The sequence below is a fragment of the Lolium rigidum genome, chromosome 2 (assembly GCF_022539505.1).
Source record: "Lolium rigidum isolate FL_2022 chromosome 2, APGP_CSIRO_Lrig_0.1, whole genome shotgun sequence".
Classification (NCBI taxonomy): Eukaryota; Viridiplantae; Streptophyta; class Magnoliopsida; order Poales; family Poaceae; genus Lolium; species Lolium rigidum.
In genome coordinates, this window is record NC_061509.1 from 102230561 (window position 1) to 102302649 (window position 72089).

The window sequence follows — 72089 nt, forward strand, 5'->3', positions numbered from 1 at the left end:
GTTTATTCCATAAACCCTAGATACATATTTATAGTCCAGCGGACTTTCTAATGTGGGCGTGCACCAAACCGTGCACGAGTAAGATTCTAACTTCTAAACTAAGATGCGATCTAATATGTTACAGATACATGGGCAAACAAGCCCAACTTGGTATAAAAGGCCGATTCTCGTATTCCTTCTATATATATTTCTTCAAGCCCATCTTGATCGCGGCCCACCTCTAACTTGGTCAAATTCTGGTGATAACACATGCCCCCCTGGTTTTGGAAATGACATTTCCAAAATCATTATGCTCTTCTTTCGTCGGGTCATGTCGTGGCAGAACCGTTGCGATATCCGTCATCATGATGCCCTGCCTTCTCAACTTCTCCGCGTGACCTGGCAGTTTTTTTTTTCTTTAGGCACCACTTCCTCGGAAGCTGCTTGTGGCATTAAACTTCCACTATATCCCCTTTTATTTAACCGCTCCGCACAGTTTGTTCCTGAATCTTCTTCGCATTAGCGCTCCAAAAGCCGTCCTGCGCCACCATGTCCTCTTCCTCCTCTGCTTCATCGGATCTTTCCACCCAATCCTCTTCGTCTCGCGCGCCGACGCCGGAGCCGAACCCGGCGGAGGTCCATGCGGCCAACATCCGCCGCGCCATTGAGGCCGGGGAGGAGTCTAGCCATGACTTCTCCCTTTGGTCGGAGGACGACAAATCCTCGACGGACGGGGAGAGTGACCTCCGCTTCCTCGCCGACGGGGAATCGGAGGAGGAGAGCGATGACGATCGCTTCTCTTGGGACGACTTCACCACCTCCGAGGAGGTGAAGGAGGAGGAAGAGGAGGAGGACGACGACGATAGCTTCCCCGACGAGCCGCCAGCCAAGCGCCATTGCCCCTGGCCGGGAAATCTGAGTGACTTCGACAGCGACGACGACGACGACGAGGAGGAAGATGAGGACAATGAAGGTCCTGCCGGCGGCCGCTGGAGCAGCGACGACGAACCGGCCGGGAGCAGCGCCGACACCGGCGATGACGGCGACGATGAGAGCAGCGACGGCCCGTAGATAGGACATCTAGCATAGGACCAGTAGCAGTAGATGGGGCCATGTATCCCCTAGTACCTCCTTTTGAGGGCCATCAGCTCCTTATGTAAGAAATCTATCGATGAAGAACTTTCCCCAATCTGATTTTGCCGATTCCTTTTAGTTTATCTTAGCCGATTTCCTCTGATCTTGCCGATTTGTCCCCTTTGCCAATGCGTAACGAGCCGATAGCAACGCATCGGTCCTTCGACATTTACCCTTCCGTCCTTCGACTGATGATTCGCTTTCCGGTGGATACTTGTGGGATTTCCGGGAGAGCCCTTAAATTTCTCCCATCGGTTTCGGCGATCCTCTTCGACGAGCGCTCATCATTTTGTGAAGAAGGTTGCAACGAAGATCAGCCGATGGTACCCCAATCGGTTCCTCAATAGAGCATCTACCAGGCCTGTTGCCCCCCGAGTCTCAGCCAAGGCAAAAACAGAGACGAGGATACGCAGATTAGCTGTATGGACCTAGGCTCGATTATGTCTGAGGGAGCTTTTTATGCAGAGCCAGCCGATCTGAACATAAATCGGCTTCTCAGAGCAGAGAGCCTTCAAGGTGAGCTGCCCCCCAAGTTTCTTCACCGGATCTGCACGTCCAGACTGCTCTTGGCATCGTTCTTGAAGAGCAGATCCGAGCCCTTGATCCTTTGAACCACTCCATTGAGGAGTTCTCCCATCACGGCCTTTCTTCGTGGTCCACTTCCTGCTCCATTCCACCTCTTGAGTCGATGGCCCTGCACTGGCTTTTATATCCTTAAGTCGATGTCTGCTGCATCGGCTGCGCTTGAAAATTTTCGAATTTTCAGAATTTTTTTTTACGGCCGACTGGTGCATCGGCCCCCATACTCCAATAGCCATCACCAGAGGATGAGACGCTTCCATTGCATATCCTCGTGTTTTATCCACCTGGGTGCCCCCCCGAGCCGATTCTGTCAAGAGAATTGATGGTATCGGCTCTGTTGGATAACATGTTGAACCCGAGCGAGAATGGTGGGTGAGGATAATTTTGGCCGATTGCTGGAATCGGCCTCCACGTTGCTTGCTCGGTGAAGGTTTTGTAAGTTCCCTTCATAAATATTTGGGGCCGATCACAAGGATCAGCCTCGCCATGTTTGCTCCTTGACGTGCTCTTGCTACACATTCAGGCCGGTAGATGAAACCAGCCCAATCTCTGACTTCATCATGTTGGTGCGCTTGTTGTCGCCCACCTTGAGTGCATCGTGTAATCGTGGAGCACTAAGCTTCGTCGGAAGAACGAGCACCATGTTTGTGCCGGCCGATGTTTCGTCATCGGCTTTCCTTTGCTTGGGGCGCCACTCCATTTTCCGTGGACGACCCTCTTCATCCAGGGTTCGCTGAACCTTCGCAGCCGAGATCAGGCCTTGCCTTCCTCAATGTATGCAAGTATAACCTCTCGGCTTCTTCCAGGCCGCGCAATCGTTGAACCTCGCGTTTGCGGGAACGGCCGAGTCCATCAGGGCACCACCTTGGCCGGTGATACCTGTCTTCTTCTTCCTCCCCCTCGTCTTCTGAATCTTCGAGATCTTTCAACCGAGGGGACTCAGCTCGTTTGCTCTGTGGCGGGAGAGGTCCTAAGCGCTCGAACACGGACACGTTGGCTGCCTCCTTCTTCTTCCGGTTGCATTACGGGCAGTTGCCGATTGTTGGCAATCGGCTCATTCCCGAATCCCGAGCGGTGCTCGAAGAAGGGACAATCCCGAGTGCCTGTCCTCGTCGTCTCGCTCCCTTGCCTTTTCCTTGGCACAACGCTCGTGCTCCTCCTCATCGCGATTATGCCGACGATGTCTTCGGCTCCTCTAGCCGGACGATCTCTTTCATCATCATCGGCTGGACCGTCGGCGTTGGTCGTGCCGACTCACATACTTGTTGAGGAGGTGATCGAGAGAGAGGTCGCCGATATCTTATGTTCTTCACTTCTCCCTACGTGACGTAGCGCTTGCCGTCTTGGCGGAGCCGATCGCGTGGAGCGGCTTCCTCTGTATCTTTGCTATGAGAGCAGCTTGCCCTCATCTCCATCCTTGCCAGCGTGGTGTCCAAGATCTACCATATTGATTTGGCACGAGAAATCCGGCTGGCACCCTCCATGGTAAGCATACTCCACCATGTTTACGGCGGGGAAGGGGTGTGTGTCGACCTTCATGGCGTATTGGTTGAAAATCAACCGTCCGTTTTCTATCGCCATTTGGATCTGTTGCCGCCACACCCTGCAGTCGTTGGTGGTGTGGGAGAACGTGTTATGCCATTTGCAGTACGGCCTTCCGTTCAGCTCTTGCACCGTGGGGAACTTGTGGCCTTCGGGTACCTTTATATGCTTCTCCGTGAGTAAGAGATCAAAAATCTGCTCCGTCTTGGTCACGTCGAAGTCGAACCCTTTTGGAGGGCCTTGTGGCTTCACCCATTTGCAGGTCACGGGGCCCGTTGCTCGAGTCCATTCAGCCACTGCTATCTCCCGATCTCCCGCAGCACCTTCATCCTCGTCTGCCTCAACCAGGGTCACCGCACGCTTGAATTTATCCTGGTAAACATCTGGGTGGCGCTTGTTCATATGCGGCGATGCTTACGCACCATGTGCGCCAACGAAGGGTAGTACGCTTGGGAGGCCACGTCCTTGATTGATGATGAGAGACCCACCACCGCCAACTCGATCGCTTCTTTTTCACTTATATGAGCCGAAAAGCATCGGTTCCTAATGGTCCTGAAGCGGCTGGACGTATTCGCCACTTGTCTCCCCGCGCTTCGTCGTACTTGCGCTAGATCGGCAATACCGACATCGGAAGCCTCCGAGTGATACTGCTCATGGAGCTGCTCTTCCAAGCTGCTTCCAAGTCCGGATGGAGTTCGGTGGTAGCGATTTGTACCACCCGAAGCCGATCCTGTGAGGGATCGTGCAAAGAACCTCACGCGCAACTCGTCGGCCGCGAGATCGTGCCCGGCTGTGCCAAATATCGGCTCACATGCTCGATGGAGCTGGACCCATCTGATCTACTAAACTTCGTGAAGTCCGGGAGCCGATATTTGGGTGGCGGCGGGATCGGTTCGTAATTGTTGGGGTACGGCTTGGTGTGGCCGAACGCCTTCCTTTTCGGCATCATGCCGAGCCGATCTTTCAGAATTGCACAAATCCGATCCGGCTGTAATGGTCGAAGGTGTCGAACCACGAAGATTCGCCGGGGTGGCATACTTAACCAGCCATGCTTGCTTTTCCGGTTCTAAGCCAAGCTGCGAGGAGCTGGGCTTTGGAGGTTTGTCGGGGTGGCGTACTTAGCCAGCCACGATTGCTTCTCGGGATCGGCTCCGACGTTCCTCTGCCGTTCCGGAGGCCCACGATATTGCAGCCTGGTTCGAGCGTGCCCGGGCGTTGCGGTCCGGTACGTATGCGCACGCGTATCCGTGCGGGATCTCCTTGGGTGCCTCGGGTAGGAATTGGTAGTCACTAGGATCACCACCAATCTTGTAGACGACGTATGCCGATGAGTTCGGCGGTTCCGGTGCTGCCCATGCGAACAGGCTGGGGCTGGAGCGGCATCTCTCCCTTGAAGGTCCCCGGAGCTGGTCCCGATGGAGAATACCGGTGGCTCATGATTTCCTGGACGACGCGCGAGCGACACGCTCCAAAGTGTTCACCGGGCTCTCGAGTGTTGGTGCGGCGAATGAGCCACCATGTAGTTGATCTCCTGCCGCGGCGACACTGGTGCGTTCTTCGACGGGGCGGAAAGGTCCACTCCATCGAGTGCGCCTTCAGGTGTGAAACCCTTCCACTGACGCCATGGGAGCGGGTTCGGTGGAAGGAGCCGATGAGTTCGGCTTCGAGGGTTGCCTTGATCTCGTCATGTTTCTTCTTGAGCTCATCAGGCAGATCCTCGTACGTGACCGGAGTGTCTTCCGCCATCTCGGATGTAGATGGCGATGTTGTGGATGTCGTTGACGGTCCCACCGGGCGTGCCAGAATGTGTTGACGTCAGAAACCCCCTGGCGGGCAGAGACGGGCAACACGGTAGAGCCGGGAACAACTAGAGCTGCGGCTGGCCCCAGTCCCTCAGAGCGACGGCCCGCAAAGCCTCCCGGTCGCACGCGCCGATGCCAGCCGCAAGGGCGTGCCACCTGACCTATACCTGGTCGGGAAGGTGTGGATGATGCCTCGCTTAGTTTCTGCAGGGGCACACACGTAAACATTAAATACGAGCCTTGATCGGCTCTCAGGTTATCCTGTGAATCGGCTCAAAGAGCCGATCCACCCATGATTCGGACGAGGTGTCCGAATATATGGTGGTCCTGCTTGATCAAGATAAAGCTGATTAGATCTACGACGATTTAGGGTTTTCACCGCATAATCGGATCATCCTACTCACGATTGGGCCTCGCGCTCGCGCACGGTGACCGTAAGCCGATCCTAGACAGGGCCTAAAACCCAACACGAGGTTGATCCCGGAACATCCTTTCCCGGGCTAGCAAACGCCACCCTACACGCCGCTGGATCCTCCAACCCTTTGTAAGGCCTAACTATTGCGGATGTTAAACTAATCCTTGACGAAACAAGGAGCAACCGTAACGGATCGGATCTACTAAACTATGATCAAGCGGGGTGCCGCCCCTACACCTAAGATAGGTGTAAGGGCGGCTAGACATGCAAGGGTTGCACTACGAAAGCATGTAATATGAAGAACAATGCTAACCCTAACATGTCTAAGATAACTACGTTGCTCGCCATCAAAAAGGCTTCGATACGAGCAACGCATGAACAACGCGGCGAGGCTTGTGCTGCCTAGATCGCAAGATGCGATCTAGGCGGCATGGTGCTCTGCGGTAGAAACCCTCGAGACGAAGGAGTTGGCGATGCGCCGAGATTTGTTTGTGGTTGAACGTTGGTTGTTGTTTATTCCATAAACCCTAGATACATATTTATAGTCCAGCGGACTTTCTAATGTGGGCGTGCACCAAACCGTGCACGAGTAAGATTCTAACTTCTAAACTAAGATGCGATCTAATATGTTACAGATACATGGGGAAACAAGCCCAACTTGGTATAAAAGGCCGATTCTCGTATTCCTTCTATATATATTTCTTCAAGCCCATCTTGATCGCGGCCCACCTCTAACTTGGTCAAATTCTGGTGATAACAGTTTCTCATGATCAACACCAAATTTTGCCTTTTCCTTCTTAAGCACTTTTACCTTAGCCCTACCAAGATCTCTTTCTTTGGTAAGCTTAGCAATTTCATCTTGAGGTTCTTCAAGAGTTTCCAGCCTCTCTTCAAGAGAAGCTATAGTTTCTTGTCCTTCCTCAAGGGCATTTTTAAGAGCGGCTATTTCAAGAGAATCCTCTCTTTCTATTTGGCATTTTTTATAAAGGGTATCATCTAGTTGTGCTAGATGAACCATGAGAGCCAAAACATGCTTTTTAGTGTCACCTTTCAAGTTAAGAATGAATTCATCAAAATCAAGCATTTCTTGTTTCATTTTTAAGCTAGCGTGATCAACCCCTAGAGCATTTGATATGATAGGCATAGAGGGGTTGGGGTAAGATACCTCGGAAGATTTAGCCATGAGGCAACTTTCTTCGTTCATGTGAATATCCTCATTGGGGGATTCAATTGGTGATGACGAGTTGTTGGAGAGGGAAGCAAGAGCAACCAATCCATTGGAAGTTTCATCTTCTTCTTCATCATCATCATCATCCCCGGATGTGTATTCTTCTTGAGTTAATAACACAATAGATGTTTCCAAGGAGGACCTTGCCATGAAGCAATGAGCATTCTTGATGTGAGGGTTCTCATTGGGGGATTCAAAGATATATGAAGAGGGAATATTGGTGGTGGCAATGGTGGCCACTTCCTTTGAGGTTTCTTCTTCATCACTACTACTATCATCGGAAGAATATTCTTCCTTAGTCATTAGCACAATCCTTGATGGCCTCTTGTCCTTCTTACTCTTGTTGTAGAATTTCTTGTTTTGGGCCTTTGAATCTTTGCTCTTGTCCTTGGGAATAAGCCTTCCACCATGAGTTTCTCTATGCTCATATGGACATTCGGCTATGAAATGGCGCTTGTCACCACAATTGTAGCACGTTCTTGATCTTGGGCCCAAGCTCTTGAACCCGCTTGAGTTGTTCCTCTTGATGTTATCTTCCCTTGCCTTGGATGGGTCAACCCAAAAGGTTTTTGCATGGAATGACATGTGGTCATTGTAGTGGTATTCCAAATCTTCCGGATAGGACATACTCCAAGATGTCCTATATGTTTCTTGAGGGTTCACTTCTTCCACGATATTGACTTTCAAGGCAAGGTTTGTACCTCTTGACATTCCAATAGCACGATTGCGAGAATCTAGAGAGTTTTGTTCGGCCACCTTGAGACCTTGCATCCCGTGCACCACTTGTTGGGAGGTGAGAGAAGAATAGGTTTCTCTCTCAAGGAGATTATTGACATCAATGGGTTCAAAAGGCATCATGCAATCAATATACTTGTCCTTGATCCAAAAGTCATCAATATGTTGGGCACCCACATTCCGAAAAGCATCGGCAATGGAGATAAGCCTTCTATACATCTCTTGATGATCTTCATCTGGCAACCTCATGAAACTTTCGGCTTGGTTCTGAAGAGCACTATACTTGTTTCTCTTCATGCTTTCACTTCCCATGAAGCTTGTGGCCAACCCCTCCCATGCTTCCTTGGCGGTTGTGAATTTCCGAACAAGGGCCAAGTCCTTTGTCCCCACACTAGTTTGAATCATGTCAAGGCAATGGAGTTGAGTTAGTTGTCAACCTCTTCTCTTCTAGTCAACTTGTCAGGGTTATAAGGCTTGTACCCTTCCAAGATGATTCTCCATAGTTCATTGGAGGCACTGCAAACATGGGAGCGAAACTCAAATTGCCAAGTAGCAAAATCTTGATCATTAAACTTGGGTGGGTCGCCTCAAGCGTTTATATGAGGATGGGGAACCGGGATGTCGGGTGAACGGAAAGGTGGAGCAACGGTATGGTAGCTCGCACCCACACTCGTTGCCCTAGGAGAGGCAATGGGGGTTTTATTATTGTCTAAGTGATCACTATCCAAGGGTGTGCCAGAAGAGGGTAAGACCGAAGCATCTCCCTTTTCTAACGCACTCTTGTCCCTTTCCTCTATGACGAGGATGATGGAGGGAGCCGGCTTCAAAAGCTCGGAAATCATTTTTCTCATGCTTTCCATTTGAGCTTCCATAGAGGACCTCAAAGATGTTTCCATCGACTTGAGATCTTCCACCGAGACCAACTTTGCGGCCCCTTCCGTACCATCATCGTTCGGCATACTCTTAGGCGGTTAAGCCCGAAATAAGAGCCGAGTCTCTGATACCAATTGAAAGGATCGTATGCCGCACCTATAGGGGGGGTGAATAGGTGCTAACCAATTTTTAGTTCTTTTTCGATTTAGGCTTGACACAAAGGTAAATTCTCTAGATATGCAACTAGGTGAATTTACCTATATGACAAGGTCAACAACTAAGCACTATATAGCTAGACAAACTATAGGGGATATAAAGTGGATAGAGGTAACCGAGAGTGGATCACGTGGAGACACAGAGATGATTTCCGTAGTTCTCTTCCTTTGCAAGAAGGTACGTCTACGTTTGGAGGAGTGTGGTCGCTACGAAATCCAGACCAACGTCACGAAGGCTTGAGCACCGCCACAAAGGTCTAGCCCACTTCCACTAAGGGATTTCCTCGACGCGGAAACCGGGCCTTTACAAGGTTCTTGGGGCACACATCCACAACCAAATTGGAGGCTCCCAATATCTGTAACAATACAACAACAACAAGAACAAATCAACCACAAATAACTAGGGATTCCAAAAGAGGAACACTAGCAAAGGGACCCTCAAGCATATGAGGGGGAAATGCAAATTGCTACGGTGAAGATGTAGATTGGGGTATTCTCCTTCGAATCTCCAAAGATCAAGAGCTTTGGTTGGTTGGAGGAGGAGATCTTGTGAATCTTGTGTTTCTTGAGGTGGCTCTAATGGTGATGAACTTGGCAGGATTTGAGCAGCTTAGGGAAGAGGGAGAATGGGGGTCTAAATACCCCCCCCCCCCTCCAAAATCCAGCCGTTGGGGTAAATCTGGGGGCGGATAATCCGGTCTAAGTAGGGCCCGGAAAATCTGGCCTCTGGAAAAATCTGGGCAAAAGTCCGGCCTGGATCCAGGGGAGTACTGAGCCGCTCGTCGAAAAGTCCTTAGCCGATTTTCAGGGCCGGATATTTTACAAATATCTGGTCCAGATTATCCGGCCTGGTGAAGATTTTCCTGCTTCCTTTTGTCTTGTTTTTCCGCACAAAAACAACCACAGACACATATATATATATTATCTGCATCATCTAATCAAACATTAGTGTATCACATATATTGACATCAAAACATTCAAAACTTAAACCGAGAGATGTTCTTTCACCAGGCGTATCTGCCAATTCAGAGGCCCATCGGTCTCGTCGTAGTTGGCTCCCACCTCCACACTACAAGTGGTTCTGTCCCGGCGGTGTGGAGGTTGGCTCCGGCGAGCCGTGCAGTGGTGGAGCAGAAGCTGGACTCGATCGCGTTTTCTCTCTTTATTCTAAGGCCCTTAGTGCAAAATGTGAGGGTCATGTTGTAATTTTTGCTTTCTTTAGGGCCCTTTCTGGAAAATGTATCTCCACCGCTTATAATGAATGAAGCTCCAGGTCCTTCGGACCTTCCCTGTTCAAAAAAAAAGGAACTGAGATCTAGTGCCCTGACATGGGCAAGGCACGCCGTGCCCGGAGGCTCCAAATCCAGCGTTCGTTTTCTATCTAACGGCCAGCACTGCGTAGCAGCAAAGTCAACATTCATCTGTTGTCGAGGGTACTCCTCGGCAATGCCCTCCGATTGGGGCTTAGGGTTGACGGAATCCTGCAAGCTGACACGAGACATCGGTTCACAGACAAGCGGGGAGAGCGATTTACCCAGGTTCGGGGCCCTCGATGAGGTAAAACCCTTACCTCCTGCCTGTCTGTTCTTGATTATGAAGATATTGGGTTACAATGGGGTGCCGAATAGTTCGGCTGAGATCTCGTCGAGAGGCTAAGTGTTATGATGACCTAGCTCTAGACTTTTGGTGGCTAAGATTGCTAAGATCCGTTGTGTCCCTCGGCAGCCCCTCTCCTGGCCTTTATATAGGAAGCTAGGTCTCAAGAGGTCTAACCGAGTATGACTAGGTTTACAATAGCTTTAAATCTAATCTTTCCTTATACGGCTGCTTCTTTGTCTTGCCTGTCAAGGAATCTTCTGGTGCGCCATCCCAGTGGCCCGTCTTGCCTCCAAGTGCCTTCATGGGCCTCCAACTATACAGGATAGGGCAATGTCGGTTACCCGAAGGGTAATGCCCACGTCAGTAGCCCCCGAGTGTCTAGCCGAACATAGTTCGGGTAGAGACTGAAGCATGTCTCCTTTTGATGTTCTTCTCCTTGATTATTCTTGTTCATCTTGAATCAGCATCATCTTCTTCTGTCGGGTGCGCGTCCAGCGCTCCCGATGGGAGTAGCCCCCGAGTCTAGGTACGGATGCTTGTAATCCGTGCGTAGACTCAAGTTGTACCACTCGAATGTTCTGCTCTGCCGAAGTTTTTCTGCAAGTCTTCACAGGTCATCCGACACATTTTCCGCATGCAAGGGATGATGAGTAACGTGCCCAACTTTTGTTGGTTAACTACCGATGGCAAAACAACGTTACCCTACACAGAATCAAGTCCCCGAGCATGATCCTGGAGTGCAAAAAAGTTCTGTCGGGTGCGCGTCCAGCGCTCCCCATGGGAGTAGCCCCCGAGTCTGAGCACGGATGCTTGCAACCGGGTGCAGACTCGAGCTGAGCAAACACCTTTTCCTTCATCCTTTTCTCTTCTTTTTTTTTCTTCGGCTGCTCGCAACAATCTCTATGACGTCACTGTTGACGTGTGGCTCCTGTGGTTTGATTGACAAGACTTGACCTGACGGGCCCACCCTAGCTCGCGCGGCAGCTTTTAGGACTTGACCAGGTGCACGCGCGGCGACCGAGGCGTCCCCTCGATTTTCGCACAACGTGGGAATAATGGGCCGCCGGTTCCATTCTTTCTTCAAGCGCCACGTGTACAGCCGGATCCGCTCCACCTCCCACGACGCCTCGTGGAGTTATGGCCACGATCTCGCACAGATTCTTACGGCATAAATAGAGAGCCTCCTCGTTTTTACCTTTCACACCTCTTACTGCTCATCTTCTTGCTCAAGCCCTCCTGCTTCCTCTGTTTCTTTGTCAGAAGTTCCGCACACCATGGGCAAGAAGAAGAGCGCCAACACCTCGGACGCGGCCAAAGTCAGCCGCGATTGGAGTGCCTCCGCCATTTCCAATCACGACGTCAACAAGCTGCGCGCCCTCGGCTTCATCTCCGCATCTGAGGACGACATTCGTCTTCCAGGTGCGATTTCTCGCCCAAAGCCCCCAAAGGGCTTCACCGTCATGTTTGTTGCCTTCTTGTTCCGCGATCTCTCTCTTCCGGCCCATGAGTTCCTTCGATCCCTCCTTTTCTTCTACGGGATCCAGCTCTGGCAGCTGACCCCAAATTCCATCCTCCATCTCTCCATCTTCATTACCGTCTGCGAGGCCTTCCTTGGCATTGACCCTCACTGGGGTCTTTGGAGGAAGATCTTCTACGTGAAGCGTCACAATGACAGCAATGCCCCCCCCCCGTCGTCGGTGGTGTTGGCTTTGTTGTCAGGAAAGAGGTCGACTACTTCGACTATCCAATGAAGGAATCTGTCCAGGGCTGGCGCAACAAGTGGTTCTATATGCGCGATCCTGTGGTGCCTGGGCGGCGTTCGAATCTTCCTCCCTTTGATGACGTCTTGGTAGCTCACAAGAAGAAGTCCTGGCGAAACGCCCTTTCTCCCGGAGAGAGGGTGACAGCCGACAGGCTATTTGAGCAGATCGTCGTTTTGAAGAATTCGGGAGGCTTGACGATGTGCGGCACTGAAGTAGTTTCAGTGTTCTTGCAACGTCGAGTGCAGCCGTTAATGTCTCGACCCCACCAGTTATGGCTTTATACTGGCAAGACCGACAAGTCGAGGGTCAGCTCTGCCGACCTGTCGGCAGACGAACTTCGAGACGAGGTTCGACGCTTGACGTGCCTCAGTATGAAGGATAATATTGTTCTGACATCGACTCGTTCTCCTTATGATTTCGACCATCTCCCGACTGAGGTGACCTTTTGCCGCTCCCTGCTTGCTTTTATTTCTTCTCTCTTTGCTGTGCTTCTCAATCTTCCCCTTTTTTTATTTCTTGATAGGCCTCCTCCGTCGTTCGATGCTATCCTCCTACACCGGAAAGCGGTGTAGAACCAGAAGATGACGACTAGGATTCTGAAGAGACCGAGGACATCCAGCAGATCCTCGAGGACAGCGATGTCCAAGAGGACGACACTGCCGAGGAGACCGCTTTCACCAGGAGCAAACGTCGCTTGCAGATAGACGAGGATTTTATCACGATGGCTGAATCTAGTCCCAGCGACCAAGATAATGATGCCGTTGGAGCTTCTCCACCTTCTCCTGTTGATAAGGGGCCGTCAGGCTTCTTTGCAACCGAAGATGACCTGGAACTATGAGCATCTTTACCCCTTCGTAATTTGTCCTTTGTCATTTTGTATGCTAATCATCATTTTTTTAAGTAGCTCTGATGATGATCATGTTCCTCTCGCAAAGAGGGCCAAATTATCTGCTGAGAGAACGGCATCAGCTAAGGAACCGAATCCTTCTCCTGCCAAGTCGATGCCTCCCACGAGGACAGCCGTGGAAAAAATTCCAGTGTCGAAGGCTATTCCTCCTGGCGATGCTCCTACTTCATCGGCTGCCCGCGACCACGTAAGTATTCACTCTACCTTATTTTGCTGAATTTTCTTGATGTCGACTGAGTCTCCCTGATTTCCCTTGCTGCAGCCGATTTATGCCACAGTCGATGTTGTGGTAGATTTCGCTGAGCAGTTTACCCGACTGGAGGCTGAAAACGCCCAGCTTCGGAAGACTGTCAAGTCTTTGGCTGATCAAGTGCTGGAGGCCAACAGGCTTGCCGCCGACGCCAAGAAGGAAAATGCCTTGCTGAAGGAGGAGCTGTCGAAGTTGAAGCAGCAGATGAAGGATGAACAGGACGCCAGGCGTGCGGCAGCGGTTGCAGTCGATAAAAAGGAAGGCGTCCTCCGTGAATCCATCAAGGATTTATTGGGTAAAGTTCACGACACATAGTCTCTTTCTTGGTATTTCCTTATCGACCACCGATCTATCTTTCTTTCGTAGGCCGCCAATATAACCGTCACTCGACGCCATCGGCTTCGGGAGGACTCCACATCCGATGCCCTTTCGCTTGCCTGCCGAGTCTAAGGTCCAAGTCCTCGGGCTTCGCAAAAGACTAGAGGAGCATTGTCGAAGCTGTACTCGATGATCTTCCCGAAGATGAAGCAGGACAGAACTCTTGGCGAGATGGCGGATGCTTTTCTTGTTGATTCTTCCGAGCCCGTGGATGTATTAAACGCCGTTCCCGCTTGTATGGGGCGGTTCTTACTTTCCAGATGCTAATGGGTCATGGGATGGGGTCTGACTTGGAGAGGTTATCTAAGGCATTGCATGTCGATGATAACAACCATTTAGTCGACCTTGAGCCCTACAAAAGATCAACAGTAACTTGTGCCAATCAACTCCTGAAGCTGGTAGATGAAGCACAGGCCAAGCCTACTCCTGAAGCTGCCCCTGACTCATCGTCTGCCCCTCCTTGAACTTTTGCTTCATTAATTGTAAATAAGACCAATCGTAATCTGACTTAGTCCTGTTTTATTTTGGCTCTGTTGCCAATTTCAAACAATCTTTTGAATGTAACATATATGGCAAGCACTCCCGATGGGAGTTTTATGTTAATGCTGTTCGAATCGAAGATTGTACTCGCGATTCCTTCATCTTCTTCTCGTGCCGAGCTTTTTCCAAATCCTTCGATTAACGATGAATCTGACCTTGTTCGCCGCTTACGTGACCAAGTGTCTCGTTTAAACAAAGACATTACTTCTATCCGGGCCATGGCAGCGTTGGTGAAGAAAAAGGGGGAAATAGAAACTGCTATTGAGCAGTATGCTCTCGATGGTCTTCATGTCGCTACCGAAAGTTTGGGATGTAAGTGTTACATCTTCTGATTCTTGACGTAGCTCGGATATTCTCCTTAACTGATATTCGTTCCTTTTCATTTGTATCTTCAGATAAATCCGAGGAGGACTGAAGATCCATGGGAAGGTCGAAGCAATAACTGATGTTGCTCACCCGAAGCACGATTTGTGGCTGCATCGTCTGAAGGCTGTTATCATGGTGAAGTTTGAGCACCGGGTGGAGAAGGCGCATTACTACTTTGATAAGTTCCACGCTCATCTCACGATGGTTTGGAAGACTTTGTTTCCTCTGGACCAAGCACCCGAAACTTTATCTGCCCTGTTCACTCGATTCAAGTCCCCTGAAAGGATTCGACAGTTGGTGCGGAAAGAACTTTTGGCTGGTGCTGAACTTGCTTTTGCTTCGGTATTGGCATGCAATCCATCTTTAGACTTGAGAGCCGTAGCAAACAGCGAGAGGAGTTTAGGCCAGTATTATGATATTGCTAGAGGTCCTGCTTATACCATTATTTCTCGGATGGAGTCATGCCTTGAAAAGGATCTGAGGGCCCAAGGGAACCAGGGAGCCCAATCATGAATGTAATAACCTTGTACCTGCATAAGATTGTTTTGTACAAATTTACTGCGTGCGTTGCACGCTATGTTAGTTTGATAGATATTTTATTGTCGAGGGCGGCTGAGTGATCAATTCAACCTGCTCTCTCGACGACTTCGTTGAATTTTGCAACGTTATTGCGAAGCCGATATGTAAGTTTTGTAAGAGCGAGACCCATCGACTTAGTCGAGGGAATTATACGCTTGGCTTCGTCACGCGGTGCACCGGTTTGAGCCTTATTTTTTGATAATGTAACCATCGACTGCAGCACCCGCGTATTTTCTCGAGGCTTGGATTGGTTGTTTTTGTGTATCATCAATCTTAGCTCCCGTTGAGAGTATTTAATTAATGATACTGCGTAAGCGTATTTTTTTTAGGCCGACGCTCCCGATGGGAGTAAGAGCCAATGGTAGGGGCCCCAAACGATCTGTTTGGGTGATAGGGCCTGGATTGAAAAAAGGTGGAAAACCTGATTAGACTTTTATTCATAATGCAAAAGCAACCCTAAGAGCTGTCGAAATAAAAAGCGATTGTGTCCTATGTATAGAAGCGTCGCAACTGTGCGATGTTCCATGGATTCCCGACATCTTTTCATGAAACCGGGTTTTTGAGTCGATATGCTCCTCCTGGTATCACTTCAGTGACGATGTATGGTCCTTCCCATGGAGATTCAAGTTTCAAGGGTCTTTCTTGCTTCAGCCGAAGTACTATATCCCCAACATTAAAGCTTCGACTGCGTATTCGTCGGCTGTGATAATTTCTCAACGCATGTTGGTATACCGTCGTTCTTGCCAAGGCGATATCTCGCGCCTCGTCAAGGAGGTCGACAGCATCTTGCAGCGCGATGTTGGAAGAGGACTCTGTGTATGTTGTCACCCGAGGAGCTTCAAACCGAACGTCGGCTGGTAGAAATTCTTCGGCTCCATGCACCAAGAAGAAGGGGGTGTATTGAGTCGACCTGTTGGGTGTAGTACGCAAACTCCAGAGTACAGATGGTAACTCCTCGACCCAGGCTCCAGCTGCGCCTGTAAGGCGTTTCTTAAGGCCATCTCCTATTAGACCATTGATCCTTTCCACCTGGCCGTTGGTCTGCGGGTGGAACACTGATGCAAACTTCAATTTGATTCCTCCGTCATCACAAAATTTTCTGAACTCCTTGGAATCGAAGTTAGAGCCGTTGTCTGTGACGATACTATGGGGCATACCAAATCGGCAAGTTATTCCTCTGAAAAACTGAACTCCTGTTTCGGCTTTCTGGTTTCGAACGGGTATTGCCTCGATCCACTTGGTGAATTTGTCGACTGCGACCAGTAAGTACGTGTGCCCTCCAGGTGATGACCTTGGCAGTGGTCCGACTTGGTCGAGTCCCCACTGAGCAAAGGGCCATGCCAGTGGTATTGTCATTAGATCTATCGCAGGGGCGTGCGGTTTTGGAGAAAAGCGCTGACAAGGGTCACATCTCATAACTAGATCTCGAGCATCCGACGCTGCCGTTGGCCAGTAAAATCCTGCCCTGAAGGCCTTTGCCACAAGGGCCCTGCTTCCTGCATGGTGTCCGCAGGTTCCCTCGTGTATCTCGCGCAACAGTGCTTTTCCATCATCAATGGTGATGCACCTTTGGAAGATACCCGAGATGCTAGGCTTGTAAAGCTCGCCATTTACCACAGTGAAGGCTTTTGACCGCCTGACAATTCGTCTTGCTTCCACAGAATCCTCCGGCAGCTCTTGCTTCGTCAGATACGCTAGGAATGGTTTGGTCCATAATGGCTCGAGGAGGAGGACTTGCTCTGCTGATGGAGGCGAGGGTTCTTCAACCGTTTGTTGCTGGCTTGCCTCTGATTCATCAGTCGACATTTTCAAAGGTGCCGAAGCTTTCTCTTTTATTGATCGCTGAGTAATGACTTCGTAGAACACTCCGTCTGGGATGGGGGAGCACATGGACCCGATATTCGCCAGAGTGTCGGCTTCCTCGTTGCTAGCTCTGCCGATATGTTTGAGTTCACATCCTTCAAATTTGGCTTCCATATTTTGGTACAACTGTCGGTAGGCGATCATGTTGTCACTGACCGCGTCGTATAAGTTCATCGACTGCTGCACCACCAAATTTGAGTCGCCATAGATTACTAGGCGAGTTGCCCCGCACGCCTTCGCCATCTTCATTCCATGCAGCAGTGCTTCGTATTCTGCTTCATTGTTCGTCGGCAGGGAGAAATTCATACGTAGTATGTACTTCATCTTATCTCCTCGTGGTGATATCGATATCACTCCTGCTCCTGCGCCCGTGCTCCGTTTTGACCCGTCGAAATACATTGTCCATGATCCCGACATGTCGGGTGCTGCTGGTGTCTGTGACTGGATCCAATCTGCCACGAAATCTGGGAGGACTTGGGATTTTATCTCCGTTCGATTAACGTAAGTTATGTCGTGTGGTGCTATTTCGATGGCCCATTGGGACACTCGACCCGTGGCTTCTGGATTAGTCATTATGTTCTTCAATGGTGCTTCACTTACGACGATAATCGGATGCTCCATGAAATAATGTCGCAGCTTGCGAGCCGACTTCCATACTGCGTATGCCAGCTTCTGATGATGGGGGTATCTCTGCTTTGCGGGTATGAGTACTTCACTGAGGTAATACATAGGCCTCTGAACACCGTGGACTTTTCCTGCTTCTTCTCGCTCGACAACCAAAACGCTGCTAAAGACTTGTGCTGTTGCGGCTATGTACATAAGCAACGTTTCCTTCTCGCGCGGAGTTACAAGGACTGGGGACGTTGACAAGATTTTCTTCAGGTTGTCGAAGGACTCCTGCGCCTCCTTTGTCCAGTCGAACTTTTCTGACTTTTTCATCAAGTTGTAGAAGGGCAAAGCTTTCTCTAATAGCTTGGCGATGAATCTACTGAGGGCTGCTAATCGTCCTGCCAACTGCTGCACTTGGTGCAGATTCTTTGGCGGCTCCATGTCGAGAATAGCTTTGATCTTCAAAGGGTTTGCTTCAATCCCTCTGGCTGATATGAAGTACCCGAGTACTTGTCCCCCTGGCACTCCCAAGAAACATTTTTTGGGATTCAGCTTGATTTTATACTTGTCTAGGTTGTCGAAAGTTTCCCGTAAATCATCGATGAGAGTGGCGGCGTGCTTCGTTTTCACCACGATATCGTCGATGTAGACTTCAATGTTCCTCCCAATCTGCTCTCCGAGGCAGGCCTGCATGCAACGTTGATAAGTTGCTCCTGCGTTTTTCAACCCGAAGGTCATGACGTTGTAATAGAAAACGCCGTGTGGGGTGATGAACACGGTTAGCTCCTGGTCTTCTTTCTTCAATTTGATCTGATTATACCCGGAGTATGCATCAAGGAAGGAGAGGCGGTCGCATCCGGCTGTGGAGTCGACTATCTGATCAATACGAGGCAGCGGGAAGTGGTCTTTCGGACAGTGTTTATTAAGGCTGGTGTAATCGATACACATGCACAGAGCGGTGGTGTCCTTTTTGGGCACCATGACGAGGTTGGCCACCCACTCGGCTTCCTTGAGCTCCCAAATGAATCCTGCTTTACGGAGTCGACCGATTTCTTCGCCAATTGCTCTCCTCTTTGGTTCGGAAAATCGGCGCATTGACTGCTCGTACTCGGTTTGGTCTGTCGGGTCAACATTAAGGGCGTGCTCGCCGAGTTCCCCGGGGATGCCCGGCATGTCGGATGGTTCCCATGCAAATATCTCCCGGCGCTCACGGAGGAACTCGATGAGCGCGCCTTCCTATGCGCCGGTAAGGTCAGCCGACGTATTGACCGTTTTCTTCGGGTCAGTGGGGTGCACCTGCAGCTTCTTGGCTTCCTTTGCAGCGTCAAACTCGTCGGATCTTACGTTTCGATTGTCGGCTGGTGGTTGCGTGTGATCTGTAATGGTGTCGATCGCGTTGAGTTCTTCCTTGGCTCCGAACTTCGAGGCGATCTTCTGGAACTCCCTGTCGCAGTTGTCCGATCGAGCAAAGCTTCCATGAACGGTTATTGGGGTCCTGTTGTTGCCTGACATCTTCAGTTTCAGGTACGCATAATGAGGTACGGCCATGAATTTGGCAAACGCGGGCCTGCCGAGGATGGCGTGATACTGAGACTCCCAGTCGACTACTTCGAACTCGATCTTCTCTTTCCTGAAATTGCTTGGGCGTGCCGAAGACTACGTCCAATGATGTTTTACCAAGAGAATAAGCGGGTCGAGTCGGTATAATGCCGTGGAACCCTGTGTCAGACTCTCTTAGCATATCGACTGTTAGACCCATTGCTCTCATTGTGCTGGCGAATAGTAGGTTCAATCCACTTCCTCCATCCATGAATACTTTGCTCATATTGTACCCTCCAATCTATGCTTCAAGGACAAGGGCCGCGTGGCCGGGCCTTGGAACAGCTTTCGGATGATTCGCCTGCTGAAGGAGATACTCTGATCTGACTAGTCGATGAAATCGGGTGTATCAACCATGGCGACTTCCGCATATTCTACTTCTCGGGAGAACTTCTTGATTTCTCTCTTTGAAAAGCTGGTTTTATGGATCATGTTGACTTGCCCGCATGGTTCCGGAAACACCTCGGTTGGTGCATGCTCGTCTCCTCCTGCTGGTACGTACGGTTCCGATACATATGGTTCTGGTGGATCACTGTAGGACCCCGCCCTTCTCTCCATTGCGTGAACTCTTGACATGGCCTCGGCCCTGAGGTCATCGCAGGACTGCCGAATTTCCAGAAAATGTCGACAGTTCCTTAACAGGTGACTGGATTTCTCTCGACCGTCCTTCGGATCAATGTAAGAGTGCAGGTAGCATGGTGCCTCGAGTTGCTCCGTAGCCGATAGATACGGCGAACGGGTGCGACCCCTGATTGATGACGTGTCGTGGCATCCTTGTTCGAACTGACGAAGGTGAGCTGCTGTTCGTCCTTCCTCCTCGCGGTGCGAGCCCCTTCGTCTTTTCCTCGCGTCCCGCCATAACGTCGAAACTTCCTCGGTTGCTCTCTTGTATGCTCCTGGGTGGAACTTTTAGGGATGCTGTTGGAGGAACACCTTCCGAAGCCGCGGCCTTTAGGTCGGATGCGCCGGCCCGAGGGAGGCGAAGAAAACCTCCGGAGTCGATGATGAAGTGGACACCACCGAAAGTAGCATCCATGTCGCGAGATGATCCCACAGGGATCGGGTGAGGTGCTTCGCGGTGCGGCACGAACTCGAAGGACCCGCAGCGGATTGAATCTCTTGGTTACTCGTCGGCGTCGGTGATTCGAGTAAGAACGCCGCGGACGTGGCTCGGTACTCGCCGATGACTTGCTCGGTGCCGACAGAGCTTCCCACGACGGCGCCAATTGTCGAGGGTACTCCTCGGCAATGCCCTCCGATTGGGGCTTAGGGTTGACGGAATCACCGCAAGCTGACACGAGACATCGGTTCACAGACAAGCGGGGAGAGCGATTTACCCAGGTTCGGGGCCCTCGATGAGGTAAAACCCTTACGACCTGCCTGTCTGTTCTTGATTATGAAGATATTGGGTTACAATGGGGTGCTGAATAGTTCAGCTGAGATCTCGTCGAGAGGCTAAGTGTTATGATGACCTAGCTCTAGACTTTTGGTGGCTAAGTTGCTAAGATTCGTTGTGTCCCTCGGCAGCCCCTCTCCTGGCCTTTATATAGGAAGCCAGGTCTCAAGAGGTCTAACCGAGTACGACTAGGTTTACAATAGCTTTAAATCTAATCTTTCCTTATACGGCTGCTTCTTTTCTTGCCTGTCAAGGAATCTTCTGGTGCGCCTTCCCAGTGGCCCGTCTTGCCTCCAATTGCCTTCATGGACCTCCAACTAGACAATACGGGATAGGGAAATGTCGGTTACCCGAAGGGTAATGCCCACGTCATCTGTCCCTCACTCAGACACTCACTCAGACACGCATCAGGCGAGTGGAACGATTTTGCACGCTAGCAAGGGCGTATGTATTCTGCACCGGACTCCATCTGCACCGCTGCCGCCAGCGCCACCACGGGAAGAGGAGCAAGCTCCGGCCTCAGGCTCTGCATTCATAGCACCGGCCAGCCATCTCCGCCCCGGTCCGAGCACCTCCTCAGCCCCGCTCCGACACCCTCGTGCCGCACCAATCCGATGCCCCGCGCGGGCGGTGCACTCCGCCCTGCGCCGGCCGGCTCGTCCACAAGCCCATATGACATCCTCCGACGACCACCTCCGATGGCCAACATCCGCCGGGACGGAGCCGAACGAAGCCCCTCTGTTTCTTCAGATTTTAGAGAAATAGCAGCACATCAAATTCGTTTTTTCTTCAGTTAAGCACATCAGCAAAAAATAGTGAACAATATGGCAAAAATGCCGATCGGAACCCGGGTACTCCCGAGGATGAAAACGCAGCCAATAAAGAAGCACCACGTGTGTATTAGACCTATGTATTCTCGTTAGTATATGAAGTGTATTTTCACCATGTCTGACACACACATTAACTTGGCTACTAACTTCCCTCTCCTCCTCCCGAGCAACTCCTGCCCATCTCCTCCTCCTCTCTATCCACAACCGCATCCCCTCAGCCTCCTCGCCTCCAGCACGGCCACTGAACAAATCCAGGAGCTCCTTCTTGATCTCCTTCATCCTGGGACTCGCGGTGGCGCCCATCGTCTCCTCCAAGAACTGGGCGGCGAACAGGCCAAGAACAGCCGCCGCGTCGATGACATTGGGCGGCCCCTCGATCGGAGGGAAGGAGAAATCCCGTTCCACCGGCACCTCCTCTCCTTCTCCTCTTCTTCTCGTCTGCAGCGATGAAAGCCGAGGCCGTTGTGGCATCCAACGACGGGATCAGCCTCGGCATCGCGCTCCGATCTTGCATCCAGGAGACGGTCTCCTCCAGCGCATCAGTCACGGACGACGACCTCGACCTCCTCGCGCGTGTTCGATTTCCTCTTTCTTTTTGTTCCTCTGGGTTGTGTTGGATTTGTACAGATTACATCCCTACACCGGCGAGCCCGCGGCGGCTGCAACAGTCGCGTGGGTTGGCTGCAACGCTGGTCGGGGAAGAGTCTCCCAGGCTGGAGATGCAGACGGTGAAGACGCGGGACACCTCCTGCAGAATGAACGCATCGGCAGCTTCAGCCTAGCCCTGCCCACGCAGCGCCCACAGCGCCTCCCGCCTGGTCCCGCGCGTAAGCTCCCTCACCATCGACTCGTAGAACTGCTCCGCCAACAAGACCCACCACCACCACGGCGGAAGAAGCCGTCTTTCAATCTGTATGAGCGTCGCAATCGTATGGTCTCGCGTGTTGGACTTTTTTCAATTTCTTCTCAGTGGTATTGCGTGTTTCTTTTGGTCTTCGCTCGGTCCTGTTGGATTTGTACAAATTTCCCTTATCTTGTTCCAAGTATCGATGATTATGTTCGGTTCAGACTACATATTTTTCAATCATTTTTGTAGCACAAACATGATTTCTAAACAGATATCTCCAATATGAATGGTGTATGCTATTATTTGTTGATATAATTTATGACTTAGTAATTTTTACTATCTCGCGCCATAGCTTGGTAAAATGTGTTTTTTTGTGTTCCACGACGAATCAGTGTTCTGTAATTTTTACTATCTGCGCCATAGCTTGGCAAAATGTGTTTTTTTGTGTTCGACGAGGAATCTCTGTGTTCCAAAATTATCAATTTTAGATTAGTAAAAAATATTAGTACAAAATGTCCATTTTAGATTAGTACAAAATGACATATTTTTACATTCAACATTGCATCTTGATGTTTTTACTATTATACGAGGTAAAAGTTAATGTTACAAATCCAAGTTCCCTCCAAATGTTACAAATTGATTGTAAAATCATTTTAAATGGTCAGTGATATTTTGTAGAAATCTTTGAAAAATGCACAAACGTGATTTTTAGAAGGAGCTCTCAAATATCAATGCACAAATCTAAGTTCTTGCCCATAAATCACCTCTATCCAATCAATATTATGGATTAATCCGTCAGTTTCAATCACTCATTGTTTAGGAAACCTGGTCAAAAGCATGCATGCTCTGTGTGTGCAATAACTCATGTGCAATAACTCTGTACTGAATAGGTTATGTATTTCATCAGTATACAACTAGATACGAACCGTTAAATTCTCAGTATTAATTACAAGCACTATATTAAGTACTAATCACATAGCACGCTTTAACGCACACGATTTCAACCTCGCGCGTAGACAGGTTCCAAACGTGCGGGTCGACAATATGGTCCCTTGTATTGAGAACAAGCAAGTGCGTGAGTGTTTGCCCATCTCAGAGCCCTCCACGATAGCCAACTATCCCGCGCGGGCTGGGCGAGCGCTCACTGCGGGAGTAACCAGCGCACCTCGTGGACCGTCCGATGCGCTGTCGAACCTCGATCAATCCGATCCGTCCATTCTTTGCAGCAGGAGACAAAACCATGGCAGAGAACCCTAGCCGCCATCCTTGCACGGGCGCCCCGTAGGTTCCGCTCCTCCGTCGCACCTTCCCTCTCGCCGCCGGCAAGCTCCCTCGTTTTCCTCTGGTGGTCCTCCCCGTCACCTTGCTCCCTTTGCTCAACCCTCGGCGGGAGAAGGAGTACAGGGGCGCCGGCCAGGTAGGGTGCCCTCGATGCAGGATGGTGCGGTCAGATGTACCTGCAGCCGAAGTAATAGGCAGAGGGAGAGAAGATACCGAGGTCATCGCGGCCGGTAAGATCAGTGGCGGCGCTGCTTTGGGAGAGGTCGTGCGTCGAGCAGTGGCGACCGCGGCTGATGCAGATTACGCCAAGGTGAGGCTTCTTCCAATCCGTTCTTCCCCTCTACTCCAGATCTATCTTCCTCTCATGTATGCACCGTGCTGATCGAGATCGTGGTGACAACCTTGCCCGCCCTGTTTACTTCCTCATCACGGGCCAGTGACGGCAAACCCTAGCTCATTGGATTTCGTAGGCTGGTGCAGCCCAACGCGACCGCAGCTCGTGGACAACGGGGACCTGCACGACGGCTGCAGTGAGTAGATCTTTTTCATTGGTCTTCCCAAGCGTGCTCCTTGTGATTTCCACCTCCCCAATTTTAATCTATTTTGTTTGCCTGTCCAGGAGATTCGTGGCGACAATAACCACCATTGTGATTTCAAGTTGGGGAAAATTTCAGTTTACGTGATATGCTACTGAATAGAGGGAGGTAATTTTCTCAGTCTTCCTAAATCTGGTGGTACTCTTTTGTAAAGTCTACAAATTATAGGTTGGAGTTTCAGTTAATTTTGGATGTCTGGTGGTAATGTACATAGATTGTACTTGGTTATGGATAATGCGATTTGTGTGTACTAGAAGATATTCATTTGTTGAGATGGATCTGATGCATATTCCGAACAGAGCATGTGTATATGCAAGTGAATTATTAGTCCACGTCGCTCATGCAAGTGAATTCTTTCTCCTTGTTTTGGTCTTTTTTTTTCTGTTGGTTTCATATGTAGCCTACCCCAACTTGCTTGGAAAAAAGGCTTAAGGAACTAATTTAGAGGATTACACATAGATATAGTTAATCCCCTATCAGTTTCTTCAATTAACAAAAACAAAAGGAAAACAAATGGATTTTTACAGTTATTGATGCTTGTGCAGCTTGAGCTGATGTACGTTTTCTTCCCTGCTGCACCTTGGTATGTCCATTCAAGAAGGCAGGTATATTACTGATAAAACCTACATGATGGATGGATGATGTCCATGCCTTGTGCGGATTGGCATGACAACGGCGACCGCAACCGCAATGAGGCGGTGGTGAGGATGCACCGAGTCTCAAGGGTGGAAGGGTGGCTGGAGGGAGCAGGATCAACACGCTGCAGGCTACGGCCGTGGTGGAGATGGAGGCGGCTACCTTGGCAAGGCAGCAATAGTCACATGGTACGTCTTCTCATAAATTGCTCTGAACTGAATCGTCGCCGCTGCTCCCGCTGCACAGGCTAGGGCCACATTCTCAACCGTACACATGACTCTAAGCTTCCCACAACATGTATGCCAAATTGTCTGGTCTATTCTTTTTCACCTTCTTGTCTATCAGGCATATCCAGATACAAATGTTATGAACACTGTCAGATCAATTTTTGTTTTGTTTTTGTGGATCTGCCTGGCTTTCCAATGTTTATGTTTTCCGTTAACCTCTTACATGTCATCATTTATTATTTTGCTTTGTCGTAAATTAAGTTGTTAGTAATCATCAAATCATTTTTTGGAATCGAATTAGGATTCTGGACAAATTATTATGTTTCATGCATGACTCCTGAATAGTGAGCATGGTTCTGTTTTTGGTGTGTTTGGGTTGTGAGCATAAACTTCGCAAATCACTAGCCGATGAGAAGCAGCTGGGCATACATGGGTGCTAGGATGGAGGCGAGAGAGAATTGTAAGCACTTCAATGAAGCTTACTGTAAGCACAGAAGCAAGGAAGGCGCCCAACCCTTGCGCGCCATGTGAGCCTCTCAAGATTAACCTTTTTATAAGCACACTTGTTGTAAGCACTTCATTTCATATGCCAAAATGCACACTGATTGTTAGCCTGATCGTTAGCTTCTATAAATTAAATTCATATTAACTTCCAAACTTTTATTGTGATGATTTTATGTTCACAGAGAACCATCTACAAAATGTTTTACTGGTGGTGTTAGAAACTGTTTTGATTTCTTCAGAATATTGTCGTGCTTTAAATTCTCTTCTTTCCTGAATGATATCGTACTGAACCTCAAAATTTCTGAACTTTGTGACCTGGGTCTAACATGATTTGAAGTCTTCTATGTGGCAGATGAGCAATAGCTTTATACATTTTATGTTTCAAGCAAGTAGGAAACAAGTTAACATTACTTCTGCTTAGGCGATGGCCAACGAAAATCTTAAGTAAAATATAAAGTACTGTATTGTTTGTTTCTGCTTTCTTCTTCCGATTCTTGTAGTTGTGATGCTCCGTTCCTAAAAGATAAAATTGCCAATATCTAGATCTATCAAAAGTTTTACTACAATTTGAGTTTTTATTTTTTAAATGTTTAATGGAACGTACAGGTAGTTCATTCCTGGTCAGAAGATCCTTTGCTTTTCCCTTATCAAATTAGCTTTCGGTGTTTTTTATTTCTATTGGTATGTCCCTAGACATATGGAAGAAGATTGCTATGATTTGATTCTTAGTCCCATGGTTATAGAAATGTACATCGTTTAAACGTCACGTCTTGATGGTAAATGCTATCTACCATATATTTTTCGCCCTGGGTTAGCCGTGTTTTTACATTCAAATAAAGAACAGTGTTGAGCTGAAACCTGAAGAAACAAATAATCAGATTGAACCACACATTGTCCTGGTTAGCTGTATTTGTGGTTGGTGCCCTGTTCTCAAAGAATATTGTGTTCTTATCTTCCTGTTAAAATTTGACCTCAATTGTGGATGTTATCTTCTCCATCTGTTACTTTGTTTGCTGATAGACAAAGTGTATATCAATGAAAGTATGTACCATCTGATATTTACTTGTCTGAAATTATGTAGGGACTATTTGATTTAGTCGAATTTTGAATGAGTTGTTGCCGGTGTTTCTTGTAGTTTAGGCTACCGCTACCACCAACTGATAAAGTTTTGTTTTTCCCTTACCGGAGTTGTTTAAGAATCACATAAAAATATTTATAATTTGCTTGTTGGCTATAAAGTTGTTGGGAGCACATCTGTACTTTGTCCGCTAGGGAGTAGGGAATTGGCAAGTTATTATCTGCTCCATGCTTTTTGTTCTTACAATGAGTTGCAGGTTCATGATTGTTGCAGAGGTTGCAGACACTTTCAATACATGCAGTTCATGAAAGGTATACTGTCGCTGCAAATATTTTGTACTTGTTTCTTTTTGATTTCCTTCTTGTACTTAACGTGTATGTACGTTCATGGATCAGCTCTTTCATCTGGATTACAGACAAGGTTCGATTATCTGCCCCTTCCAAATCTATGTAGAAACAACCAAGGAGATGTTCTCTCTGTGCCGGATTACATGAACCCCTTCTCTGCTGCAGTACATCGAATCTACTGTTCCACCTTCCATAATAATTCAAGCCTAGCTGCTGACCTCCGTTTGCTCTGACATGTATGTGTGTTCCTTTTGTTAGTGTACACCACCAACTCGATGTGTGCTAATTTGTTCAGACATCGTTTTAACCTTGCGTTTAAATTAAACTCATGGAACCATTGTATTAGCCGCTTGTATTTCAATCAACAAAACTCAATTGTACGTGATGTTTTCTGGTAAGCATTGTTGTAAACAAGTTTTGTCAAGTTATAGATTCTGGAAAATCAATCAGAAACACGGGCAAGGGCAGTATTAGTTATTTGTGAGAGGAAATCATGTTGATATGAGAATGTGTTCCCAAGATCACTTAAATTGACTGAATATGGACATCAGAATTGGGTTGTTGATTGAGCCGCACCTGACCTCCGAGGAGGCGCCCCATGGGGCGCCCCAACCACTAGTAAGTAGAACATCCGAGAACATCTGAGGCCGGAGCAGTCACGCGGCCGCCGGCAGTGACGCAGGCCGCGCCCTTCGCCCGCAAAATCCTCCCGCTCTCCCGATGCGTGTGTCTGGGTGGGACAGATAAATGTTAGACTTTACTGCTGGGCAGTGCTTACCTAGGACTAACACCTTTGGCGTGATGCCTTAGAGCATCTCTAGCAGAGACCGAAAAAATGCAAACCGAAAAACGCGAGTTCAGTTCACCGAAAAACACGAGTTCTAACGAAATTTGGTCCGGCGCTGAATAGAACCCGTAAAAATGAAACTGAAAACTGGAATTTGAATTGGCGCGGGTAAATTATCGCGATGATCATAGTTCCATAGATGAAATAGATACTACATAGCGGGGGGAATTCAAACTAGTACTAGCGATAATCATTGTTTGTCACCCACAACCTAACCTAGGTAAAAGCTAGCAAAATGTGGCCTAGCTATGGCGCGCGCGGCGGTGCCGGTGCTGGCGAAGATCGTCGGACGGCGTCGGCCTTCACTCGTCGTCCTTGTCAAGCTCGACTATTTCAAGCTTGACCTTGCGGACGCGGGCCTCCCGGCGGGCCGCCTCGAACTCCCGCACCTGGCGGACGGCGTCGGCTTCTTCCCGGCGGAACCGGGCCCTCGCCTCCGCCTCGCTGATGGCGCACGTCTGCACCATCACCGCCTCCTCCTCGTCGCTGTCGTGGACGTAGTCCCCGGCGGAGAAGGTTGGAGAGCGCGCGGGGACGAGCTCGTCATCCTCGAAGCTCCCCGCCACGGGCAGCCGCGGTGCGCGGCTCGACTGCCCGGAGGAGGAGCTCTCGGCCTGGTTGCCGTAGCGGGCGAGCTTCCCTGGGGGCGTCAGCCCCCAGTTGGTCCACCGGCGCGCGCTCCGCTTGCGCGCGCCCTCGCTGCGCTTCCACTTCCGCCGCTCCGCCTCGCTGCGGAAGACGGGCGTACGCGGCGGCGAATCGCCGCCGCCCAATCCCGCGGCTCGGCTGCCTACACCTCCACGGGAGGCCATCGCGCGGCGGCGGCGGTCGAATTGGTGGCTACCTACGGGTGGATTGCTCGTCGGAGCGGGGAACTGGCGGCGGCGGAGGGAGAGGAGACGGCGGAGGGGAGTAGGGTTTGCGAACCGAACTCCCCTCCGCGATCCCTTTTAATAGGGGCCGTGCGGGGGATTTCTCGGGCCCCCGAACTTTCGATTCAGGCCGGCCCATGTATTCGGGCGCTGATCTGCGCGCGTTTCGGCCCGAACCCGTAAATCCGCCAGAAAAGTTCGGTTCCGACGGGATTTACGGGCTCTGTTAGAGTTGCTCTTAGAGCATCTCCAGCCGCGTCCCTTAAAGCGTCCTCCAAACGGCACGGGTCGAGCGTTTGCATGACGTATTTTCTTCGTGCCGTGTTTGGGGACATCGCTCCCCAGCCGCGTCCCCCAAACAAAATTACAGATATTTAAAACTTAAGCGAATTCATTCAAACTTGCTATATATTACATAGATTTGAACGAAATTCAATAAAATTTAAACTAAACCCTAATCTAGTAGTACTTGCGATGGCCAGAGGCGTCGTAGTACTGGTGGAAGTTGTACATGTCGTCGGTGACGACCTCCTGCTTGCCGCGCTCGTCGGGCTCGTCAGGCTCGTCGATGGGCTCGTCCTTCACCACGCCGCTTGGTCTAGCCTCGCCATCGTGGGTGAGGTCGACGAGCAGCTTCCCGGTGTCGCGGATGGACATGGCGATCGCCGCGTTGAGGTCACCTCTCCAAGCGTCCTTGTTGTTCAGCGACGCGGCGAACGCCGCGTGCAGCCCTGGGCAGTCCTCGGGATCGTCGCTGCAAGCGATGAGACGCTGCTGCTCGTACTCCACCAGCAGCGCCACCTTCCCGGCTACCTCGTTGTCCTGCTCCTCCTTCACCTCCGGCTTCAGGATGAGGAGGGCGCCACCGGCGCGCCTTTGCTGTTGTCGGTTGCCGCATCCATCCTCCACCCGCCGCTGCTTGGCAGGCGCATGTCCAGTGGGACGGGATATCCCGCGTGGTACAACGGCCACGCCTCCGCCACGGTGAGGTTGCCGCGGCCGAAGCCGTTCGCCGCGGCGATCTTGCGGGACGATGACGCTGGCGAGGGAGGAGGAGATTTGGGAGCGGCGAGAGATTGGGATGGGGAAGGAAGCAGGGGCGCTCTTAATGTACATCGTCGACAGGCGAAGCGGCAGCGGGGCGTTGGACGCAATAAACGTCAGCACGGATGACCACGCGGCCATGCACGACGAGACGCGTCCCTGTGTCGTCTGGGAAAACTGGGACGCCATTAACGTCGCTTGACCAAAGTTAAGCGACGGGGTTTTAGACTTCCGAGCCGCTGATGCGTCGGGCCCGCGTCTCCTGGCCTCACTTTTCGTTGTGTCCGGCGTGTCTGGAGCGTCCCCTGTATAGCGGGGACGGGCTCGGGCGCCGGACACCGTATTGAACCGCGCCGAACGAAAAGGACCTTTGGGCACGCAGCTTTGAACGATTTTTGCCCCGTGCACCCCAAATCTCTTCAAGGGACGCTTTAGGAGGGCTGGAGATGTTCTTAGGCGATTAAATTTCCAACATCTTGAGGATAAACTCACTGAAAAAACCGCTAACTTGGAACGGTAACTACTCACGGCGGCCTTGTGTACCAAGTTAGTAAGATCAATGATCCGCTCTTGAGCGATTTACCATTTGATGCCCCTCATCATTCCCCCAGGCACCATCGAGTACATCAATAAGTTGGACAGGGTGTTCCTTTGACCAGTCAAGGACAAAACCAGGGACGAGCAATGTGAAGTGAATTGGTACGATGTGTGCCGTGAAAAACTAACTAGAGCGCTATAGTTAACATAGTCGTGGCTTGAACGGAAGGCTAAAGACAAAATTTGGGTGGGATCAGGAAACCGTTTCACCACCTTAGACAAGGAATTTTCCTACACATTTATCACTTTAGGAGATGGTAAGAACGCTCCATTTTGTTAAGATCCTTGGCTTGATAGGAAGAAACCGAAGGAGAATCCCCCCCCTCATTTATGCGGCATCCAAGACAAAGAATTTGGAGTCAACAAAGCCATGGAAAATAATGCATGGATAGAAAATATCACCATGGATGAGGCTTTCACTTTGGAGCATGCGACTCAATTCATGAACATTTGGGTTCAATTAGCAACGTTCAACTCAAGATGGTATGGAAGATGATATTACTTAGATGTTTTCATCAAATTTTGCATGACTTGCAACTCAAGATAGGCTTTGGGCGACCAAATTGTGGTGTATGCCCTGTTTGCAAGAGAGTTCCAGAGACAACCACTACCTTCTAGTCAATTATCGGTACACCATTCGTCCATGGGGTCTAATGAAGGAGTGGAAGACCAAACCATTGAGAGTTGGTGGTTCAAGATGTCAAACGCCTCAACCTCAAACCATTGAGACACAACATGTGACAGGAGGTGCATATACAACAAATATAATAAATCTTGTACTGACGGCCAAATACGTTGAGCTAAATGGAGTTATTTTTTTACCCTTTGAATGTGTAGCCTGCAAATTAATTTACTATTATTACAAAAATTATAGATCGGTAGAAAACATTTATATGTATACATTCTGAAATCTTGGAACCTTTTAAAACTTTCCCTATGAAGTGGATACGGTATTCTATTAGCTCTAATCAGCTTCGCTGTAAGCAAGCAATGCTACAAGTTAATTGTTAATTCTGATTGAACCCCGGTAGAATTGAAGCCACAGGGCACCGGCTGACAAGTCCTACTGAATTCATAGTTAAAATGCACCTCTACATAATGTACATCGGGAATATAATCTCATGCAGGAACTTATACATGATAACCCACAATGGTAGTTCTTTAGGTCAACAAACATTGGAAGCTCTAGAGAAATTGCCAGACCTAAAGCTCCTGGATACCAAAAGATTATGCTAAGAAATTATATTATACCGGGTAAGCAGGACTGTCATTTACCGAACATAACATATGTCGGTTTCTGAAGGAGCTAGGCTTGATTCTTAGACAAGTGAGCCCACACACACCCAGATTATAGTCGATTGACTGCTTCAGGTAGTGTGCAGTAAGTGAATGCTTCAGAGAGTGTACAAAAGATTGCCCATTCCGGCCAAGAGAATTGTACAATCCTACTGTGACCAGCAATGGTTCGATGGTAGAGTAGATAAATAATCTGGGATGTTAGGAGCTATCTCAGCTTCGACGTACTAGATCTCATCCTGTTCAATTGGTTGTCCTCTGTTTCCAATATTGACAATACTTGAGGCATTGACATGCCCCCGGAGACAACAATCTCTGCAACGATATAAAACAAGAGCACTAACCATGGTCATCTACATTATATGAGACAAGGTGTAAACATGAATAAATAAAAAAGAAGACGATCATACCAATGCCTTCACGGACAGATAAGTTTGGTCTAATAACATCGCTCGAGGTGATCAGAAACATGTCCCCAATATAAAGATGGTTTGTTGGGACATATACACAGTACAACTCTTCCTCTCTAGAATAGCTCTGAGAAACAAGGATATACACCCTTAATACACATATTATTATGCATGTGCTTAAGTTGTCAAAATTATGTAATTGATGACTGCATGGTGAAAGACAAAAGATACATAAAAGAGACACAATCCAGCAAAAATAGTTGGATATGTTTGGGAACCAAATGCAGGAATGCTACAACTGAAACCAGAAATTCAACCGAGGACTGGTACTCCCTCGTATGATTTGCAGTTATACAAGGCCATTATCTCTACGCACGAAGAATTGGTTAGATTTCTACCAAATAGGCTCATACGATGATGCTCATTAATGTGAACGTTGCATTCAGCCATAGAGAAAGAGGCACCGCATGAAACATGTTTAATTAGCCCGGAACACGAGAGATCCTCCACATAATTGATCATGCTATTTAATAGTTAACTCTGATTTTTTGGTATCTGAGAATTAATATAGTGGCCTTTGTATACAAAACCGGAGGGATTAGTTTAGTTAAACTATACTCCCCACATCCTCAAATAAATGTACTTCTAGCTCTTGTGCCAAGTCAAAAAAAGTTAAATGAGTAGCAACATATATAACGTCAAATCAGTATAATACAAAACTACATTTCAAGACTGATCTAGTGATACTAAATTGGTGCAATAAATGTTACTTTTTCTAATAAAATTGGTCAAACTTTAAAATATTTGACTTAGGACAAAAGCTAGAAGTACACTTCAATGGAGGGAGTATATCGGAATTTCGACCCAGAAAGTCGTTGGCTCACTGACAACACTTTAGGTTACCTGTTGGTACTGGCCAGTAGGCACTAGTGCCAATCAGAGATTTCCCAACGTCCTGTTCGACCACACTAGCACCAAACAAATCAAATAACATTGAAATGCTGGGAATCTCTAATTTCAGACCCTTCTTCAAAATAACAACATTAATGTTCTGTCAGTACAAGCGCCATGGATGACTAGACGACATCCAGAGCACCACAGGAGGAGAGCGCCCTGAGAGCTGCAGTTCCAGGAGTCTGAATCCTAGTAGAAGTCTAGTCCACGTGGTATTCCTATTGACAGGTAATAGCTACTATAAAAGTTCAATCACTGTCTTAGTTAACTGAGTTGGTTTACTAAGTAGTACATCAGATAAAAGCTAATGAATCAGATATGAACTAAGTAGTACACTCCCTAGTTCCAGGGGAGACTACTGTATAAGACCATCAGATATGAGCTAATGAATTAGGCAAAGAAATGATATATCCTTTCCTTCTCTGCTCTCGTGTGCAGCAAGCAGAGCCTATGGTGGTCGCACATCCCCTTTCATGGCGCCCAAGTGCACTCCTATAAATCATTCACCAAAGACTACGTCCCAAGAAGCCTAATCTTAATAATTACACTAATTATCAAAAAGAAAAAATAAACGCACCAAAGAGAGTTTTAAGAGAATTCCACCACATTGTAATTTAACAGGACTGAAAAATTCTTATACTTCAACCTATTTCAGTAATTTTTCCAGTATACCCAAACATCTATTTGTTCCTCCCATTCACATATGTTTTCCTGCTCGTGGGAGTTGGGACAAACCTGGTTCGACCACTACCCCAGTTCTACATGGCAACCTCTACAATATTGCTGCGAACCTGCCACTCAAGAACCACATGTACTGCCAGCATGGCAGTCAAACCTCATGCCTTCACATGTGTACATCATGTGACTATCACCATCTCATTCATGGCGATCACTCAGCACATCCCTTGTTACTACATGTGGCAACCCCATTCCAATATTCCATAAGACATAGCAAAAGCTCTCGGGAGTCAGGATGCATTTTGGCACTGGAGCGGATTATGATGATCCAACTTTTCAAACCAGCTTATTCCTATTTCTCCATTTGGCTAGCCAACTTTTCTAAGCTTCTGTGGCCATTTGCCACAGCAGATAACAAAATAAATTCAGCAACCACGAACTGAGCCTCAGTCACTAGCCCTACAATGCTGTCATTGCCCTACAACCATTCGATGATATTACAGTGTGACCACCACCCCCTGTGCAGCCAAGACTACGGGGCCTTCTATTCCTGTGGTTCGCCTTCCAACATGACATTAAGGATTATTACAAGCCGCACGACTAGTCAAGGAATCATTCAGAGGTCTACTCGATTTGTTGATTTGACTCATGGGCCGAGTCGAGCTAAAAGTTGACTAGTCACGACTAATCTTGACTAGTCAGGCATCCTGAGTCGAGCGACCACAATAAAACCACCTCTCAGAATTTTGACAATATCGGCCTGCCTTTGGTTTGAACCTAGCTCCCGACACAGTCTTCTCCCGAGAAACAACTCGAGCCTCTCTCAACCCATTTCTCTCCCTTGGCCGCTAACACAAGCCCAGGGTTGATTAGGCGCTAATTGGAGGTTATTTTTCCTTCTAACTCATGGAGAACATATCTAGTACTGCAAGGGCTTTGTGTGCTACTAGTTACCACAACATTCTGAACCGTTCAATTTATATATATCAACAGACAGGATCAATAATAGCAGCAGGTCTGCCACCCACCACGGAACATATGCAAATAAGTTCCATCATTTTTAGACTGTGACACAGGATCCATTGTGTCTAGTATCTCTCCTCGCTCACAGGATTTCATTTGTCCTTGATCAATGCAATCAGCAACTCTATAGGCCACCACCTGATTCATTCGCCCAAACAAGAAGCAAGCTTGGGGGATCAGTTCAGCATGCGCCAAGAATGGAACTGGACTAAACATTGCAACACCTTGCTCCTCATGCCACCTGCGCAGATGTACATGATCTAGATGTAAGGTCTTGAGGGAAGTTGAGCATCCAGCGTGGCAAGCAGGGTCAAATTGATGCAGATTCTTGCCATGGTGTTGCAAGGAGGTAGTTGCCTTCCGACTTTGATTTCTGAAAGCAGTCCAGAAGCGAGAGATTGGAAAGCATGAACTCTATGCTACAATTCCAGGTATTAGAGGGTCTAAATTGCATATGTGTCATTGTGGGCAGCCCACCTGGAGTTATGTTTTGATCTGCCCGCTGACTCTGGTTGGACGGTTCAGATTCTTGGAATCAAGTACGAGGTAAAGGCTTGGTAGCACTAGATATACTCTCACGACTGGTCATGGCTTATCTATGAGTCAGTACACCAGATCGACTCGTAATCCTTGCATGAAATCCTGCAGTACCATCACACTTTGTGGTAAACAGTTGAGCACATACCGCCAAGTACCAACTGCTCTCAGCACTCACCCCTTTGCAGAAGAAGCCAGCACTCTCCAGGGAAACTTTTGGACTTTGGACTGTCATTTGGCAGGTTCATCTCTCTTTTTAGATGTAGCAAAGTTCATCTAATGTTAAATGATGGTCATCTAATTTTAGCAGGGAAATTTTTGAAATGATTACAGGTGTCGGTTTTTAAAAAAGCATCCATCAAATAACCAGAAGAGTGGGGCAACATCTTAATGCAGTAAATAAATATACAACTGGCAATCATGAAAATAAGTATGAGAATATGAAATAATGCATGAATGGGCGGCTACAAATGTAAATATGATGTGTTTCAAACCTGAAGTAGAACTTCTGAAGTGATAAATCCAAAAGCATATTCACCAATTCGAGGATGCCTTATGATGACCACTTCCTTGAATGCATGCTTGTTTTGATCTGCATTGAAACCATGCAAGTTATCTACACTTGGACTGTTCAGTACTTCAATTGTTATTTATAGAACCACAAAAGGTAAGAAGTATAACCAGGTGAAATGGCAGCACTGATTTGTTTAGATGCATTGTAAATATGTCGAACAAATGGCATTCTCTTTATAAACCACTCTCCCAGACCAAGAACAGAAGCCCCGAGCCAAGAAGACATGAACACTCCAACCACAAAAATGAACGATATGGAAGTTACAAAACCAAGGCCTGCAAAAGAGGTAAAAATCTTCAGAGTCTATTGCAAATCCAAAGGTATCCTTAGAATTCCCTATAAATATGCTCAGTTGTAGAAAGAAAGGGCATATAGTGGATTTCCAGGTCAAACAAAAAAATAATGGGTTTGCACAGGATGAGCTCCAGGTAAGTGAAAAACTTAGTATGAATGGGTTTGAGATAGACTCTTACATATACACAATAGAACCACAAGCAGATGGAGGATGACAAATAAGTTTGAGGAAAAGCTTTAGCCCAACATTACATGAAGAAATACATCGTGACATATTGAAACTACAAGGAAGTAAAGTGAGCCTGGCTCACTTGGTTAGGGAAGTGGATGTACAACCCAACCACCAAGGTTCAAGTCCTCACTGACGCAAATTTGGGTTCTTCTTATTTAAAAATAATAATCACTGTAGGGGCTTCCTCTACCGTATTCCTTTCAAAAAAAAAAAAAATACAAGGAAGTACTAGAAACAATATAGCATAGATGTCCCAAGGCCACTGGCTTGCCATTGCCCTGCTTCTATAATCAGCAGTTTGCAAGTCTACTTGCCCGCAAATGATAAGAAGTAACAAGTATCGGTTAATCCATTTAATATATCTACAAATGTTCAGTCTGCGGCAAGTACATGCAGAGAAAATGCCAAGGGGCGAAGATGAACACAAAGGTAAGAAACTGGTGCAACAACAAACAGTATAATTTCAAGCATTATTCATACCGATTATATTGATTCCCAGATGAGCATATATTGGAGAGAAAAAGCCGTCCACAAAGCAAAAGAACCACCATGTTATATAGAATGTAACTGCAATCGGGAAAAGGATTACACTGAAACAAAAGGGTGGTATTTCATTAGTACTCAGCAATAGAGGGGAAATGTTAAAATAAAATAGTCACCATTATCTTAAGTTTCTTAGGGATGCAAAACTGGCGTAGCCCATACAATTTCTCAAATTGAACTGAAGATAGTGCAATATGTACTCATCCAAACATTATTACAGTAGGAAGGTACACTATGTACTCCAAGTCCAACAAACATTCATACATTGTCACTAAGTTTAAAGTTGAGCTACAGTAGTCATATACTACCTCCATTTCACGGAATAAGGCGTCCTCTTTTTACGTGCTTTTTGTTTGACCAAAAAATACTTTAAATATATAAATACTGTTTGTATGAAATTAGCATCATTAGAAAGTGCTTTTCAGTACGAATCCAACGGTGCTAATTACATATAATAAAATTAAAATTTTATTGCTCAATTTTTATGGTCAAAGTTCGTCTTGAAATACGTGTGCGCCTTATTCCTTGAAACGGAGGTAGTATTTCTGTAAAATCCATGCTAAGATTTGTATCCCAATTCACCGGCGACCTCCGCACCATCACCATTAGACAATCCACATTTGAATGGCTTAACCCAAATGAAATAGCATAGCCTACAACAACGGTAGACAAACTCAGAAGCACCACACCCATCTAATTTGCACCGGAAAGCAGTAAAGATACGGCATTTAGATCTAGTTCTGCATTGCACAAGCAGAACCGCGCGAAATTAAGGAGCAATCTCAAAATCCAAGAGCAGACGTACCATCCGGTCATGAACTTCTTGGAAGCCCAGCTATGCACGACCTTATGGAATGCCTGGAACAAGAAACACCCGGAAGCTGTCACATTTCAAAAAAGAAAAAAAAAACACGGCGATTCCGGCATTACTGCTCCCCACCAGATCAAATCTGATTCGGGGAAGACGTACTAGACAAGAGGAGTTTGGGTCAGGGCGGCAACCTCGCGGCCGGTCTGCGCCGCCGCGGAGGCGGCGGAGGCAGACGATGGTTTGGACTCATCGTCGTCATCGGAGCCCGCGACGGCGCTGGATGACGTTGCGGCGGCGGCGGCGGCGGCGGTGGGCGGCACGAGCGGGTCGCGGTCCCGGTCGCGGCTGGTCATCGGGATAAGCACCGACGGCTTAGCATCCCCCATCGGCAGCAGTGGTGGATTCCTCTCCCCCTGCTTCCTTTTATCTTGCTGCAGCTGCTGCCGCCGCCGTTGCTGGCTTCTTCTGTTTGGGGTTGCGCGTATGTTTTGCTGTGCCGTCTGCCGTGCCGTGCCGGCCTCGCTACTTTGCTTAGGTGGCCGATGGGATTTAACAATAGTGAGCACGATTTTTTAATTAACAATGAAGGGCTTCTTGGAATTACAGGATTGAAAAATCATAGCAATAGCAAAACAGGTTCTAAGGTTTTGCTAGTGCAAATTAGATTAATTTTTTCTTATAGGAAACAGAGTACGAACACAAACAATCATTACTTACATACACATACCCCTATGATTGAAACGGGGAAATATCTCCGTGGAACGCTCTCACGACACAAGGGGTGATAGCCACTGTTTTGACCCAGGGCGCTATTCATGGCAGGATCACCTCGATTCCTGGCCATGGCGGGCAGCGGTCGGCGCCTCCTAGCGTTGATAGCCTACACGCGGTGTTCTCTAGGCACCTTCTCCACTTCCACACGCTCTCTTCGGTCGGGGAACATCCGTATCCGCCGCCGATTACAAACCTCATCGGTACCTTTTCTAAGGCCAATCGAAGGCTGAAGATAGTGATCGTGGTAGCAGGGGATGAGGAGATGCAGCCGCAAGCTGGAGAACATGAGGAGAGGAGGCGGAGACGAATACGAGGCACGGAGATGCTGCTTCAAGAAGTTCGGAAGGCCCGATCATGGCAAAGTTGGGGTTGGAGGTCGCGGCGGATTTCTGCAGTCAATTTTGACTGGTTCCGACGGCGAGCGACTGCACGATCCGCTTCGCCACTCTTGGATCGATCGTCTTTGCTTCCAGTGGTGTTGTTGGTGGTCCCTAGGGCCACGTGATGGTCGTGCTGCAAGCGCCGATACCTAGGGTCTCGATCATGGCTTTGCAAGCGCCAACTCTGGCCTTGAAGCCTGGTTCGATATTCGCCTCCCTGAACTCACTCAAGGGAGAGGAACAGGAGGTGACATTGGCTAGGCGGCCGGTGTCGGGCAAGCGAGAGGTATCAACTTACCCACGATAGAGAGGCAAGCCGAGGCAAGCTTTGCCACCATTCTCGGTGGCGGAACAATCAGCATGGTGGACACAATTGGCAACTTTGGTTTTTGTTGGTTGGATGCACGAGTAGAGCTCATACTCAGTACAGGTGAAGGCTAGCAAAAAGACTGAAAGCGACCAACTAAGAGAGCAATAATGACCATAATCATGCATACCGACAAAACATTATCAATCAAAGCATAAAGTGATATTACAAATCAAAAACTAAATGATCATAGAGGCTTTAGTTGACTGGTTATAGTCATAACATGGTATAAGCATGCGCCAAGTCAACCCAATAAAGCATTAAGGAGAATACCACAATATTATGCTTTTATGATAGAAACAAGACATGATTATTTGAATGACACATTATGCACTCTCAGATATTTGAAACAAGTCATTCTAAAACAATAAATACTAAGCATATGATAAGAATAACATCCAACATGACATGCCAAAGTCTATGCCACAGTCTAGACAAGCTTCCATTTGCATCACTATAGTCATGAAATATTTTACTCGTATCCAACACCAATCAACTTATTTGAAATAACTCTCAGAGATGAAATTCATTATGGACCAAAGAGATGATCATACAAAAATAAACAATAATAATGTGCTCTGAACAAAATTCAAGTGGAAAAACAAGAGCTAAATGCAGTACCAGAAAACTAGAACACTCGCAGAACAATAACAACGAAAACTAGAGCGTTCTATGCAATTAAAACGGAGCGGGTCTTTCTCCAAAACAAATGTTCAGGGATCCAACATATGCTACAGCAAACAAAACAAAACAAAACAAAACAAAACGCTCCAAGAACAACACATAGTGTATGAAGCAATAAAAATATGGCGTATAAAGAGATGACCTATTGCTTTGTTGATGAAGAGGGGATGCCCAAGGCATCCCCAAGATTTGATGCTTGTACCTCTTGAATATGTCTTGGGGTGCAGGGGCATCCCCAAGCTTGATCTTTTGTCCATTCTTCGTCCCATCACATCATTCTTATTTCCCTACACTTGAAAATTTCCTTCATACGAAAACTTCGCACAATTCTTTATTAACAGCATTAGTACAATCAAAATAAACAAATCCACTTGTGTTCAGTACTAACATATATAATACATCTATTAAATCATAATATACTGTAGGAAACTTTCAAAAAGCTCTTTGATCAAAATAACTAAAAAAATAAAGAGATTTAAGAGGCAAATGCAAATAGTGCAGAAATCTATCAAAATAGAATAACGGGTAAAGATCGAAATTTTTGAAAATCGTTTGTTGCTTGATACGTCTCAAACGTATCTATTATTTCTTATGTTCCATGCTAGTTTTATGACAATACTCATATGTTTTATATACACTTTACATCATTTTGATGCATTTTCCGGCACTAACCTATTAACAAGATGCCGAAGCGACAGTTCCTGTTTTCTGCTGTTTTTGGTTTCAGAAATCCTACACAGGAAATATTCTCGGAATTGGACGAAACAAAAGCCCGAGTCTTATTTTCCACGGAGCTTTCCGGCACCGAAGGAGATACGAAGTGGGGCCACGAGGTGGCGACACCACCCGGCGGCGCGGCCAAGGAGGGGCCCGCGCCGCCCTATGGTGTGGGCCCTCGTGAGCCCCCGACTCTGCCCTTCCGCCTACTTAAACTCTCCGTCGCGAAAACCCTAGTATCGAGAGCCACGATACGAGAAAACATACCGTGACGCCGTCGCCGCCAATCCCATCTCGGGGATTCAGGAGATCGCCTCCAGCACCCCGCCGGAGAGGGGAATCATCACCGGGGACTCTACATCATCATGCCCGCCTCCGGATTGATGCGTGAGTAGTTCATCCTTGGACTATGGGTCCATAGAAGTAGCTAGATGGTTGTCTTCTCCTCTTGTGCTATCATGTTTAGATCTTGTGAGCTGCCTATCATGATCAAGATCGTCTATTTGTAATGCTACATGTTGTGTTTGTTGGGATCCGATGAATATGGAATACTATGTCAAGTTGATTATTGATCTATCATATATATGTTGTTTATGATCTTGCATGCTCTCCGTTGCTAGTAGAGGCTCTGGCCAAGTTGATACTTGTGACTCCAAGAGGGAGTATTTATGCTCGATAGTGGGTTCATGCCTCCATTGAATCTGGGACAGTGACAGAAGTTCTAAGGTTGTGGATGTGCTGTTGCCACTAGGGATAAAACATCAATGCTTTGTCTAAGGATATTTGTGTTGATTACATTACGCACCATACTTAATGCAATTGTCTGTTGTTTGCAACTTAATACTGGAAGGGGTGCGGATGCTAACCCGAAGGTGTACTTTTTAGGCATAGATGCATGCTGGATAGCGGTCTATGTTCTTTGTCGTAATGCCCTAAGTAAATCTCATAGTAGTCATCATGATATGTATGTGCATTGTTATGCTCTCTCTATTTGTCAATTGCCCAACTGTAATTTGTTCACCCAACATGCTATTTATCTTATTGGAGAGACACCACTCGGTGAACTGTGGACCCCGGTCCATTCTTTTACATCCGAAATACAATCAACTGCAATCTCTGTTCTCGTTGTTCTTCACAAGCAAACATCATTCTCCACACCATACGTTTAATCCTTTGTTTACAAGCAAGTCGGTGAGATTGACAACCTCACTATTAAGTTGGGGCAAAGTATTTTGGTTGTGTTGTGCGGGTTCCACGTTGGCGCCGAATCCCTGGTGTTGCGCCGCACTACACTCCTTCACCAACAACCTTCACGTGGCCTTCATCTCCTACTGGTTCGATAAACCTTGGTTTCTTACTGAGGGAAACTTGCTGCTGTACGCATCACACCTTCCACTTGGGGTTCCCAACGAACGTGTGCTTCACGCGTTATCAAGCTAAATTTCCGGCGCCGTTGCCAGGGAGATCAAGACACGCTGCAAGGGGAGTCTCTCACATCCAATCTCTTTACTTTGTTATTGTCTTGCTTTACTTTATTTTATTTCCTGTCTTGTTTGCTTTCTCTATATCAAAAACACAAAAAAATTAGTTATTAGTTTTACTTTATTTAATTCTGTTCTGCTTAGTTTATCTTTATTACTGTTAAAATGAGTACTCCTAAGAACACTAAGTTGTGTGATTTCACTAGCACCAATAATAATGATTTTATATGCACTCCTATTGCTCCACCTGCTACTACAGCAGAATTTTATGAAATTAAACCTGCTTTACTAAATCTTGTTATGAGAGAGCAATTTTCTGGTGTTAGTTCTGATGATGCTGCTGCACATCTTAATAATTTTGTTGAACTTTGTGAAATGCAAAAGTATAAGGATGTAGATGGAGACATTATAAAACTGAAATTGTTTCCTTTCTCCTTAAGAGGAAGAGCTAAAGATTGGTTGCTATCTTTGCCTAAGAATAGTATTGATTCATGGACTAAATGTAAAGATGCTTTCATTGGTAGATATTATCCTCCTGCTAAAATCATATCTTTGAGAAGTAGCATAATGAATTTTAAACAATTGGATAATGAACATGTTGCTCAAGCATGGGAAAGAATGAAATCTTTGGTAAAGAATTGCCCTACCCATGGACTGACAACTTGGATGATCATCCAAACCTTCTATGCAGGATTGAATTTTTCTTCACGGAACCTATTGGATTCAGCTGCTGGAGGTACTTTTATGTCCATCACTTTGGGGGCGGCAACAAAGCTTCTTGATGATATGATGATCAATTACTCTGAATGGCACACTAAAAGGACTCCACAAGGTAAGAAGGTAAATTCTGTTGAAGAAACCTCCTCCTTGGGTGATAAGATTGATGTGATTATGTCTATGCTTGTTAATGGTAGATCGAATGTTGATCCTAATAATGTTCCTTTAGATTCATTAGTTGCTCAAGAGGAGCATGTTGATGTGAACTTCATTAAAAGTAGTAATTTCAACAACAATGCTTATAGAAATAATTCTGGTAACAACTATAGGTCATATCCTTCTAATAATGTTAATGGTTATGGTAATTCTTATGGTAATTCTTACAACAATAGTAGAAGTGTACCCTCTGATCTTGAAGTCATGCTTAAAGAATTCATTAGTACACAAACTACTTTCAACAAATCTGTTGAGGAAAAGCTTGGTAAAATTGATATTCTTGCTTCTAAGGTTGATAGTCTTGCTGCTGATGTTGATCTTTTAAAATTGAAAGTTATGCCTAATGAAGATAAAGATATTAAGTCATTTGCTACAGCAAACGCCGTACAAGTTAGAATTAATGACAATATTAGATTGATGACTGAATTGCATGCTAGGTGGGAAAGAGAAGAAAAACTAGCTAAAGAGAATAATGTAGCTAAAGTTTGGACTATTACCACCACTAGTAATGATGATGCTTCACATGTTGCTAAACCTCCTACTATCAATGGTTAAATAATTGGTGTTGGCAATGTTTCTACTCCTAGTGCAAAGCGTGCAAAATTATCTGAAACTGCTAAAACTGCTGAAACTGCTTGTGATAAAAGTGCTGAATTTTTTCAGAATATTGGGGACATCGATCCCATTGCTTTAGATCATAATGGTTTAGATTTTGATGATTGTCATATCTCTGAAGTTATTAAGTTCTTGCAAAAACTTGCTAGAAGTCCTAATGCTAGTGATACGTCTCCGACGTATCGATAATTTCTTATGTTCCATGCCACATTATTGATGTTATCTACATGTTTTATGCACACTTTATGTCATATTCGTGCATTTTCTGGAACTAACCTATTAACAAGATGCCGAAGTGCCGATTCTGTTGTTTTCTGCTGTTTTTGGTTTCAGAAATCCTAGTAAGGAAATATTCTCGGAATTGGACGAAATCAAAGCCCGGGGGCCTATTTTTCCACGAAGCTTCCGGAAGTCCGAAGACGAGACGAAGAGGGGCCACGGGGTGGCCAAACCCTAGGGCGGCGCGGCCCCACCCTCGGCCGCGCCGGCCTATGGTGTGGGCCCCCGTGCCGCCTCTTGACTTGCCCTTCCGCCTACTTAAAGCCTCCGTGACGAAACCCCCGATACCGAGAGCCACGATACGGAAAACCTTCCGGAGACGCCGTCGCCGCCGATCCCATCTCGGGGGATCCGGGAGATCGCCTCCGGCACCCTGCCGGAGAGGGGAATCATCTCCCGGAGGACTCTACGCCGCCATGGTCGCCTCCGGTGTGATGTGTGAGTAGTCTACCCCTGGACTATGGGTACATAGCGAGTAGCTAGATGGTTGTCTTCTCCCCATTGTGCTATCATTGTCGGATCTTGTGAGCTGCCTAACATGATCAAGATCATCTATCTGTAATTCTATATGTTGTGTTTGTTGGGATCCGATGAATAGAGAATACTTGTTATGTTGATTATCAAAGTTATGCTTATGTGTTGTTTATGATCTTGCATGCTCTCCGTTACTAGTAGATGCTACGGCCAAGTAGATGCTTGTAACTCCAAGAGGGAGTACTTATGCTCGATAGTGGGTTCATGCCCGCATTGACACACGGGACGATGTGAGAAAGTTCTAAGGTTGTGTTGTGCTCGTTGCCACTAGGGATAAAACATTGATGCTATGTCTAAGGATGTAGTTGTTGATTACATTACGCACCATACTTAATGCAATTGTCTCGTTGCTTGCAACTTAATACTGGAGGGGTTCGGATGATAACCTCGAAGGTCGACTTTTTAGGCATAGATGCGGTTGGATGGCGGTCTATGTACTTTGTCGTAATGCCCAATTAAATCTCACTATACTCATCATGATATGTATGTGCATTGTCATGCTCTCTTTATTTGTCAATTGCCCAACCGTAATTTGTTCACCCAACATCGTCGTTCGTCTTATGGGAGAGACACCTCTAGTGAACTGTGGACCCCGGTCCAATTCTCTTTACTGAAATACAATCTACTGCAATGCTTGTTTTACTGTTTTCTCTGCAAACAATCATCTTCCACACAATACGGTTAATCCTTTGTTACAGCAAGCCGGTGAGATTGACAACCTCACCGTTTCGTTGGGGCAAAGTACTTTGGTTGTGTTGTGCGGGTTCCACGTTGGCGCCGGAATCCCCGGTGTTGCGCCGCACTACATCTCGCCGCCATCAACCTTCAACGTGCTTCTTGACTCCTACTTGGTCCGATTAAACCTTGGTTTCTTACTGAGGAAACTTGCCGCCGTGCGCATCACACCTTCCTCTTGGGGTTCCCAACGGACGCGTGTCGAACGAAAAGACAATACGTCAACCACGCGCATCAGCTAGTGCTATAAATTTGGCCTTTACAAAACATATTACAAATGCTCTCATTAAATCTAGAGAAGAGAAATTAAAACTTGAAACTTCTATTCCTAGGAAGTTGGAAGATGGTTGGGAGCCCATTATTAAGATGAGGGTCAATGATTTTGATTGTAATGCTTTATGTGATCTTGGTGCAAGTATTTCTGTTATGCCTAAGAAACTCTATGATATGCTTGACTTGCCACCATTGAAAAATTGCTATTTGGATGTTAATCTAGCTGATAATTCTATAAAGAAACCTTTGGGGAGGATTAATAATGTTCACATTACGATTAACAATAACCTTGTCCCCGTTGATTTTGTTGTCTTGGATATTGAATGCAATGCATCTTGTCCCATTATTTTGGGAAGACCCTTTCTTCGAACTGTTGGTGCTATATTGATATGAAGGAAGGAAATATTAAATATCAATTCCCGCTCAAGAAAGGTATGGAACACTTCCCTAGAAAGAGAATGAGGTTACCTTTTGATTCTATTATTAGAACAAATTATGATGTTGATCCTTCATCTCTTGATAATACTTGAGTTACACTTTCTGCGCCTAGCTGAAAGGCGTAAAAGAAAAACGCTTATGGGAGACAACCCATCATTTTATTTCTGCAATTTTTGTTTAATATTTGTGTCTTGGAAGTTGTTACTACTGTAGCAACCTCTCCTTATCTTTACTTTATTGCATTGTTGTGCCAAGTAAAGTCTTTGATAGTAAGGTTGATACTAGATTTGGATTTCTGCGCAGAAATAGATTTCTTGCTGTCACGAATTTGAGTAGATCTCTCTGTAGGTAACTTAGAAAAATCAGCGAAAATTCATGAGTGATCCTCAGATATGTACGCAACTTTCATTCAATTTGAGCTTCTTCATCTGAGCACGTTAAGTTCCTCTAAAAAATTCGTCTTTACGGACTATTCTGTTTTGACAGATTCTGCCTTTTATTTCACATTGCCTCTTTTACTGTGTTGGATGGATTTCTTTGTTCCATTAACTTTCAGTAGCTTTAGGTGATGTCAGAAGTGTTAGGAATGATTGTGTCCTCTCTGAACATGTGAATTTTTGATTATGCACTAACCCTCTAATGAGTTTGTTTTGAGTTTGCTGTGGAGGAAGTTTTCGAGGGGCAAGAGAGGTGGATGATACAATATGATCAATAAGAGTGAAAAGTCTAAGCTTGGGGATGCCCCCGTGGTTCATCCCTGCATATTTCAAGAAGACTCAAGCATCTAAGCTTGGGGATGCCCAAGGCATCCCCTTCTTCATCGAAACTTATCAGGTCACCTCTAGTGAAACTATATTTTTATTCCGTCACATCTTATGTGCTTTACTTGGAGCGTATGTATGCTTTTATTTTTGTTTTTGTTTGAATAAACTCGGATCCTAGCATTCTTTGTGTGGGAGAAAGACACGCTCTGCTGTTTCATATGAACACTGGTGTTCTTAGCTTTACTTTTAATGTTCATGGCGAAGGTTGAAAACTGCTTCATTCATTGCTATTTGGTTGGAAACAGAAAATGCTCCATGTGGTAATTGGTATATTGTATTGAATAATTTGATACTTGGCAATTGTTTTGAGCTCTCAATTAGATCATGTTTAAGCTCTTGCATCATGTAGTGTTGAACCTATTAGTGGAGAACTACCATAGAGCTTGTTGAAATTTGGTTTGCATGATTGGTCTCTCTAAAAGTCTAGATATTTTCTCGGATAAGGTGTTTGAACAACAAGGAGACGATGCAGAGTCTTATAATGCTTGCAATATATTCTTATGTAAGTTTTGCTGTACCGGTTCATACTTGAGTTTGCTTCAAACAACCTTGCTAAGCCAAAAGCCTTGTACTGAGAGGGAATGCTTCTCGTGCATCCAAAACCTTGAGCCAAAACCTATGCCATTTGTGTCCACCATAACTACCTACTACATGATATTTTGCTGCCATTCCAAGTAAATTGCTTGCGTGCTACCTTTAAAATTTCATTCTTTGTCTTTGCAATACATAGCTCATGGGAAAATAGCTTAAAAAACTATTGTGGTATTGAATATGTTGCTTATGTATCTTATTTCTTATAAGTTGCTTGTTGAGTGGTAACCGTGTTTCTGGGGACGCCATCAACTATTACACCTTTGTTTCTGGGGACGCTAGTTTTACTTTATTTGCTATCTTGTTTGCTATATTGAAAACACAAAAAAATTAGTTTACCTGCATTTACTTTATCTAGTTTGCTTTATTTACTGTTGCTAAAATGGCCAACGCTGAAAATACTAAGTTGTGTGACTTCACAACCACAAATAATAATGATTTCTTATGCACACCTATTGCTCCACCTCGCTACTACGACGAGAATTCTTTGAAATTAAACCTCGCTTTCTTGAATCTTGTTATGAATGATCAATTTTTCGGAATTAGTTCCGATGATGCTTCACTGCCCATCTTAATAATTTTGTTGAACTATGTGAAATGCAAAAATATAAAGATGTATATAGTGATATTATTAAACTAAAATTGTTCCCTTTCTCATTAAGAGGAAGAGCTAAAGATTGGTTGCTATCTCGCCTAAGAATAGTATTGATTCATGGACTAAATGCAAGGATGCTTTTATTGGTAGATATTATCCCCCTGCTAAAATTATATCTTTGAGGAGTAGCATAATGAATTTCAAACAATTAGATACTGAACATGTTGCTCAAGCTTGGGAAAGAATGAAATCTCTGGTTAAAAATTGCCCAACCCATGGACTGACTACTTGGATGATCATCCAAACCTTCTATGCAGGACTAAATTTTTCTTCACGGAATTTATTGGATTCAGTTGCTGGAGGTACCTTTATGTCCATCACTCTTGGTGAAGCAACAAGGCTTCTTGATAATATGATGATCAACTACTCTGAATGGCACACGGAAAGAGCTCCACAAGGTAAGAAGGTAAATTCGTTGAAGAATCCTCTTCCTTGAATGATAAGGTTGATGCTATTATGTCTATGCTTGTGAATGATAGGACTAATATTGATCCTATTAATGTTCCGTTAGCTTCATTGGTTGCACAAGAAGAACATGTTGATGTAAACTTCATTAAAAATAATAATTTCAACAACAATGCTTACCGGAACAATTCTAGTAACAACTATAGGCCATATCCTTATAATAATGGCAACGGCTATGGTAATTCTTATGGAAATTCTTACAACAATAATAGGAATTCAACCCCTGGACTTGAAGCCATGCTTAAAGAATTTATTAGTACACAAACTGCTTTTAACAAATCTGTTGAAGAAAAGCTTGGTAAAATTGATATACTTGCTTCTAAAGTCGATAGTCTTGCTTGCTTGATGTTGATCTTTTGAAATCAAAAGTTTTGCCTAATGAGAATTATCATAATAAAATTGTTACTACAGCAAATGCCATTCAAGTTAGAATTAATGAGAATATAAGATTAATGGCTGAACTAGCGTGCTAGGTGGGATAGAGAAGAAAATGAAAAACTAGCTAAAGAGAAGAATATAGCTAAAGTTTGGACTATTACCACCACTAGTAATGCTAATGCTACACATGTTGCTGCACCTCCTACTCATACTAATAAAAGAATTGGTGTTAGCAATGTTTCCACTTCTAACGCAAAGCGCGAAAACTGCTCGAACGCTAAAACTACTGAAATCACTTCGTGATAAAGTTGCTGAAATTTTTTCCAACATTGGGGATGATGATCCCATTGCTTTAGATTATAATGGTTTGAATTTTGATGATTGCCACATCTCTGAAGTTATAAAGTTCTTGCAAAAACTTGCTAAAAGTCCTAATGCTAGTGCTATAAATTTGGCTTTCACGCATCATATTACAAATGCTCTCATAAAAGCTAGAGAAGAGAAACTAGAGCGCGAAGCCTCTATTCCTAAAAAGCTAGAGGATGGTTGGGAGCCCATCATTAAGATGAAGGTTAAAGATTTTGATTGTAATGCTTTATGTGATCTTGGTGCAAGTATTTCTGTTATGCCTAAGAAAATTTATAATATGCTTGACTTGCCACCGCTGAAAAATTGTTATTTGGATGTTAATCTTGCTGATCATTCTACAAAGAAACCTTTGGGTAAAGTTGATAATGTTCGCATTACCGTTAACAATAATCTTGTTCCCGTTGATTTTGTTGTCTTGGATATTGAATGCAATGCATCTTGTCCCATTATATTGGGAAGACCTTTTCTTCGAACTCGTTGGTGCTATTATTGATATGAGGGAAGGTAATATAAAATATCAATTTCCTCTCAAGAAAGGTATGGAACACTTCCCTAGAAAGAGAATAAAGGTACCTTATGATTCTATTATTAGAACAAATTATGATGTTGACATTTCATCTCTTGATAATACTTGATACACACTTTCTGCGCCTAGCTGAAAGGCGTTAAAGAAAAACGCTTATGGGAGACAACCCATGTTTTTACTCCAGTATTTTTGTTTTATATTTGTGTCTTGGAAGTTGTTTACTACTGTAGAAACCTCTCCTTATCTTAGTTTTGTGTTTTGTTGTGCCAAGTTAAGCCGTTGATAGAAAAGTAAGTACTAGATTTGGATTACTGCGCAGTTCCAGATTTCTTTGCTGTCATGAATCTGGGTCTAATTCTCTGTAGGTAGCTCAGAAAATTATGCCAATTTACGTGAGTGATCCTCAAATATGTACGCAACTTTCATTCAATTTGAGCATTTTCATTTGAGCAAGTCTGGTGCCATTTTAAAATTCGTCAATACGAACTGTTCTGTTTTGACAGATTCTGCCTTTTATTTCGCATTGCCTCTTTTGCTATGTTGGATGAATTTCTTTGATCCACTAATGTCCAGTAGCATTATGCAATGTCCAGAAGTGTTAAGAATGATTGTGTCACCTCTGAATATGTCAATTTATATTGTGCACTAACCCTCTAATGAGTTGTTTCGAGTTTGGTGTGGAGGAAGTTTTCAAGGATCAAGAGAGGAGTATGATGCAACATGATCAAGGAGAGTGAAAGCTCTAAGCTTGGGGATGCACCCGTGGTTCACCCCTGCATATATCAAGAAGACTCAAGCGTCTAAGCTTGGGGATGCCCAAGGCATCCCCTTCTTCATCGACAACATTATCGGGTTCCTCCCCGAAACTATATTTTTATTCCATCACATCTTATGTGCTTTTTCTTGGAGCGTCGGTTTGTTTTTGTTTTTGTTTTGTTTTGAATAAAATGGATCCTAGCATTCACTTTATGGGAGAGATACACGCTCCGCTGTAGCATATGGACAAGTATGTCCTTGGTTTCTACTCATAGTATTCATGACGAAGTTTCTCCTTCGTTAAATTGTTATATGGTTGGAATTGGAAAATGATACATGTAGTAATTGCTATAAATGTCTTGGGTAATGTGATACTTGGCAATTGTTGTGCTCATGTTTAAGCTCTTGCATCATATGCTTTGCACCCATTAATGAAGAAATACATAGAGCATGCTAAAATTTGGTTTGCATATTTGGTTTCTCTAAGGTCTAGATAATTTCTAGTATTGAGTTTGAACAACAAGGAAGACGGTGTGGAGTCTTATAATGTTTTCAATATGTCTTTTATGTGAGTTTTGCTGCACCGGTTCATCCTTGTGTTTGTTTCAAATAAGCCTTGCTAGCCTAAACCTTGTATCGAGAGGGAATACTTCTCATGCATCCAAAATACTTGAGCCAACCACTATGCCATTTGTGTCCACCATACCTACCTATACTACATGGTATTTTCCCGCCATTCCAAAGTAAATTGCTTGAGTGCTACCTTTAAAATTCCATCATTCACCTTTGCAATATATAGCTCATGGGACAAATAGCTTAAAAACTATTGTGGTATTGAATATGTAATTATGCACTTTATCTCTTATTAAGTTGCTTGTTGTGCGATAACCATGTTCACTGGGGAACGCCATCAACTCATTGTTGAATTTCATGTGAGTTGCTATGCATGTTCGTCTTGTCCGAAGTAAGGGCGATCTACACCGAGTTGAATGGTTTGAGCATGCATATTGTGAGAGAAGAACATTGGGCCGCTAACTAAAGCCATGATTCATGGTGGAAGTTTCAGTTTTGGACAAATATCCTCAAGTCTCTAATGAGAAAAGAATTAATTGTTGTCAAATGCTTAAAGCATTAAAAGAGGAGTCCATTATCTCGTTGTCTATGTTGTCCCGGTATGGATGTCTAAGTTGAGAATAATCAAAAGCGAGAAATCCAAATGCGAGCTTTCTCCTTAGACCTTTGTACAGGCGGCATAGAGGTACCCCTTTGTGAAACTTGGTTAAAGCATATGTATTGCAGTGATAATCCAGGTAGTCCAAGCTAATTAGGACAAGGTGCGGGCACTATTGGTACACTATGCATGAGGCTTGCAACTTATAAGATATAATTTACATGATGCATATGCTTTATTACTACCGTTGACAAAATTGTTTCATGTTTTCAAAATCAAAGCTCTAGCACAAATATAGCAATCGATGCTTTTCCTCTATGAGGACCATTCTTTTACTTTCAATGTTGAGTCAGTTCACCTATTTCTATCCACCTCAAGAAGCAAACACTTGTGTGAACTGTGCATTGATTCCTACATACTTGCTTATTGCACTTATTATATTACTCTATGTTGACAATATCCATGAGATATACATGTTACAAGTTGAAAGCAACCGCTGAAACTTAATCTTCTTTTGTGTTGCTTCAATACCTTTACTTTGAATTATTGCTTTATGAGTTAACTCTTATGCAAGACTTATTGATGCTTGTCTTGAAGTGCTATTCATGAAAAGTCTTTGCTTTATGATTCACTTGTTTACTCATGTCATACACATTGTTTTGATCGCTGCATTCACTACATATGCGTTACAAATAGTATGATCAAGATTATGATGGCATGTCACTCCAGAAATTATCTGTGTTATCGTTTTACCTGCTCGGGACGAGCAGAACTAAGCTTGGGGATGCTGATACGTCTCCGACGTATCGATAATTTCTTATGTTCCATGCCACATTATTGATGTTATCTACATGTTTTATGCACACTTTATGTCATATTCGTGCATTTTCTGGAACTAACCTATTAACAAGATGCCGAAGTGCCAGTTCTGTCGTTTTCTGCTCGTTTTTGGTTTCAGAAATCCTAGTAAGGAAATATTCTCGAATTGGACGAAATCAAAGCCCGGGGGCCTATTTTTCCACGAAGCTTTCGGAAGTCCGAAGACGAGACGAAGAGGGCCACGGGGTGGCCAAACCCTAGGGCGGCGCGCCCCACCCTCGGCCGCGCCGGCCTATGGTGTGGGCCCCCGTGCCGCCTCTTGACTTGCCCTTCCGCCTACTTAAAGCCTCCGTGACGAAACCCCCGCACCGAGAGCCACGATACGGAAAACCTCCCAGAGACGCCGTCGCCGCCGATCCCATCTCGGGGGATCCAGGAGATCGCCTCCGCACCTCGTCGGAGAGGGGAATCATCTCCCGGAGGACTCTACGCCGCCATGGTCGCCTTCCGGTGTGATGTGTGAGTAGTCTACCCCTGGACTATGGGTCCATAGCAGTAGCTAGATGGTTGTCTTCTCCCCATTGTGCTATCATTGTCGGATCTTGTGAGCTGCCTAACATGATCAAGATCATCTATCTGTAATTCTATATGTTGCGTTTGTTGGGATCCGATGAATAGAGAATACTTGTTATGTTGATTATCAAAGTTATGCTTATGTGTTGTTTATGATCTTGCATGCTCTCCGTTACTAGTAGATGCTCTGGCCAAGTAGATGCTTGTAACTCCAAGAGGGAGTACTTATGCTCGATAGTGGGTTCATGCCCGCATTGACACTGGGACAGTGTGATGAAAGAAGGTTGTGTTGTGCTCGTTGCCACTAGGGATAAAACATTGATGCTATGTCTAAGGATGTAGTTGTTGATTACATTACGCACCATACTTAATGCAATTGTCTGTTGCTTGCAACTTAATACCGGAGGGGTTCGGATGATAACCTCGAAGGTGGACTTTTTAGGCATAGATGCGGTTGGATGGCGGTCTATGTACTTTGTCGTAATGCCCAATTAAATCTCACTATACTCATCATGATATGTATGTGCATTTTCATGCTCTCTTTATTTGTCAATTGCCCAAGCTGTAATTTGTTCACCCAACATGCTGTTCGTCTTATGGGAGAGACACCTCTAGTGAACTATGGACCCCGGTCCAATTCTCTTTACTCGAAATACAATCTACTGCAATACTTGTTTTACTGTTTTCTCTCGCAAACAATCATCTTCCACACAATACGGTTAATCCTTTGTTACAACGAAGCCGGTGAGATTGACAACCTCACTGCGTTTCGTTGGGGCAAAGTACTTTGGTTGTGTTGTGCGGGTTCCACGTTGGCGCCGGAATCCCGGTGTTGCGCCGCACTACATCTCGCCGCCATCAACCTTCAACGTGCTTCTTGACTCCTACTGGTCCGATTAAACCTTGGTTTCTTACTGAGGGAAACTTGCCGCTGTGCGCATCACACCTTCCTCTTGGGGTTCCCAACGGACGCGTGTCGAACGAAAAGACAATACGTCAACCACGCGCATCAGCTAGTGCTATAAATTTGGCCTTTACAAAACATATTACAAATGCTCTCATTAAAGCTAGAGAAGAGAAATTAAAACTTGAAACTTCTATTCCTAGGAAGTTGGAAGATGGTTGGGAGCCCATTATTAAGATGAGGGTCAATGATTTCGATTGTAATGCTTTATGTGATCTTGGTGCAAGTATTTCTGTTATGCCTAAGAAACTCTATGATATGCTTGACTTGCCACCATTGAAAAATTGCTATTTGGATGTTAATCTAGCTGATAATTCTATAAAGAAACCTTTGGGGAGGATTAATAATGTTCACATTACGGTTAACAATAACCTTGTCCCCGTTGATTTTGTTGTCTTGGATATTGAATGCAATGCATCTTGTCCCATTATTTTGGGAAGACCCTTTCTTCGAACTGTTGGTGCTATATTGATATGAAGGAAGGAAATATTAAATATCAATTCCCGCTCAAGAAAGGTATGGAACACTTCCCTAGAAAGAGAATGAGGTTACCTTTTGATTCTATTATTAGAACAAATTATGATGTTGATCCTTCATCTCTTGATAATACTTGAGTTACACTTTCTGCGCCTAGCTGAAAGGCGTAAAGAAAAACGCTTATGGGAGACAACCCATCATTTTATTTCTGCAATTTTTGTTTAATATTTGTGTCTTGGAAGTTGTTACTACTGTAGCAACCTCTCCTTATCTTTACTTTATTGCATTGTTGTGCCAAGTAAAGTCTTTGATAGTAAGGTTGATACTAGATTTGGATTTCTGCGTGAAATAGATTTCTTGCTGTCACGAATTTGAGTAGATCTCTCTGTAGGTAACTTAGAAAAATCAGCGAAAATTCATGAGTGATCCTCAGATATGTACGCAACTTTCATTCAATTTGAGCTTCTTCATCTGAGCACGTTAAGTTCCTCTAAAAAATTCGTCTTTACGGACTATTCTGTTTTGACAAATTCTGCCTTTTATTTCACATTGCCTCTTTTACTGTGTTGGATGGATTTCTTTGTTCCATTAACTTTCATTAGCTTTAGGTGATGTCCAGAAGTGTTAGGAATGATTGTGTCCTCTCTGAACATGTGAATTTTTGATTATGCACTAACCCTCTAATGAGTTTGTTTTGAGTTTGCTGTGGAGGAAGTTTTCAAGGGGCAAGAGAGGTGGATGATACAATATGATCAATAAGAGTGAAAAGTCTAAGCTTGGGGATGCCCCCGTGGTTCATCCTTGCATATTTCAAGAAGACTCAAGCATCTAAGCTTGGGGATGCCCAAGGCATCCCCTTCTTCATCGAAACTTATCAGGTCACCTCTAGTGAAACTATATTTTTATTCGGTCACATTTTATGTGCTTTACTTGGAGCGTATGTATGCTTTTTATTTTTGTTTTTGTTTGAATAAACTCGGATCGTAGCATTCTTTGTGTGGGAGAAGGACACTCTCCGCTTTTTCATTTGAACACTCTGGTGTTCTTAGCTTTACTTTTAATGTTCATGGCGAAGGTTGAAAACTGCTTCATTCATTGCTATTTGGTTGGAAACGAGAAAATGCTCCATGTGGTAATTGGTATATTGTATTGAATAATTTGATACTTGGCAATTGTTTTGAGCTCTCAATTAGATCATGTTTAAGCTCTTGCATCATGTAGTGTTGAACCTATTAGTGGAGAACTACCATAGAGCTTGTTGAAATTTGGTTTGCATGATTGGTCTCTCTAAAAGTCTAGATATTTTCTGGATAAGGTGTTTGAACAACAAGGAGACAGTGTAGAGTCTTATAATGCTTGCAATATATTCTTATGTAAGTTTTGCTGTACCGGTTCATACTTGAGTTTGCTTCAAACAACCTTGCTAAGCCAAAAGCCTTGTACTGAGAGGGAATGCTTCTCGTGCATCCAAAACCTTGAGCCAAAACCTATGCCATTTGTGTCCACCATAACTACCTACTGCATGATATTTTGCTGCCATTCCAAGTAAATTGCTTGCGTGCTACCTTTAAAATTTCATTCTTTGTCTTTGCAATACATAGCTCATGGGAAAATAGCTTAAAAAACTATTGTGGTATTGAATATGTTGCTTATGTATCTTATTTCTTATAAGTTGCTTGTTGAGCGGTAACCGTGTTTCTGGGGACGCCATCAACTATTACACCTTTGTTGAATATCATGTGCGTTGCTATGCATGTTCGTCTTGTCTGAAGTAAGGGTGATTTATCATGATTAAATGGTTTGAGTATGCATATTGTTAGAGAACAACATTGGGCCGCCAACTTAAGCCATGTATCATGGTGGAAGTTTCAGTTTGGACATTAATCCTCAATCTCTTATGAGAATATTATCTCGTTGTTGAATGCTTAAGCATTAAAGAGGAGTCCATTATCTGTTGTCTATGTTTTCCGGGTACGGATGTCCTCAAGTTGAGATCTATCAAAAACGAGAAATCAAATGCGATCTATCTCCTTAGACCTTTGTACAGGTGACATAGAGGTACCCCTTTGTGACACTTGGTTGAAACATATGTAATGCAATGATAATCCATGGAAATCCGAGCTAATTAGGACAAGGTGCGAGCACTATTGGTATTCGATGCATGAGGCTTGCAACTTATAGGATGTCTTATGCATAACACATATGAATTATTACTACCGTTGACAAAATTGTTTCTATGTTTCCAAAATAAAAAGCTCTACCACAAGAGCAATCTCTGCTTCCCTCTGCGAAGGGCCTTTCTTTTACTTTATGTTGAGTCAGTTTACCTACTTCTTTCTATCTTAGAAGCAAACACTTGTGTCAACTGTGTGCATTGATTCCTACATACTTGCTTATTTGCATCATCATATTACTTTGTGTTGACAATTATCCATGAGATAAACATGTTGAAGTTGAAAGCAACTGCTGAAACTTATATCTTCCTTTGTGTTGCTTCAAAACTTTCTACTAAGAATTTATTGCTTTATGAGTTAACTCTTATGCAAGACTTATTGATGCTTGTCTTGAAAGTACTATTCATGAAAAGTCTTTGCTATATGATCAGTTGTTTAGTCATTATCTTTACCATTGCTTTGAATCACTTCATTCATCTCATATGCTTTACAATAGTATTGATCAAGATTATGATAGCAGCATGTCATTTCAGAAATTATCCTTGTTATCGTTTACCTACTCGACGGCGAGTATGAACTAAGCTTGGGGATGCTTGATACGTATCAAACGTATCTATAATTTCTTATGTTCCATGCTAGTTTTATGACAATACTCACATGTTTTATATACACTTTACATCATTTTGATGTATTTTCCGGCACTAACCTATTAACAAGATGCCGAAGCGACAGTTCCTGTTTTCTGCTGTTTTTGGTTTCAGAAATCCTACACAGGAAATATTCTCGGAATTGGACGAAACAAAAGCCCGAGTCCTATTTTCCAGGAGCTTTCCGGAAGACCGAAGGAGATACGAAGTGGGGCCACGAGGTGGCGACACCACCTGGCGGCGCGGCCAAGGAGGGGCCCGCGCCGCCCTATGGTGTGGGCCCCTCGTGAGCCCCCCGACTCTGCCCTTCCGCCTACTTAAACTCTCCGTCGTGAAAACCCTAGTACCGAGAGCCACGATACGAGAAAACATAATGTGACGCCGTCGCCGCCAATCCCATCTCGGGGGATTCAGGAGATCGCCTCCGGCACCCTGCCGGAGAGGGAATCATCACCGGAGGACTCTACATCATCATGCCCGCCTCCGGATTGATGCGTGAGTAGTTCATCCTTGGACTATGGGTCCATACAAGTAGCTAGATGGTTGTCTTCTCCTCTTGTGCTATCATGTTTAGATCTTGTGAGCTGCCTATCATGATCAAGATCGTCTATTTGTAATGCTACATGTTGTGTTTGTTGGGATCCGATGAATATGGAATACTATGTCAAGTTGATTATTGATCTATCATATATATGTTGTTTATGATCTTGCATGCTCTCCGTTGCCAGTAGAGGCTCTGGCCAAGTTGATACTTGTGACACCAAGAGGGAGTATTTATGCTCGATAGTGGGTTCATGCCTCCATTGAATCTGGGACAGTGACAGGAAGTTCTAAGGTTGTGGGTGTGCTGTTGCCACTAGGGATAAAAACATCAATGCTTTGTCTAAGGATATTTGTGTTGATTACATTACGCACCATACTTAATGCAATTGTCTGTTGTTTGCAACTTAATACTGGAAGGGGTGCGGATGTTAACCCGAAGGTGGACTTTTTAGGCATAGATGCATGCTGGATAGCGGTCTATGTTCTTTGTCGTAATGCCCTAAGTAAATCTCATAGTAGTCATCATAATATGTATGTGCATTGTTATGCCCTCTCTATTTGTCAATTGCCCAACCGTAATTTGTTCACCCAACATGGTATTTATCTTATTGGAGAGACACCACCGGTGAACTATGGACCCCGGTCCATTCTTTTACATCTGAAATACAATCAACCGCAATCTCTCGTTCTCTGTTGTTCTTCACAAGCAAACATCATTCTCCACACCATACGTTTAATCTTTTGTTTACTGACAAGCCGGTGAGATTGACAACCTCACTTTGTTAAGTTGGGGCAAAGTATTTTGGTTGTGTTGTGCAGGTTCCATGTTGGCGCCGGAATCCCTGGTGTTGCGCCGCACTACACTCCTTCACCAACAACCTTCACGTGGCCTTCATCTCCTACTGGTTCGATAAACCTTGGTTTCTTACTAAGGGAAACTTGCTGCTGTACGCATCACACCTTCCACTTGGGGTTCCCAACGGACGTGTGCTTCACGCGTTATCATTGCTTATCTCGAAAAGTGGTAAACTAACGAAAGTTATATGATAACCTGGGGCATATGCATAAAAATTACAGATTAAAATTCCTCTCTGGCTATTTTTACGAATTTTTATGGTAACAACACAGAATCTGTTTTCAGGACAGCAACTTCCCCAAACATTACTTTCTTCCTATTAGAGGCTATTCTTGGCACAAAAACGAAATAAAAATGATAAGGACTATAAATGGGTTGTCTCCCATAAGCGCTTTTCTTCAACGTCTTTCAGCTAGGCGCAGTAAAAATGCGAGCATCAAGTATTATCAAGTGAAGAAGCATCAGCATTATAAATGGTGGAAGCCTTGCGCATGCCTATCTTATTTTTAAGCTTTTTCATAGGGAAACAATGAGAACCACCTTGTGGGGTGGTGAAGATCATGATACCTTTCCCAACATCAATCCTTGCTCCCAGGATTTTTAGCAGTGATCGCCCAAGCGTGATTTGTCCTTTTCCTACACATTCAATGACAAGATAATCAGTGGATACCATTCTTCCTAAAAAAATTGTATGCACTCCTTCAACAATTCCAATGGGTAATATAACAACATTATTGGTAAGAGATATTTCTTCTCCTCCCTCAGAAAGTCCTCAAAGATTTAAAGACTCGTAAATATCTCTAGGCATAAGGCAAAATTCAGACATAATATCACACCGAGCATAAAAAAAATCACCACCTATATCAACTTTCACTGAAGGGAGCCAATTTGTGGGTTCAGAATTTATTGGAACTTGATCATATTTCTCCCGAAGCATACTATAACATTCGTTCAATCTAGTTGTACTTGTCTCAAGAGTGTTTAATCTAGTAAAAATGATCACAAGGGATGAATCGAAATTACTAGGTGAGCTATATGTTGCAGTCAACTTTTTTTATGTCATTAAAAGCTTGATCTCCATCACAAAGAAGGAAATCTCCTTCAGCTACCGTATCCAAAGCATATCTATAATGCAGAATAAGACCAAAATAAAAGCTACTAAGGAGCAAATTTGAAGTCATTATCGGTTCAGTTTTAATGTAAGAACTATTAATTTTAGACCAGACATCCTTGACACTCTCCTCACTCCCTTGTTTGAAAGTGAAAATCATCTCCTCGGGCGACAAAATAACAGGAGCATACATTTTAGCAAAATTAAAACTAAGCAACAGAAATAACAACTATAATAGAAACTATTTTTTGTGTTTTAGATATAAAGACAACTATAAAAGTAACTAATATTTTTTATTTTTTTGATATAATAAAGCACATAAAACAAAATAAAGTAAACTAAGCAAACTATAACAAAGTAAAGAGATTGGAGATGAGAGACTTCCCTTGCAGAAATCCTCTTTCTCCTCGGCAACGACGCCAGAAACAACTTGATGGCGGGTGCTCGTCGTATGCGGACACGCTGTTGGGGAACCCCAAGAGGAAGGTGTGATGAGCACAACAACAAATTTTCCCTTAGTACGAAACCAAGGTTTAATCGATCAGTAGGAAAAAGGCGTGACTTCTGAAGGTGTTGCTGGCTGACTAGTGGCATGGCGCACTACCGACATCAGCAACAACGTGGAACCTGCACACAACACAACCAATGTACTTTGCCCCAACTTACAGTGAGGTTGTCAATCTCACTGGTTTGTTGAACACAAAGGATTAGACGTATCAAATGGAAGGAGATGTTTGCAGAAAGTAAACAGAACATAATTGCAGTTGAATTTATCAGTAAAGGAAGAAGGACCAGGGTCCACAGTTAACTAGAGGTATCTCTCCATAAAGAAATAGCATGTTGGGTGAACAAATTACAGCTGGGCAATTGATAGAATATCGACCATACATGACAAGATGATTACTATGATATTGGATATTGGGCATTACAACATAATACATAGACCGTAATCCAACTGCGTCTATGACTAATAATCCACCTTTAGGTTAGCGTCCGCACCCCTTTCGAGTATAAGGTTGCAAGCACTAAACCATTGCATTAAGCAATATGTGTAAAGTAAACAATAGAATTACTCTTGGATAAAACATTATTGTTTTCTCCCTAGTAGCAACAACACATCTACAACCTTAGAAGTTATACAGTCACTCTCCCAGAAAACTAGAGGCATGAACCTTGTATCGAGCATAAATACCCCCTCTTGAAGTCACAAGTGTCCACTTGGCCAAAGTTTCTACTAGCAACGAAGAGCATGCAAGATCACAAATAACATATGACATGAATATATATAATCAATCTCAACATAGTATTCAATATTCATCGGATCCCAGCAAACCAAACATACATGATTACATAAAGATGATCTTGATCATGTGGGGCAGCTCACAAGATCGATACATGAAGGACAAAGTGGAGAAGACAACCATCTAGCTACTGCTATGGACCCATAGTCCAGGGATGAACTACTCACACATCACTTCGGAGGTGGGCATGGTGATGTAGATGCCTCCGGGGATGATTTACCCCTCCGACAGGGTGCCGGGAAGAGCTTCTGAACCCCCGAGATGACGCCGCGATGAAAATTTTCATGGATGGAGGCTCGGGTATCTAGGGGTTTCCCGAGAAGATGTATAAATAGGCGGAGGATTCAGGTCGGTGGGGCGCCTGGTGTCCCCACACCTATCCTAGGCGCGGGCCAGGCCCAGGCCACGCCTAGGGGTGATCTGGGTGCCCTGGTGCGCCTCTTCGTCCCCCCTCCAGACTTCGTGTTCGTTTCGGTAAAATATTGACTTTGGCTTTTGTTTCGTCCAATTCCGAGAATATTTCTTGTACAACTTTTCTGAAATACAAAAATAGCAGAAAACAGGGAACTGACACTGTGGCATCTTGTTAATAGGTTAGTGCCGGAAATCCTGTAAAAGTGCAACGAAGTGTAAACAAAACACATATGAATTGGTGTAAAACAAGCATGGAGCATAAAAAATTATAGATATGTTTGAGACTTATCAGTCATCCAATTAGCTTGCAAGTATGTGACTGGCTCACAAGGTATGTCATATCACGGTACGAGTAAAAAGTACTTATCGGTAACGAGGTTGAACTAGGTATAGAGATACCGACGATCAAACTTCGGATAAGTAAAATATCGCAAGACAAAGGGAATCGGTATCGTATGTAAATGGTTCATTCGATCACGAAATCATCGTTGAATATGTGGGAGCCATTATGGATCTCCTGGTCCCGTTATTCGTTATTGATCAGAGAGGTGTCTCGATCATGTCTGCATAATTCACGAATCGTAGGGTGACACACGTAAGGTTCAATGTTGTTTAAGTAGATATAAAATATGGTATGGAGCTCGAATGTTGTTCGGAGTCTCGGATAGGATCTAGGACATCACGAGGAGGTTCGGAATGGTCCGGAGAATAAGATTCATATATAGGAAGTCATTTTTCGGGGTTCAGGAAAAGTTCGGTGTTTTGACCGAAGCTTCTAGAAGGCCGTTCTAGAAAGATCGGAAGGGTTCCGAATATTATGGAAGGTTCCGTAAGTATCCAGAACGACTCGGGCTGTCTAAGGAAGTCCGGAGGGTTCCATAATAGGTGTATCCACATTTTCCTTAAGGGTTAAGGAGTTTCCCCTAAGGCAGATTCGGATTTGGCAAAAGAGTCCTAGTTCTAGTAGGTTTTGGACGACCCAAGGACCTTTTCCACTTATATAAGGAGGGCAAGGGGAGCCCCAAGAGGGGTACAAGCTGCAGCCCAAGCTCCCTCTCCCCAAACCCTAGCCGCCCCTTCCTCCTCCTCCCTCTTGCACGGCTACGGCGAAGCCCTGCAGGATTTCTCCACCACCACCGCCACCACGCCGTCGTGCTGCCGGGATTCCGAGGAGGATCTACTACTTCCGCTGCCCGCTGGAACAGGGAAAAGGTCGTCTTCATCGACACCGTACGTGTGACCGAGTGCGGAGGTGCTGCTCGATTGTGGCACCGTCAAGATCTTCTACGCGCTTTTGAAAGCGGCAAGTGATCGACTATATCCACCACGAGATTTATCTCATTAACGCTTTGCGATCTTCGAGGGTATGTTGATCTTCACCTCGTTGCTACCATCTACTAGATTAGATCTTGGCTTCTTATTCGTTCTTGCGGTAGTAATTTTTTATTTCTATGCTACGAATCCCTACACTCTGGACTACGGGTCCATAGCAGTAGCTAGATGGTTGTCTTCTCCAATTTATGCTTCATGTTTAGATCTTATGAGCTGCCTATCATGATCAAGATCATATTTATGTAATGCTACATGTTGTGTTTGCTGGGATCCAATGAATATTGAATACTATGGTTGAGATTGATTATATACTTGTCCTATGTTATTTGTGATCTTGCATGCTCTCCGTTGCTAGTAGATGCTCTGACCAAGTATGTGCTTGTGACTCCAAGAGGGAGTATTTATGCTCAATAGTGGGTTCATGCCTCTAGTAATCTGGGAGAGTGACAATAACTTCTAAGGTTATAGATGTGATGTTGCTAATATGGAGAAAACAACAATGCTTTATGCAAGGATAATTCTATTATTTACTTTACACACTTTGCTTAATGCAATAATCTGTTGCTTGCAACTTAATACTGAAAGGGGTGCAGATGCTAACCGGAAGGTGGATTATTAGTCATAGACGCAGTTGGATTACGGTCTATGTATCTTATTGTAATGCCCAAATGAATTTAATAGTAATCATCTTGTCATGTATGGTCTTTATCCTGTCAATTGTCCAACTGTAATTTGTTCACCCAACATGTTATTTATCTTTATGGAGAGATACCTCTAGTGAACTGTGGACCTGGTCCTTTCTTTTACACTGATAAAACCATTTATTGCAAACACCTATTCTGTTTAAATACGAAAACACTGTTCTCTTTATTTCACTACAAACAAATCTCGTTTTCCACACTGTATGTTTAATCCTTTGTTTTCAGCAAAACCGGCGAGATTGACAACCTTACTATAAGTTGGGGAAAAGTATTTTGGTTGTGTTGTGTGCAAGTTCCACGTTGTTGCTGACACCGGTAGTGCTCCCTGCCAAAAGTCAGCTAGCAACACCATCAGAAGTGATTTCTTTCTCCTGCTGGTCGATTAAACCATGGTTTCTTACTGAGGAAAAACTTGCTACTGTGCTCATCATACCTTCATCTTGGGGTTCTCCAATGGTGTGCTTTGCACAACATCAATGTGGCCGCACTGATAACGCAGTTGCGGAGTTTTTAGTTTCCATTATGCAAAACTCCCATGAGATTGATCTTTAAATAAATATTTGTTGCTGACCAGTTGTTAAGTAATGTAATAACCCTATTGCGGTGCAGGAAACCCATACATCAAGCATCATGGCCTGTGCGGCAACTGGGGGGTGGCCTTGGCCTGAATGGCCAAGACGAGCTTGATCTCTTCCTAGGCTGCGGTAACGGCAACTGCTTCGGCCTTCTTTGCCCTTACGACAACACGCTAGGCACCACACTTCTTAGTATCAAGCACCCTATTTTTCGGCATCAACTCTTTCTTCGAGACGTAGGCCTTGACTTTGCGGCTGACAGTAGGGTAAGGTCCATGACGGTGGACGTTCTTCATGGCTGGGGTGGTGACGTTTGGTTAGAGATTTGGAAGCGGCACCGGGGAAAATTGAAGTACCAGTAGTGAGAGAAGGAGTGGCTTTGTGTGCCACTGAGAGGTGGGGCCTAGGAACAGAAAAGGGGGATGCACGCAGACGCGATTCTTTTTTGCGTTGGTGAATTTCGAGCCTAAATTTAAGGTAAGAATATCTCGTCGCGAACAATTTAATCTGTTTGCGTCGGACCGCTGAATAAAATTTTCATATCCTTCTGCCTGCACAAACCAAAACAAAGAGACAAAGTTTGTTTATGTCTAGCCTCACTTAGAGAATGTACAATCGGAGGTGCTTAGAAAAGTAAACTTGTTTTTGGCTTTGTATTTATTTCTTGATGCCAAACTAAATACCTCTCATGTACAAATTAGCATCAACCCTCATGAAAAAAGTTTGGTTTATTTTTCTAATCACCATTCTAAGGGCATCTCCAACGGGGCGATGCAACCGAACATTGCGCGACGGGTTTGCATCCGCACGGACCAGAAATGCGCCTGCACCTTGCTCTAGCGGGGCGACACATCGTGTTCGGGCCGTCCGTGGAGACGCAAACGCGGTGCAAATATGCGGCACGTTTGCGTCTCTGCGGACGCTGCGCGGTCGTGCCGAGCGTCCGCTCGCTTCTCCCACGGGCCCGCCTGGCAGCGACCCTGGCTCGAGCCAGCGCGAATTAAAGCAGAGCAACTACCGGGGAGGGCAACCACCGGAGTGGCGACCGCGCCGATCGATGCGCCAACCGCCGGAATGGAGCGGGAACCGCCACACAAGAGCAACCGCAGACCTCTTCGTTATACGCGCCACCATTAATCCCCGCTGAATAAAACCCCTGCGCCTGCTCTAATTTATGTCCAACCGGCTGCCATTGTTCTTCTTCTCCAACACCGGCTAGCCACCATGAGCAACATGTCGTTACCATCAGACACCGACAACGAGGGAAAGCCAACGGGATGGCGGCATTGGTTGGATAGGGCTGCCACGCCGAGCAGCCCTAGCTCCTTGCCGACGGAGGGCGAGGAGGAGGGGGCGCCGTTGGCCTCAACGACCAGGACGAGGAGGAGGACTCAGAAGCAAGGTGGGCACAGCTGGAGCCGCTGGAAGCGGTGGACGACGCGGTGGCGGCAAGGAAGGAGGCAAGTGCCCGGGCGAGGACGCAAGCGCAGGCGCAGGCGGAGGCTCGTTGTCCGATCACCGACGATAAGGAAGACCCCAATGACCACTCGTCGGAGGGAACTCTAGCTCGTCGGACGCGTCGATCGGTAGTACCTCTTTGGAGGAGGTGATGAGCAGGAGGTGCATCCGTGAGGATGACGAGGCGGGGCCTTCTAATAAGAAAGCCAAGAATTAGTTAGTTTAAAATTTATTTGTTCTCGCCTTTGTTCTCTAGTTTGTATGTTAAATTTGTTTGAACTTGTTTGATTCGACAAAGCATGGCATGATCAAACAATGTATAGATTCTACTCCCTTGGATCCATATTACTTGATACTAAAATGGATATATCTACAACTAAAACGTGTCTAGATACATCTATGTTAACATCAAGTAATATGAATCGGTGGAAGTACTAAGTTTCTCCAAAATGCGTCGGACCGCTAGGGTTGTTCCCGATGCAAACGGACAATTTACGCCTTGCAGTCCACGAGGCTATACAAACGGACGCGCGCGAATAATTTAGATGCCCGAAATACGGAGGTGAGCCCCCGTGGAGAAGCATCTTTCATTCTACATGGCATTAAGAAGGTCCAACGTCCATGTATCAGTACAAAGGACTAACAGTGTACTAAAAATAGTACAATGACCAGATAAGATTCCCCTTCCCCTCCCCTAAAAAGAAGAAAAGATTCCACTTAAAAATGAGGAGCCAGAGCACCTTCCTGCAAACCCGGAACTAAAATCAGAGCAATACCATCCACCTCCTCACCCTCTTCGTCCATTCCCTGATCCTGATTCCCCACTCGCTCACGGTCTTCCCCGATTGTTCCAAGAATCAAGGAACCAGCCACGAGCCAGGACTGGGAAGGAGACCTGCCGGGAAGACAATGCTGGAGGGGAAGGCGCTGGTGGAGGACACAGACATGCCGCCGCGGATGCAGGCGGCGGCCACGTCCGCCGCCTCCCACGCGCTCGACCTCTTCGACGTCACCGACTGCCGCGCCATCGCCGGTCACATCAAGACGGCACGTCCTCTTTCCGCCCATCTCTGTTTCTCCAATTGGGCTGTCGTTGCTGAAGATCTGGTCTTGATTCGCCGGAGCTGTGTGGCAATCCACGTTTTTCCCCCGCAGGAGTTCGACAAGCGGTACGGCGTCGGGTGGCAGTGCGTGGTGGGCGCCAACTTCGGGTGCTTCTTCACCCATTCCAGCGGCACCTTCATCTACTTCTCCCTGGAGCGCCTCACCTTCCTCCTCTTCAGGGCCGCCGCCGTTGCCGCGGCTTCCTAATACGTCGGCGAAATCTTGATCTGCTATTGCCCAACCTGGAGGGATTCAGTCGCCGGCGACGACGGATTCGATTTCGAGACGTGCACTGCCTCCTTCAGAGATCACCCATGTATGCTCGCTCAACTCAAATGCGCCCAATTTTGTACATAGACAATGTTTTGGTCTGTTGTGGAATTTAGCAAGCTCTCTGATGATGTTCTTCATCTAGATTCTATCCGTTTCGACTTGTGAAGGTGCCACATTTGTTCAATATCTACTTTCGGTCCAGTTCTTTTTATTTACCAAAACTAGGAAATATTCATGGACGTGTAGATGCTATGTATAGATGGGGCGTGTGAGGCTGTGAGCTGTGAGATGATTCTCGGCTGAAGTGAATGATGCGCCCGATCGTTGGTCGATGACAGTTGAGGGCTCTTAGTCGTGTGAAAACGAAAGAAGAACACCTGCACCATGACATCGATTGGCATGACAAAATACGCAAGAAAACGAGTTGATTAAATGATTTTGTTCCGTTCCATTTTAAGCTCAAGGTCTAGCTGAAATCGCAGCGCATGACAATGACCAGGGAACAACCCAGCTGCGATGATTCCATCACCTAAATGGAACATCTTGTGGCTTTGTCAGTTCTGCAATATTTAGTTTAGTGGCATATGTACAACCGGTAGAAACTGAAGTGGCATAAAACCAATTAACCTTTTTGTATACGTGTATCAGCTCTGACTGGACGGCAATGCTGGCTCAGGGGTGGAGCTTTCGCTCTCTTTCTTGATCCAATATCACGGTGGAGAGCTGTACAAAATATTACCTTGACCCTATTTTTATATTTAGGCGCCTCATGTCATCTCAACGGCGCCCCAAATCTCCAACACTTAGGGCGTGTTTAGCCATTAGCAATACTAGATGATACCCCGCGCGTTGCCGCGGCAAATAAGTTTAAATAATTTGAGAATTTATGTGCAAATAAAATAGGAAAACATTCCCTCAAAGGAAAGTAAGGAAATCACCAAGATATGTTTTAAACGTTGTTGTAGATATAAAGTGAATCATTCCCAAAAAAAAGAATAATAACAAATAAACAGCGATGAACTTCTCTAAAGAACCTTTCAAAAATGTTTAAAACGACTTGACTCAATTTTGACATTAGTGTATACGGAGAAGGAAGGTTCACAATAAACAGTTAACACATTACTTCTGATATTTTCAATACAAAATATGCACACAAAAAAAGTTCATATTGATTAGAAGCTGCCCGTCAAAAATAAAGATGCATACATACAACAGGTAGTGCAAGTGAAAAAAATGCATAGTTGTAACGTATAAACAACAATTTCTGAAATCTGCAGTAGTAGATCAGTTTGTCATATGTAAATATCCGGCGTTCATATAAAGCTATGTATTGCTGAGTGAACTATAAAATCCTCGGTGCTAAAATAGAATGTTGTAGACCATATGAATTCAGCAAGATATAGATACTTAGACGACAGGACCACACAACATATCGTTGAAGATATTTCACTCACACGGATTGATATACAGTGTTAAACTGCAATATGAACAATTAAAATATTAAAATGTCATATTGTTTTATACAACACACTGTCTATTTAAAAGATTGGTACCTTTTAATCACTACGCAAGATAGAGTATACCAGTCAAGATACGATGATAAACATAACTCATCAAGTGATGTGTGACATACTACATGCTTAATACAAACTTACTTAACACGTATATCTCCTCATGTGCTAAACAACTAACAAAATTATCCGAAGCCTTCAATAGCTTCAGGCGCTGCTAATACAGATGAAGAAATTCAGTACTTAAAATGCTTTATGACCACATAGTATAACAAAAAAACAAAGAACAGTAAATCACATACACAATATGGTGGCATGGCTAGCTAGTTTGTTTACCAGCAAAAAAAATGACATGCGCACTCACGCAACTTCAAATTAGTTAATGTGAACCCCATGCAATGATCTTCCACCTGCAACCTCAATCCTAGCATTAAGATGACTAGTGGTTGGGGCGCCCCATGGGGCGCCTCCTCGTTGGTCAGGTGCAGTCCAATCAACGGCCAAATTTTTTCCATCCAGTTTCAGTCAATTCAAGTCATCTTAGACACACAACAATCTCCCCTCCCTCACCGGTAACTGAAACCGAGGTTGCGCTTGGTTTCTGATTGATTTCCATAATCTGCAACTTGAAAAACTTGTTTACAACAATGCTTACCAGAAAATAACTTGACAGAAATACAAGTGGCTGATACAGGTAACGATGGTTACATGAGTTTACTTTTACATACAAGGTTCAAACTGTGCCTGAACCAATTAGCACAGATCAGGCTAATGGTACTGATGGTGTACACTGACAAAAGGCGCACACACAGAGCAAACGGATGTCAGCAGCTGTACCTGAAAGAATCAAGGAAGCTGGAACAACAGAGGTGATGTATTGCATCAACAGGGAAGGGTTCCTAGCTTCTCAGTTGTTTCTCCATAGAAGTGGCATGGACGGCGAATCAAACTTTGTCTGTAGTCCGATGAAAGAGCTGGTGTGTGAACATAGAGAGATAGAGGCAGACGTAAGTACAAGAAGAAAATCGGTAAGAAACAAGTACAAGATATTGTTTTGAGGGTAAAATAGGTATTACAGAGTACAATATATTTGTAGGCAGCCTCTGCTACAACTCATGTAAGAACAAGAAAACATGGAGCAGATGATGACTTGCACATTCCCTATTGGACAGAAGTACATATGTGCCCCTAACAAGTTCACTGCCAGCAAACACATTATGACTACTGTTTATGTGATCCTTAAACAACTCCATAATTTAGAAAGGAAGAAACTTTATCAGGGTGGTGGTAGCAGTAGCCTAAACTACAAGCAAGTGTTGACAAAAACTTAGTCAAAATTCCACGGAATCAAACAGTCCCTACATGATACCGGACAATTAATATCAAGTGGTAGATGCTTTCCCAGATATGCATGCTATCAAACAAAGCAACTATCAGCAAACAGAGCATAAAAACTGACACAGAGAGTCCCACTACATTGCCAGATAGAGAATATAATATCCACAAATGAGGGTCAAATATTACCAGGAAACTAAGTAAATACCTGAGCTTCTTGGACAACCATGGCACCAAACATACAGCTAACCTAGGACAATGAGGTTCAATCTGATTATTTATTTCCTATAGGTTTCAGCTGTTCTTTTATTTGAATGTAGAAACATAGCTAACGAAGGAAACAAATAAGCTAGATATGGTACCATCTAGATGGTATGTTGAAAGAACGCTGCTAAAAGTACGACCCTTTTCTGTCTGATACTTGTACGACATTCAGATCCAGGTATCCAGCCGTGTGCGCTTTGATCATTGTACAATCTCATGGTGCAGAAAAGGATCAGATGCACGTCGTACAGGAGAAGTTCGTACGCACAACAGTTTCAATATTGAAATGGCATACATTTCTATAAGCATGGTACTAAGAATCAAATCGTAGCAATCATCTTGCACATGCCTAGCGACTTAACAATAGAAATAAAAGGCACCAGGGGCTAATATGGTAAGGTAAAAGCAAGATAGCACCTTGATTCAAACTAAGTTGGTGATTATACCATTCATTCATCACAAAATTTCGAACCATCCTAGCTTCTTCCCGAGATTGCTTCAAGAAAAACCAAAGGGATGGAGATGAACACCCTAATTTACACCTCTTCACCATGCATCTGAATTTATCATTTATTTGCATAGCAATAGTCGTCATATCTTTGGATGATCAGAGAAACTTTGTAGAGCAGAAACATAGCAACAAAGTCGAGTATGTTTTAAAATAAGAAACATAGCAACAAAGCTAGTCCTAATAGCAATAAAAGGATGGTACCAAAGAGACAAGTGAAAACCTGTTCTTAGCAAAAAGAGGTGCAACCAAATTACTTTATTTTGGCCAGCACAATGTGGCTGATGGTACCGATGGCATGGGTGATGACATCAGCTTTGCGAGCCATTGTTGCCCAGATAACATGAACATTAGGCTTGTTGGAGCTGACCTTGATGGTGCTTAAATCAGAGATACAATTACAGCATTGTCTAGCATGATGTCACCGCACTTCAAGCTGCGGCAGATCACGGATGAGTATGTGCGTTCTGCAAGATCAAGCTACTACCAACACCGCTGCTGCCTCACACTTCATCACATAATCTTTTCCACCCACCGACCCCGATGATACCTTGACCAGCCATGGCTAGACACAACCTGTGAAACAAATAATTATATTTTTTGCATTATTAAAAGGGGGTGCACCACTCAGATTGAGACTGACAAAGAGTTCTAGAGCCCCAGGAGTCCCTATTTGCAAAAGGCATGACCGCGTGATGACAAAAAGTTCTAGAGCCCCGGGAGTCCCTGTTTGCAAAAGGCCGGACCTGTAGATATAGATATTGCATCCAAATTAACATACATATCTCTACAAGAAATTAAGAGGAAGCACAAAGCCACCTCATTGTTGTTAGGTTATTGGAGGATTGAGAATCCTGAATCGTTATGATGCCGTATTTATAGGAAATACATGTGCGGCATAGCTGTAGAAAGGCAGAATAACCTGTATTATTCCTCGAACTTTTTTTGAAAGGTTATTCCTATAACTAAAATAAATAATTGATGACGTATTAGCAGCACACAACTAAGATGACATTCTAACAGGAGATGCCGAGACATAAAATACAAACTGATGTGCACAGTATACCCCAATGAAATGATTCCAAATCTCCCAATTTTTACACTATTATATCTCATGGATTTAACAAATCACATACTATCTAGCTTTCTATCCTAAGTTTAACCCCATACTATCTAGCTTTCTTTCCTCTATTAATCTACCATTCCACCTATTATTCTTTGAAGCAGATACCAACAGATTATTAAAGAGATTAATAGAGTTTGATTATTGCATTATCCATCCTGTACAGACTCGGCATCAAGCCACCAACCATATAAATTCTGCTAACCAGAGGCACCTGGCACAAAAATATACTAAAAAAAACTGAACGCTGCATAAATTTCCCCATTTGTTGCTCCAAAAAAAAATCGCAGCTACCAATTTTTTGTTTGCATTGCTCCTTTTATTAATTTCCATGACTAAGCATGTGTTTCAGGGAGGCCACATACCGAGCTTTCTACTGGTTTCACAAGTAGACTATGGCAAGGAGGATACAGAAAATAACATACATGGGTTGTCAGTGCAAGAAATATGACGTGGGAAGATTTTTGCAAAACAGAGACATCTCACATCTACATGACTAACGTGATAAAGTTAGTCAAGGTTCGCAAAGCAAGCAAAGTTCTTTGAGTTGCGTTGACCAATATGTGATCAATGTCTAGATCTAAACTTTAACTTTCACAAGTAACTGTTTATTTCATGTAACTTCCACTAGTAAAATAATTACATCGCTACACAATATGGAAGACACGA

The 72089-nt window shown here is 44.9% G+C and overlaps 3 protein-coding genes and 1 long non-coding RNA gene across 13 annotated transcripts in view; 2 read left to right on the forward strand and 2 right to left on the reverse strand.

The window, feature by feature from the left end:
* Nucleotides 1-23318: 23318 nt before the first annotated feature.
* Nucleotides 23319-27124, forward strand: LOC124692168. Its single transcript, XR_006999364.1, has 4 exons — nucleotides 23319-23842; nucleotides 23932-24016; nucleotides 24454-26664; nucleotides 26749-27124. It is a non-coding gene; the product is annotated as an uncharacterized LOC124692168 (long non-coding RNA).
* A 4002-nt stretch (nucleotides 27125-31126) lies between these two features.
* On the reverse strand, nucleotides 31127-37885 carry LOC124692169 (protein LIKE COV 1-like). The gene is made up of 7 exons (XM_047225487.1): nucleotides 37604-37885; nucleotides 37407-37459; nucleotides 36539-36648; nucleotides 35640-35807; nucleotides 35453-35550; nucleotides 31767-31893; nucleotides 31127-31671 (listed from the first exon to the last, which is right to left on the reverse strand). Exons 1-7 carry the CDS (start codon nucleotides 37796-37798, stop codon nucleotides 31565-31567), a joined length of 858 nt encoding a protein of 285 aa, XP_047081443.1. The 5' UTR covers nucleotides 37799-37885; the 3' UTR covers nucleotides 31127-31564.
* Nucleotides 37886-66052: 28167 nt separating this feature from the next.
* On the forward strand, nucleotides 66053-66789 carry LOC124687021 (dynein light chain LC6, flagellar outer arm-like). Its single transcript, XM_047220878.1, has 2 exons — nucleotides 66053-66349; nucleotides 66458-66789. Exons 1-2 carry the CDS (start codon nucleotides 66212-66214, stop codon nucleotides 66611-66613), a joined length of 294 nt encoding a protein of 97 aa, XP_047076834.1. The 5' UTR covers nucleotides 66053-66211; the 3' UTR covers nucleotides 66614-66789.
* A 1524-nt stretch (nucleotides 66790-68313) lies between these two features.
* The window catches only part of LOC124692170, a 5001-nt gene continuing 1225 nt past the window's right edge, over nucleotides 68314-72089 (reverse strand). For 2 of the 10 annotated variants that reach the window (XR_006999366.1, XR_006999368.1), the window contains one exon: nucleotides 68811-71043. Coding sequence is in view for 2 of the 10 variants with exons in the window: in XM_047225488.1 (XP_047081444.1) it covers nucleotides 70811-70873; nucleotides 70941-71043 (166 nt within the window). In the remaining 8 variants the exon portion in view is untranslated. The other 8 variants (XR_006999365.1, XR_006999372.1, XR_006999371.1 and 5 more) reach the window with 8 other exon arrangements.

Bases quoted from the DNA above. Each gene is read 5' to 3' on its own strand.
- LOC124692169 (XM_047225487.1), bottom strand. From the start codon at position 37,798: ATGGGGGATGCTAAGCCGTCGGTGCTTATCCCGATGACCAGCCGCGAC. The intron at 35,808-36,538 runs GTATGAATAATG...CCTCTTTTGCAG, and splicing joins TCTGGGAATCAATATAATCG to GCCTTGGTTTTGTAACTTCC. The intron at 31,672-31,766 runs GTATGATCGTCT...ATATCGTTGCAG, and splicing joins ATCTGTCCGTGAAGGCATTG to AGATTGTTGTCTCCGGGGGC.
- LOC124687021 (XM_047220878.1), top strand. From the start codon at position 66,212: ATGCTGGAGGGGAAGGCGCTGGTGGAGGACACAGACATGCCGCCGCGG. The intron at 66,350-66,457 runs GCACGTCCTCTT...TTTCCCCCGCAG, and splicing joins TCGCCGGTCACATCAAGACG to GAGTTCGACAAGCGGTACGG.